At 45.3% G+C, this 70,939-nt stretch overlaps 2 protein-coding genes, 1 long non-coding RNA gene and 2 pseudogenes across 6 annotated transcripts; 2 read left to right on the top strand and 3 right to left on the bottom strand.

Annotated features, from left to right (window-relative positions):
- Positions 1 to 8,381: 8,381 nt before the first annotated feature.
- Positions 8,382 to 12,917, bottom strand: LOC133261042 (2-acylglycerol O-acyltransferase 2-like; annotated as a pseudogene).
- An 18,080-nt stretch (positions 12,918 to 30,997) lies between these two features.
- MOGAT2 (monoacylglycerol O-acyltransferase 2) lies at positions 30,998 to 59,016 on the bottom strand. 3 transcript variants are annotated; one of them, XM_061380895.1, is made up of 7 exons: positions 58,645 to 59,011; positions 49,065 to 49,227; positions 43,793 to 43,971; positions 38,889 to 39,093; positions 38,405 to 38,579; positions 37,601 to 37,800; positions 30,998 to 36,182 (listed from the first exon to the last, which is right to left on the bottom strand). In XM_061380895.1, exons 2-7 carry the CDS (start codon positions 49,153 to 49,155, stop codon positions 36,028 to 36,030), a joined length of 1,005 nt encoding a protein of 334 aa, XP_061236879.1. In that variant the 5' UTR covers positions 49,156 to 49,227; positions 58,645 to 59,011; the 3' UTR covers positions 30,998 to 36,027. The 3 variants fall into 3 exon arrangements, with proteins under 3 accessions (XP_061236879.1, XP_061236880.1, XP_061236881.1); XM_061380896.1 differs by lacking the exon at positions 58,645 to 59,011 and having other exon boundaries at positions 49,065 to 49,878; XM_061380897.1 differs by lacking the exon at positions 30,998 to 36,182 and having other exon boundaries at positions 37,712 to 38,579; positions 58,645 to 59,016.
- On the top strand, positions 44,011 to 50,495 carry LOC133226867 (uncharacterized). Of its 2 annotated transcripts, XR_009729644.1 has the most exons (4): positions 44,011 to 44,153; positions 47,364 to 48,317; positions 49,181 to 49,241; positions 49,878 to 50,495. It is a non-coding gene; the product is annotated as an uncharacterized LOC133226867 (long non-coding RNA). The 2 variants fall into 2 exon arrangements; XR_009729645.1 differs by lacking the exons at positions 49,181 to 49,241; positions 49,878 to 50,495 and adding an exon at positions 49,050 to 49,134.
- Positions 54,317 to 55,224, bottom strand: LOC133226865 (TP53-regulated inhibitor of apoptosis 1-like; annotated as a pseudogene).
- LOC133261041 (uncharacterized) lies at positions 58,116 to 66,525 on the top strand. Its single transcript, XM_061439628.1, has 3 exons — positions 58,116 to 58,146; positions 58,934 to 59,275; positions 66,033 to 66,525. Exons 1-3 carry the CDS (start codon positions 58,116 to 58,118, stop codon positions 66,260 to 66,262), a joined length of 603 nt encoding a protein of 200 aa, XP_061295612.1. The 3' UTR covers positions 66,263 to 66,525.
- Positions 66,526 to 70,939: the final 4,414 nt, after the last annotated feature.

The following is a 70,939-nucleotide window of genomic DNA, read 5'->3' as shown; positions in this document are numbered from 1 at the left end:
GCCAATGTTAAAATTATTATATCTGTTACAAGTTTGTAAACAAGGAATGCAACTCAAGTGAAAAAAAATTTTAATGAAATAGGAACTTTTAGATAAATTCTATTAAAAATAATTATAATTTAGGTGCGTCTGTCTACAATAATCTCTCCAGATTTGGGCAACTTAAATTTCTAGAGTTGGGCTATACTAAGCAATAAAATTTATTAAATGGCTAGGTCATTTTCAAGTGAAATAAGATTCTGAAACACTGATTACTGAAAACTAATTTCCTCTTACAGAGAAACTGAAGAGATTTTTGACTATTAATAAATAATATTCGGTGCCATCCTGAAATGTTTTCTATAAGAAAACAAAAGCTTTTAGAAATTATCACTGGTACCTATGTTCACAAATCTATAGGACACTAATATAAACATCCATTCCTGGTTGCTTAAAGAAAGTAGGAAGTGTGTTTTCAGTAAAGAAGGTATGAGGAAAGCAACTGCATTTTATGAAGGGAAAAGGAAGTAGGACTGACTTACAGGTGGCCATTTCAGGATGGGAGAACAAAGTATTGGGTACAGAAAGTGGTAAGAACTTTTGTGGAAAGTAGACCCTGAGAAAAGTGTTTTGTGCATGGTTCAGTTCAGTTCAGTTCAGTTGCTCAGTCGTGTCCGACTCTTTGAGACCCCGTGAATCGCAGCACACCTGGCCTCCCTGTCCATCACCAACTCCCGGAGTTCACTGAGACTCATGTCCATTGAGTCAGTGATGCCATCCAGCCATCTCATCCTCTGTTGTCCCCTTCTCCTCCTGCCCCCAATCCCTCCCAGCATCAGAGTCTTTTCCAATGAGTCAACTCTTCGCATGAGCTGGCCAAAGTACTGGAGTTTCAGCTTTAGCATCATTCCTTCCAAAGAAATCCCAGGGCTGATCTCCTTCAGAATGGACTGGTTGGATCTCCTTGCAGTCCAAGGGGCTCTCAAGAGTCTTCTCCAACACCACAGTTCAAAAGCATCAATTCTTCAGCGCTCAGCCTTCTTCACAGTCCAACTCTCACATCCATACATGACACTGGAAAAACCATAGCCTTGACTAGACGAACCTTTGTTAGCAAAGTAATGTCTCTGCTTTTGAATATGCTATCTAGGTTGGTCATAACTTTCCTTCCAAGGAGTAAGCGTCTTTAATTTCATGGCTGCAGTCACCATCTGCAGTGATTTTGGAGCCCCAAAAAATAAAGTCTGACACTGTTTCCACTGTTTCCCCATCTATTTGTCATGAAGTGATGGGACCAGATGCCATGATCTTCGTTTTCTGAATGTTGAGCTTTAAGCCAACTTTTCACTCTCCACTTTCACTTTCATCAAGAGGCTTTTGAGTTCCTCTTCACTTTCTGCCATAAGGGTGGTATCATCTGCATATCTAAGGTTATTGATATTTCTCCCGGCAATCTTGATTCCAGCTTGTGTTTCTTCCAGTCCAGCGTTTCTCATGATGTACTCTGCATATAAGTTAAATAAACAGGGTGACAATATACAGCCTTGACGTGGCTAAATGGACAGCTATTGTTTCACAATGGACTATAATTCTATCTGACTGAGTGTTCTAAACCTTTTTGATATTTGTTGATGAAACTTCTTAAATCATTCTAATGAAGCACTTTTGACTTCTAGCTAACTTCGGGAAGCTTCAGAGGTCCCCTGAAACATCTCAAAGAGATATTAAACTAATTAGGTTCATTTGTATGCAGAATTATGTGGGAAGTATTATCACGTGAGTAATAACTTATATTGTATGGTAAATCTTACGAATACAGGTATCCTAGAAACTATATGGTGTTCCTAAGATTCTGATATGTCCAAGTAAAATGTTATCAGTCATAATTCTAGTTACTATCTTAAAATATTGTCATAGCACTAACCAAGTTTCACAAAAAATGTTTACTCCTCAAGATTTATAGAAAGGCATGTGTGCTCAGTCATGTCTGACTCTTTGCAACTTCATGGACTGTAGTCAACCAGGCTTCTCTGTCCATGGAATTTTCCAGGCAAGAATACTGGAGTGGGTTACCATTTCCTTCTCTAGGGAATCTCCCCAACCCAGGAATCGAACCCACATCTCTTCTGTGTCCTGTATCATTAGGCAGAATCTTTACCAGCTGAGTCACTGGGGAAGACTTTTGAATAAATACTAGTTTCTGAACTAAAGCTGAAGTTCCGATACTTTGGCCACATGATGCGAAGAACTGACTCATTGGAAAAGACCTTGATGCTGGGAAAGATTGAAGGCAGGAGGAGAAGGGGACAACAAAGGATGAGATGGTTGGATGGCATCACTGACTTGATGGACATGAGTTTGAGCAAGCTCTGGGAGTTGGTGATGGACAGGGAGGCCTGGCGTGCTGCAATCCATAGGGTTGCAAAGAGTCAGACATGACTGAGTGACTGAACTGAATGGGAAATCTGATGACTTCACAAAAGTTAACAAAAGGACTGAAAGAACTGGCAAATATGCTTATAACTTTTATGGTTTCTATCTGAAAATTTATAAGTTTGAAACTGTGTTTTCCAGGAGTAGGGAAAACCTTCCCCTTAAACTAATTATGACAGTAATTTAGTGAAATTATACTTTGTAAACAAATTGAAACATTTATCTTTCCTCTCTCTGACCCAGAGATTGGAAACTTTTAGGTTTAGGAATTCACTTAGATCTGTTAGACAAAATCTGTGATAACCCTTTGACATGACTTTCCTATCCCTGAAAGGTTTTATTTTAAAAGTTCAGTCTGAGACTCTATAAAAGTTTCAATAAAGCAAAAAACGTTTATGGTCAGTTATGGTTATATAAATCATCAGGCCACTTTTATTTCTAGAGCTATTTCTCAAGCAAGTCTTAATTTGGTTATATTTGGTGAAAATTGTTAGGGTTCACAAGGGGCTCATAGTATATCGTGAAAATATGGCGCATTGTGGTGACCTGACAAGCAAGGGATGAAGTCACAGTGGCCACGTTGCCCTAGCGGGCATCCTGTTTTTCCTTAAGGCAATATCCTGTTTTTCTCTGCTGGTGCCAGTTTCTCAAGACTGTGTGACGACCCGACCCTGAGACCCCTTCAACTAGACCCGACAAGACCCCCAGCGGCCAGCTAAAGATAAACTGAGGCCCCCTCCCTCCGGACGGGGTATTTCCCATCTATAGGGTATAAGAAGGGTTGGCTGTACAGGGAGGGCACTGGTTTTTCTCTAAAGCCAGTCACTTTCTTTCTCTCTTCCTGCATTTCTGGTGCCGAAACCTGGGAGGGAAGACCCACCGCGGCTAGAGGCTCCCCTCCTGAGCCCACTTTCGGTGGTTCCCTCCCTTGGACCTCGCCAGAATCTGGGACTAGCCTCCGGGAAGGGACTCTCCACTTGCCTTGCTGGATTGACATCCACACACGGGCTCTGATTTCATCGGCAGCACGGCTGAGTAAATTCCTGCTCTCTGGGATCTTCTTTCTCTGGTCTGGTTTTTGAAGCCCTAGGCGGAGGATCCCCTCGGTCCTTGGGCCCTAGTCTCACTTTGAAATAGGGGACGCCCATTTCAAGGTAGACTCTGTGGCTGTCTGAGAATGCCGGGGAAATGGGGACGCCTTTTCTCTCGGAGCTTTCTCTTCGTTTTTCACTCGCCCTTGCTTGCCCTCCCTCCCTATTGGACTATAATGGGAAATTCTCAGTCCCAACCTACAAAATCTACCCCTTTAGACTGCCTTCTCCAAAACCCAAAAACCTTGGGTTTTCAAGGAGAAATAAGGCCAAAGCAACTCACTTATTACTCTAACACTGTATGGCCACAATATCGACTGGGTAATAGGTTTCAGTGGCCAGAAAAAGGAACTCTTGACTATAGATAACTTTTGCGGCTGCTATGGCAAGTGGTCAGAGATCCCTTATGTTCAGGCTTTCTTTGCTTTCTGCTCTTGGCCTTCTCTCTGTACTTCCTGTTCTACTTCTCAAATATTTTTAGCCCATTCTGGGCCACATCCCCCTAATACTGTATCTCCTGATCCCTGCTCGGATTTTTCCTCCTCCTCTTTTGACCCTTCTGACCACAGTGCACCTCAAATGGCCTCTAATCCTGTGGTAGCCAACCCAGTCTCACAACCTCCACCTTAGGTCCCCCTACCACCCCCTACTCCTCTTCCCTCTCAGGCTCAGGCCGCTACTGAAGCTTCTGACCCTCCCCTCAGGCCTATTTCGGAAAACTGGGCTCTGGGGCTTCTGCTCCACCCCCTACTACCAGAGTCTCAAGTCCCGACCTCCCTAAATCCCCTCCTCATACCTGGCTGCGGCCTTAAAGAAACAGAACTCTGAATCCCTCGGGGCTCCCCTCCTTCCCTTAGGAGAGGTGGCTGGTACAGAAGGCGTTGTTCAGGTACACGTCCTGTCCTGTTCTCCCTCTCCGATTTATCTCAAATCAAAAAATGTCTTGGCTCTTTTTCCTCTGACCCTGACACTTATTTAAAAGAATTTAAATACCTCACCCAGTCTTATTACATTATACTCTCCTCTACCCTTCTCCCAGAAGAAAAAGAATGAATCTGGCAAGTCTCTCTGGTTCATGCCAATGAAATACATCAAACTGATGATACTAAGCCCGTAGGCTCAGCTGCCGTTTCCAGGGACGACCCTAATTGGGACTACCAGGCAGGGTGTCCAGGGCGAACAGTCCATAATCACATGGTGACTTGCCTTATTGCAGGCCTCCAAAAGGCAGGACATAAAGCTGTTAACTTTGATAAACTCAGAGAAATAACTCAAAGACCAGATGAAAATCAGCACAATTTCTAGCTAGATTAACAGAAGCCCTACACACACGTACAACATTAGATCCAACTTCAACAGAAGCTACTCTTGTCCTTAATACTCATTTTATTTCCCAATCATCCCCAGACATTCAAAAAAAGCTAAAAAAGCCAGAGGAAGGCCCTCAAACCTCTCAACGAGATGTTATAAATTTGGCTTTAAAAATTTTCAATAACCCGGAAGAACAGGCAAAACTAGAAAAGGCTCAAAGAGATCAGGCTAAATATCACCTCTTAGCCACTGCCCTATATGGCTCCAAACCTCAATCCTCTGACTGAGGAAAAAAATCATCTAGGCCCTGTTACATATGCAGTAAAGAAGGGCACTGGGCCTGCTCATGCCCAAAGCCTAGGCCTGCTCCAGGTCCAAGTCCTAATTGTGGCATAAAGAGACATTGGAAGGTAGTTCCTTTAGGGATCCAGACATCTCCTCCTGGTCCCAAGCAGGAGTCCTCAGACCCAGCTCTGCCCAGACTCCTTGGACTCACCGCTGAAGACTGAAGGTGCCCAGGGCCCCAGGCCCCAACTCTCATTACCTCTATGGAACCCAGGGTAACTCTCACAGTGGCAGGTAAACCGATGTCTCTTTTCTTATCGACATGGGGCCACCTATTCTGCCATGCCCAGAGAAGGCAATGGCACCCTACTCCAGCACTCTTGCCTAGGAAATCCCGTGGACAGAGGAGCCTGGTGGGCTTCCATCTATGGGGTCACACAGAGTCAGACACGACTGACACGACTTAGCAGCAGCATTCTGCCATGCCTGCTTATTCCAGAAAAACTAAAGTCTCTCAGATCTCTGTTATGGGGGTTGACAGTTTAGTGTCTACACCACAGATTACTGAGCCTCTGCCTTGCAGACTTCAAAATACCCCATTCTCTCATTCTTTCCTCATACTCCCAAAATGCCCCCACTCTAATCCTTGGAAGGGATCTGGTCTTCAAATTCAAGGCTTTCCTCGCTATTCCAAATCTTTTTCCCTACCTGGCCTACTGTTTCTTGAACCTACTACTTCCTCACCTCCCACCATACTCCTGTTTATATTCGTCTAAAAGACCCAACAAAGTTTCCCAATCAATCTCAATACCCTATTTCCCAGATACATCAACAGGGGTTAAAACCCATCATCTCTAAGCTGTTGTATCAGGATCTCTTGCACCCTACTCACTCTCCTTATAATACGTCTATCCCACCTGTTAAAAAGCCAAATGGCTCCTACCACCTGGTTCAAGACTTGAGACTTATTAATGCTACTCTCATTCCCATTCACCCAGTAGTCCCAAATCCCTATACTCTTCTTTCCCTTATTCCTCCTTTTACTACCTATTTCATCGCCCTGAACCTCAAGGATGGATTTTTCACCATCCCTTTACACCTAGATTCTCAAGATCCTTTTGCCTTTGCCTGGACAGATCCAGACACTCATCACTCCCAACAATTAACATGGACTGTCCTTCCCCAAGGATTTCGTGCTAGTCCTCGTTTTTTTTTTGGCCAAACCCTTGCCTCAGACTTAACCTCCTTCTATCTTGTCCCAAGCTCTATCCTCCAATACGTAGATTACCTTCTCCTTTGTAGCCCCTCACTCATACACTCCAGTAACATACAATACAACTCCTCAACTTCCTAGCCAATCGGAGGTATCACGTATCTCCTACTAAGGCTCAACTTTCCCTTCCTGAGGTCACCTGTCTTAGAGTTCTCCTGATACCATCAAAGAGACATATAACTACTGACAGAAAGTTCCTTTTATCTGCCCTTCCACTCCCTGCATCAAAAACAGAAATTCTGCCCTTTTTGGGCTTGGCTGAGTATCTACTCTGGATCCCCAGTTTTGCCCTCCTAGCACAACCCCTATACTAAGCTACCCGGGGGGATTTTTCAGAGCCTCCTGAGCCTAAGTCAAACATCCGTTCAGACTTCAATGCTCTAAAACAAGCTATTCTCTTGGCCCCAGCTTTAACACCACCTGATTTCTCTCGCCCTTTCACACTCTATACTACTGAGACACAAAAAATTGCCCTGGGAGTCTTAGGACAGATGCAGGGCCCTTCTTTTGCCCCCATTGCTTATCTGTCAAATCAGCTGGATATCACCATACAGAGATGGCCAGCCTGCCTGTGTGCTCTGGCCGCAGCTACACTTCTTGCTCAAGAAAGAAAAAAACCTACTTTGGGGACTCCCAAGGTCATTTGCTCACCACATGACCTTAAGAATTTACTCTCACACAAGGCCATGTGAGAGTAACATCACATTCTTTTCTATTACCTTCTCGCATCCAACTAATTCATGTCACTGTCCTAGAAACTCCTGAGTTCTCTTTTGAATGCTGCCCTACTCTTAACTCTGCCACCCTTAACCCTAATTCTTCTGAGCCTCCAACTCACGCTTGTAATGAGACATTAGAAGACTTGATACCTCATTTCTTCCATATCTCCTCAGCCCCTTCAAATAACCCTGATCTTGCTTGACAAATCTCTGTTGCTCCTAACAACCAAACACTGCCTATCTCACTAATCCACAACCAACCCAAACTAGCAATTCAATTCATTCCCTTATCAATAAGCTTAGGAAAATAGTGGTGGGGTTTGGAACAGGGACTGCAGGGCTCATGACCTCTTTAAACTACTATCAGAGTTTCTCTAAGGATCTTACTGAAAGCCCAGAAGAAGTAGCCATTGGCCTTATCACTCTCCAGAGCTAACTAGATTCCCTGGCAGCTGTGGTCCTTCAAAACAGAAGAGGGTTAGACCTTCTCACAGAAGAAAAAGGAGGCCTACGTCTTTTTCTAGACAAAGCCTGCTGTTTCTACATCAATAAATCGGGTGTTGTAAAGGAGGCAGCAAGGAATCTGATAAATAGGGCCTCAAGAATACATCAACATCTCATTAATTCATGGTAAAACTGGTTAAGCAGTTGGGATTGGATGCCATGGGTCCTACCTTTACTGGGCCCCCTTCTCACATTAACCCTCATTCTGACTTTCAGCCCCTGTCTAAGGCATCTTTTTTCAAATTTTTTCCAGGATTGCCTATGAGCCTTCACCAACCAGATTGTTCATGAGCTGCTTCTAACTCGCTCCAATTATCAAAAGCTTCGAGCCCACTCAGACTGTCCTTAACCCACATTCCAGTCTTTTCTTATCTTACCCCATGACATCGTCCCAAACCAGCGTGAAACAGATACAGAAGACTGACCTTCGGCCCTTATCCTATGTCAAAAAGGCTGGAATGTTAGAGATCACAAGAGGCTCATAGCGTATAGTTAAAATATGGTACATCGTGGTGACCTGACAAACAAGGGGCGAAGTCACAGTGGCCACATTGCCCTAGTGGGCATCCCGTTTTTTCTATCCTGTTTTTCCCTGCTGGTGCCAGTTTCTCAAGACTACGTGACCATGAGACCCCTTCAACTAGACCCCACAAGACCCCCAGCTGCAGGCTAAAGAGGACCCCTCCTACTGGGGCACAATTTCCCAACTTTAGGGTATAAGAAGGATTGTCTGTAAAGGGAGGGCACTGGTTTTTCTCTAAAGCCAGTCACTTTCTTTCTCTCTTCCTACAATAAATCTTTCTCTGCCTGAATGCCTGGCTCGCTCTCTTTTTTCCGCACTGGCCTTACACCGTGCATCAGAGCAAGCCTGATAAAACCCTTGTGGTTCCACCACACCAGCTTATAGACTCCAGGCCTGGCTATCAGAGCCTCCTTGGCACTGCCAACAATGATGTCCAGAAGGTTGCCGCCTCCCTCCCTGCTCAGAATGTGAGCAGCGCTCTCCTTGTCTGGTGAGACCATCTCTGGGAAGAGAGGAAGGTGATTAGGTATGGGCTGAGACGCCAGGAACTGCTTCGAGGGGAGGGTGCGTGAGTCCCTACACACTCTATCACTGCAACTGGGAGTTCCCTGAGGACTAGGACTGAGTCATTCCCCTCTTCCCAAACCCTCACCAAGCTCACTGCTGAGCACAGATGTGGGAAGTGCTTCCCTGTGTCTAGTCTCCTTCTCTACTATACATGCTCTTAGAGGAAATACATTCTTAGAAACCCTCCCTAAGATCCCTCCTTCATGCCTCCAGCCCTGGTCTTCCTGGGTTCCCAGGTGTGGGAAGATTCAGCCCCTGACATGATGTAATCCCTGAGGAAGGGAACCAGGAAAGTCTAATTCAACACGGTCAAATGTAAGCAAATGATGGGAAAAAATGAGGAGCCTGTGCTATGGGTACACAGGTTGGTAAAAGCTCCAAAGGCCAGTATGCCGTGGGGATGGACACCAGCAAGGTAGTTCCTGGAGGGGTCCAGCTCGGCAGTCTTGACCAGCTGCAGGGACAGCAAGCTGGTGAACTGGCACTGCATCTCGTACCCCCCAGCCCAGTCTCCCTGCTGACTTTCTGTGCTGAACTCTTCTGTGTGTCCCCTGCGCCCAAGTGCTGTCACACCCTCATGTGAGTGTCCTGAGATTAGAGACCGTCTAAGGATCTTTGTCTCCACTGCAGGCCTGGAGCAGAGGAGATGCTCTGGGAGACTGTGGAACGAACGCGGAGAGAATGGACCCATGAATGGATGAAGCTGATACAGCCAACCAGGGAAGGGAAGCCTCTGCCCAAGGCAGAGGTAGGACTCCTAGGAGGGTGACAGGGACACAAGCCCCTGTCCTACGTGAAGGGAGACCTTATCCCAGGCAGAGCCCGCCCAGAATGAAGGAGCCATCGCAGGAGGGAGTGAGCATCTCTCCAAGGACTGTGGCAGCTGGAGTTCTGTCCCGGGTCAGGGCTGACCCCTGAGTTCCTGTGACTCAGTGTAAGAGACCCCAGGGTGCAGGGAAGAGGGTGCCAGGAGGAGGGGCATGAAGTCCGGTGATACCCACAGGTGTGGGTGGAGAGGGGCCAGGGAGGTGTCCTGCCAAGTCTGCAGCACTCCCTGATGCCAGGTCACAGCCTGCCCACAGCACTGCACCCCTGCTCAGGCCTTGGCCTGTGTAGACACTGCTGCTCTGGGATAATGAAATCTTCACAGAGAAACCCAGCTCCTGGACTGACCTTCAGCATGAGGTGGAAACAGATTGTTCTTGGGGAAAGATTGCTTGATTCTCCACCATTAGCTCTTTAGGAAGCCTATAGGGTGTGTTTAGAAAACTCCAGTGCTCAGAATTAATCTCCTAATTTCCCTAGAAACTCTACCACTAGGCAGTGGCTCATAGAATCACAGTGCAAAGGCTTGTAATGTGGAGTAGGCCCAGGAGAGTTGTTAGGGCAAGGAATGTTGCTTGCCTGCCTTCAAGCCAGCAGCCACTGTAGCTGCCACTGACAATGGGCCTTGAAAGGAATTCAGGATGGAAGAAAACAGGATACTGGTCGCAGAGAGTGAGGATACACATCACAGGAATGATTGCAGTGAGCCCAGATTTTGCATCTCCCCACATGTAGAAAAGCATGAAAATCATTAACTGGAGACATCTGCTTTTTGTGACTGGCAGAAATCTTTTGATGTTTCTCTACATAACTTTCTGTTTCCCCCCCCCCTCCCCACCCCAGCAAAACTCAGAAGTCCTGACCTTCCGTTACCTTTTAGAACAGCTCCTCAGAGATTTCTGAGAGGCTATCTCCCAACTACAGTCCCCAGTAAGGTCTTAGAACAAAATACCTGACAATTTTTAGTTTGTGCATTTTTTTTCAGTAGACAGCAGAGAATCTCTGGCCCCGCTACTTCCTGCCACCCTAAGATCCCTGCAGGGACTGCTCCGTGAAGCTCTGTGGATGACTTGAAAGTTCCCCTGGGAGGTAAGGGAGCCCAGAAATCTGCCTACTACAGCCCCCTCTGGAGGCCTGAGCCCAGGACTGGGGACTCAAAGTGCCTATCATCTCTCCCTCTGCTGGCCACTAGGTGGTACTGCCTGCCTTCCGCAGATGTTGGTGCCACAGGCCTGCAGTGGCCTACAATCCTGAACACTGTGCACATGGAATTTCTGCAAATCAACTTCATGTACCACAATGTCAATAGTGCCTGAGTTTTGAAACCCTCTGAGAGAGATGCCTGGCTAGAGGAAGGACAGAACAGACGTCGATGAGACAGTCACAGAGATGCTCAGCACTGTTTTTCTGCCAAATGTGCAATTGACAGCACCTCCAGGTGTGAAAAGAGACCAAGCTGCTGTCTGCAGAAGGCCCGAGGATGACGTGATGTCTCATGGAATCCACACAACCCAATTATGTATGTGGCAACATTTCCACTTAACATGTGAAATCGAGGCTCAGAGATCATGTGTAACTAACCCTAGGCCATTCAGCTGGTATGTTGCAGAACCTGTATTAGAACCTATGATGTCCACCCTCAGAGGTGACACCATATACATTCTTCTCTCCTGTGTCCAGAGAGGGCCACCTGTCCCTGCCTGCCTCCTCTCTGTCTTCACTGCCTTCCTCTTCCTATCCCCACTAGATAATTAACCATCACAGGTGCTTATATCCAAGGGTTTAGTCTGTCTGGGATTCAGGAGAGGAATCAAAGTTCAGCTCACTTAAATTCAGGGGCCTGCATTACTAAGGACTGAGCTTTGGGTCCAGGATCAAGTGTCCAAATGGACATGAGGTACCCTGGGTTAGAGGGTCAGTGGCACTCAGAAGAGGAGTCATCAGATTGCTTAGTGGATCCACGGGGAAACTAAGATTCAGAATGGACAAAGCTCTGTCCAAGAAGACCTAGTTTATCAGAGTTTGGGCAGGATAGATCCTGAGGGCTCTCTGTTCTGCTTCTATTCTCAGAGCTAATGTACAAACTTTAAAAACAGTATAAAAACAAAACAAAAACCCTGTCTCTATGTCCTTGGTCACACCTTCCTCCCTCTTGGGGTGTCAATCTCATCATCTGATAAAGTGTGGACTAGTTGGTCTCTTAAAATCTTACATTTGTATGGATTCCCTCACCCCAAACTTAGGCTACTGAAGGCTTTACACCTGTAAGATACATACACCTGCTACAGAGCTACATACACTACAGAGCTCCTTCAAATCCTGTTCATTCATCATTGACCCAACATCCCTGTAGATGGGAAACCATCACCAGAGAGAAGCTGTCTCTTCCCCAGGCCACATAATGCTGGAAGCCTGGCTCCTGTCTCCAAGCCCAGTATTCTGCTCACTGCACACAGGATCACACTTCCCCATGGACACGTGGGACCCTAGCCACCCTTTTACTCACCGAGATGGGGAAATAGTCCTTGTACTTCCTCATGACTCAGCGCCTTACCATTTCGCTGTGCCTGCCCCCTGCCACAGCTTGGCTCAATCATCTATAGGATACTGATGATTCAGAATCTTGTTAACAAGAGGGCTATGAAGACCACACTGCAGACAATGGCTGGGAAGGGAAGCAGGAGCATTAGTGGTCAGTGAGGTGAAGGAATGAGCTCTTCCCATTTACACAGCAATAGCAGCACTGTCCTGTCAACCCCTCACCCCAGGAGGAAGAGATCAGCTTCCCAAGACTTCAAGGAGACAGGAATGCAGTCAACACCTGTTGTGTCACACTGAGAGCCTGAATTTGAAGCCAGGTAGGCCTAAGTCCAAACTTACTTTTTCCCACTGCACCAGGCTTCTTTCTTACTTGGGTCTTCCCCCTCCACTTCCCTTTCTGTCTGTATTCACCAGGTGCTCAATAAATGCCTGGTGGAATGTGACAGGATGAACTCTTTCTAGTATCCATTCTATGAGACCCCAGAGAAAAGATATTTGTTCAATCCAGCCCACTTCCTGTCTACCCCCAGCCCATCTTTCCATAGATAAATCCTGTATTCCATAGATAGATCTCCCCCTTCAGCTCAAGTCCTCACATGACTTCTTATAACTTTGAGGCTCAGCTCAAGCAGCTCAGCCTGACTTCAAGCTCCCCACTGCTAACTTGATCCCCTTCTTGCTCCAGCCTCACCCACCCACATGCACCCCAAATTCTGGCTACACTAAGCTGCTCAGTCTTGATACAACTCCCTGAGCTCTTTAGTTTTTGCTCAGCTCTTTCCTCCACTGCCAGGCCCTGTCCTGATGAAGGAGGAGAGAGGAAGAAGGGAACTCATGCTTGGCCTGTCCTTCAGGAGTGCAACAGGGCTGGGAGCAGGCTCAGTAAAGAATTTCTCTCAGATTTAGGATTCTGAGTCCCTTTCACAGGCTAATCCTGGCTTCAACTCAGAGTCAGGTGATCTGTGGGGCTGTCTTTAATCTGATGCCAAAGCAGCCTCATTCTTAGAAAATATCATGTCTCTACATTCCATTTCCTCCACTTGACACCATGCACTCAAACTCTTAAAGAAGGTCAGCCTTCACTTGTATTCCAGTTAAAAGTAGGGTAAACGGCCTGACGTTCATGGCTGAACTCTCTCTTCCTCCAGGAGGAAGAGAGCTTTGACCCAGTCTGCTGCTGCTAAGTCGCTTCAGTCGTGTCCAACTCTGTGCGACCCCAAAGACGGCAGCCCACCAGGCTCCCCCGTCCCTGGGATTTTCCCAGTCTGAACAGTAGTAAAATGCAGAAGCCAAAGTAGGCTGGCTGCCAGGTGCGGGACAGCCACACACAACGCACAGATATTGCTGCCCTCATGGTGCTGACTTCAGTGTTTTGTTTTGGGCACTTTGTTTTGTCTTTTCATTTTTTATGGGCTTCCCAGGTGGCTCAGTGGTAAAGAATCTGCCTGCCAACGAAGGGTTCCATCCCTGGCTGGGGAAGATACCCTGAAGGAGGAAATGGCAACCCATTCCAGTATTCTTGCCAGGAAAATCCCATGGACAGAGGAACCTGGCATTCTACAGTCCATGGGGCCACAAAGAGTCAGAGATGACTGAGTGCCTGATCACCCAAAATATATTTAACATAATACTTATCATCAAAATAATTTTTTGAATTGCATTATTTTTTAAAATTTTCATTAGAGTATAATTCATTTTAGTATTGTGTTAGTTTTGGGTGTTCAACAAAGTAAATCAGTTATATACACACATACATACACTCTTTTTTTTAATTCATTTCTCGTATAGACCATTACAGAGTTTTGAGTACTTCCTTATGCTTAGTAGCAGGTTCCTATTAGTTATCTGTTTCATATATAGTAGTGTGCCTGTGTCAATCTCAGTCTCCCTGTCTATCTCTCCCCCATTACCCACTTGTAACCATAAGTTTGTTTTCCACATCTGCGACTCTTAAGTTCTGTTTTAAATAAGTTAATTTGTATCCTTTTTTTTCTATTCTGCATATAAGCAATATTATATAATTTTTGTCTTTATGTGTCTGACTTACTTCACTCAAGTGTAACAATCACTAGGTCCATCCAGGTTGCTGCAAACAACATTGTTTTTCATTCTTTATGGTTGATTACTATTCCAGTGTGTATATTACTGCATCTTCTTTATCCATTCCTCTGTTTATGGACATTTAGGTTGCCTTCATGTCCTAGCCATTGTAAACAGTGCAGCAATAAGCGTTGTGGGCACATATCTTTTCAAACTATTCTTTTCTTGACAAAGGCACTATGGAGAACAGTATGGATATACCTCATAAAACTAAAAATAGAGCTACCATGGGATGCAGCATACCCACTCCTGGTCGTATACCCAAAATGACTTTTAAGTGTACTGTTCGGCAGCATTAAATTCATTCATGTTGTGGTCTAATAATCACCATCGTTCATCTCCAGAACTCTCTCATCTTCATAGACTGAACTTCTATACCCATGAAACAAAAATTCCCATGTTCATGTCTAGAGAATAAAACCTAGTTGTTAATAGTGGCTCCCTGGAGGGTAAGATTTGAGAAAATTTTCCACTTCTAGAACAGAATTTGTTTGGAACTATTACAATAGCATTTATTCATGTTTCAGTGAGAAAAAAAAGCTTAGGAAAATTGGGGCATTTCCAATTGACTGGAAAGAACACCCCCAACCTCAACCTCTTCCTCACTCTCAGGTCACCCATTAACTCCTGTCAGCTGGCCAGATCCTAAGTTGGAAGTATTTTCAGTCTGTGAGAAAGGAAAACCCCTTCATTCCCCTTCATAATACCAAAGAAAAAATGTAAGACCCCACTTTACCGAGACCCAGAAAGGGTGTGCAGGTTGGCTAAGCTCACAGAGCAAGTCAGTAGGATGGAACCTGGCATTCAATTCTACTAGTATGTCTCCCAACATTCATTCAATCAAAAAAAAGGTTAATGGGCACCAACTCTTCTAGGAGTTGGAGATGCAGCTGAGAACAAGACCAAGTATTTGAAAGGGGCTTTAAATACTGTGTAAGTATTGGAGCTACAGAGGAGAGGAAAAAGGAAAACAGAACAAACAAGTAACTCACTAGAAAGTATTTGTTTCTGGGCCCTGAGTCCTTGGTGACAGGTCCCTGTTGACATTTCTGGCCACTTCTTTGCCATCTCCCCCAAATGCCTGCTCTATGTCCAGTGTGAACCAGCTTTCACTACATGTGCAGCATTTACTGGCCCACTGGGACCCCTTACTTTCATGCCAGCCTGTACATTCTGCCTGTGGACCATCTCCTAAGTATCCTTAGAAAGGGTCCCCTTCTCTCTACCCACTACCAGCCTCCCTAGACTTAGGAAAGTCTTCTTTCCTTAAAAAGCAAAATTGTAAATAATCAGACTTGTGACTCCTTGGGGCAAGTTGGAGAATATTACATAGGCAATAAATCATTTAAAATACAAGCTTTTAAAATGTAAAAACCATTTTTGGCTCATGAGGTATACAGATAAAAAAAATCAGGGGGTCGGATTATGTGGTTTATGTGGTGATGGGTTTATGTGGTAATCCCGTTTGTAGATTATAACCTTGTAATTGAGCAGGATCTCTGCGACCTTCTGAGCGACTTCACTTCACTTCACCTCCTAACCTGTGTCAAATAATAAATTATTCATGGAAATAATAAATACAGAGAACAGTGAAGTGAAGTCGCTCAGTCGTGTCTGACTCTTTGAGACCCCATGAACTCTAGCCTACAAGGCTCCTTTGTCCATGGAATTTTCCACTCAAGAGTATTGGAGTGGGTTGCCATTTCCTTCTCCACAGGATCTTCCCAAGCCAGGGATCAAACCCGGGTCTCCTGCATTGCAGGCAGACTCCTTACCATCTAACCCACCAGGGAAGCCCAACAGAGACAAAGGATAACAGTCAAGCAAGACAAAATAATAATCATTTAGCCATTCAACAGTGTTAAGGACCTTTAGTTCATCTCTAAGGGCTATAGATAATATTCTGAGCCTTATCTTTGAGCTTTTTCATACTGTTCAGTATCCTATCATTTTGCCTTTTCATACTGTTCATGGGGTTCTCAAGGCAAGAATACTGAAATGGTTTGCCATTCCCTTCTGCAGTGGACCACATTCTGTCAGATCTCTCCACCATGACCACCCATGAACAGTATGAAACGGCAAAATGATAGGATACTGAAAGAGAAACTCCCCAGGTCAGTAGGTGCCCAATATCCTACTGGAGATCAGTGGAGAAATAACTCCAGAAAGAATGAAGGGATGGAGCCAAAGCAAAAACAATACCCAGCTGTGGATGTGACTGGTGATAGAAGCAAGGTCTGATGCTATAAAGAGCAATATTGCATAGGAACCTGGAATGTCAGGTCCATGAATCAAGGCAAATTGGAAGTGGTCAAACAAGAGATGGCAAGAGTGAATGTTGACATTCTAAGAATCAGCAAATTGAAACGGACTGGAATGGGTGAATTTAACTCAGATGACCATTATATCTACTACTGCGGGCAGGAATCCCTCAGAAGAAATGGAGTAGCCATCATGGTCAACAAAAGAGTCCGAAATGCAGTACTTGGATGCAATCTCAAAAACGACAGAATGATCTCTGTTTGTTTCCAAGGCAAACCATTCAATATCACAGTAATCCAAGTCTATGCCTCAACCAGTAATGCTGAAGAAGCTGAAGTTGAACGGTTCTATGAAGACCTACAAGACCTTTTAGAACTAAAACCCAAAAAAGATGTCCTTTTCATGATAGGGGACTGGAATGCAAAAGTAGGAAGTCAAGAAATACCTGGAGTAACAGGCAAATTTGGCCTTGGAATATGGAATGAAGCAGGGCAAAGACTAATAGAATTTTGCCAAGAAAATGCACTAGTCATAACAAACACCCTCTTCCAACCACACAAGAGAAGACTCTACACATGGACATCACCAGATGGTCAACACTGAAATCAGATTGATTATATTCTTTGCAGCCAAAGATGGAGAAGCTCTATACAGTCAGCAAAAACAAGACCAGAAGCTGACTGTGGCTCAGACCATGAACTCCTTATTGCCAAATTCAAACTTAAATTGAAGAAAGTAGGGAAAACCACTAGACCATTCAGGTATGACCTAAATCAAAACCCTTATGATTATACAGTGGAAGTGAGAAATAGATTTAAGGGCCTAGATCTGCTAGATAGAGTGCCTGATGAGCTATGGAATGAGGTTCATGACATTGTACAGGAGACAGGGATCAAGACCATCCCCATGGAAAAGAAATGCAAAAAAGCAAAATGGCTGTCTGGGGAGGCCTTACAAATAGCTGTGAAAAGAAGAGAGGTGAAAAGCAAAGGAGAAAAGGAAAGATATAAGCATCTGAATGCAGAGTTCCAAAGAGTAGCAAGAAGAGATAAGAAAGCCTTCTTCAGTGATCAATGCAAAAAAATAGAGGAAAACAACAGAATGGGAATGACTAGAGATCTCTTCAAGAAAATCAGAGATACCAAAGGAACATTTCATGCAAAGATGGGCTCGATAAAGGACAGAAATGGTATGGACCTAACAGAAGCAGAAGATATTAAGAAGAGATGGCAAGAATACACAGAAGAACTGTACAAAAAAGATCTTCACGACCCAGATAATCACGATGGTGTGATCACTGACCTAGAGCCAGACATCCTGGAATGTGAAGTCAAGTGGGCCTTAGAAAGCATCACTATGAACAAAGCTAGTGGAGGTGGTGGAATTCCAGTGGATCTATTCCAAATCCTGAAAGATGATGCTGTGAAAGTGCTGCACTCAATATGCCAGCAAATTTGGAAAACTCAGCAGTGGCCACAGGACTGGAAAAGGTCAGTTTTCATTCCAATCCCAAAGAAAGGAAATGCCAAAAAATGCTCAAACTACCGCACAATTGCACTCCTCTCACACGCTAGTAAAGTAATGCTTAAAATTCTCCAAGCCAGGCTTCAGTAATATGTGAACCATGAACTTCCTGATGTTCAAGCTGGTTTTAGAAAAGGCAGAGGAACCAGAGATCAAATTGCCAACATCCACTGGATCATGGAAAAAACAAGAGAGTTCCAGAAAAACATCTATTTCTGCTTTATTGACTATGCCAAAGCCTTTGACTGTGTGGATCACAATAAACTGTGGAAAATTCTGAAAGAGATGGGAATACCAGATCACCTGATCTGCCTCTTGAGAAATTTGTATGCAGGTCAGGAAGCAACAGTTAGAACTGGACATGAAAAAAAAAAAAAAATGGGAAAAAAAAAAAACTGGACATGAAACAACAGACTGGTTCCACATAGGAAAATGAGTACGTCAAGGCTGTATATTGTCACCCTGTTTATTTAACTTATATGCAGAGTACATCATGAGAAACGCTGGACTGGAAGAAACACAAGCTGGAATCAAGAATGCCGGGAGAAATATCAATAACCTCAGACATGCAGATGACACCACCCTTATGGCAGAAAGTGAAGAGGAACTCAAAAGCCTCTTGATGAAGGTTAAAGTGGAGAGTGAAAAAGTTGGCTTAAAGCTCAACATTCAGAAAACGAAGATCATGGCATCTGGTCCCATCACTTCATGGGAAATAGATGGGGAAACAGTGGAAAGAGTGTCAGACTTTGTTTTTCTGGGCTCCAAAATCACTGCAGATGGTGATTGCAACCATGAAATTAAAAGACGCTTACTCCTTGGAAGGAAAGTTATGACCAACCTAGATAGCATATTCAAAAGCAGAGACATTACTTTGCCAACAAAGGTTCGTCTAGTCAAGGCTATGGTTTTTCCTGTGGTCATGTATGGATGTGAGAGTTGGACTGTGAAAAAAGCTGAGCGCCGAAGAATTGATGCTTTTGAACTGTGGTGTTGGAGAAGACTCTTGAGAGTCCCTTGGACTGCAAGGAGATCCAACCAGTCCATTCTGAAGGAGATCAGCCCTGGGATTTCTTTGGAAGGAATGATGCTAAAGCTGAAACTCCAATACTTTGGCCACCTCATGCAAAGAGCTGACTCATTGGAAAAGACTCTGATGCTGGGAGGGATTGGAGGCAGGAGGAGAAGGGGACGACAGAGGATGAGATGGCGATGGCATCACTGACTCAATGGATGTGAGTCTGAGTGAACTCCGGAAGTTGGTGATGGACAGGGAGGCCTGGCGTGCTGCGATTCATGGCGTCACAAAGAGTCGGACACGACTGAGCGACTGATCTGATCTGATCTCTGATCTTTGAGCTGTTTGCAGATACTGAGCAGGTAGAAGAATTTGCTTAAATACTGAGCAGGTAGAAGAATTTGCTTACCAGCCGGTAGATCTCAGACCACGCGGAACCAGAGGTTGGTGATGTTGTCTCCCAGTTATCACACCAAGACGATTGGTGCTGATCATGCACCCAGCAACTCTACCTCACCCAGTCTCTAACACTGTACCCTGAAAATCATGGATAACTCAATTATAGTTTGAGTCTCAGCTACCCGGACTCCTTGCTTGGCCCTGCAATAAACGCTACACTTTTGACCATAATCCAGTGTCAGTATATGGGCTTTACTGTGGTCCCACAAGCAGACCCAAATTTGATTTGGCAACAACTGCTCCCTGTCATCTATCTCCCCAGACACCCCAACACTGTAGATTCTTGGATTGCAGCCTGTTGCATCCAGATTGGACCATGTCACTCCAGTACCTGAGCCCTCCTGGGGCTCCCCTTTGCCCTCAGGATAAGGGAGAAGGTATAATTTCTTGCTCCTGGCACCAGTAGGCTCACATCCCATTTCTCAGCTGCCCTTGCTGTAGCTCCAGGCCCAGAAACACTTACCCCCCTGTGCTGTTTCTGACACTCCCAGGTCCTGGGCTGGGCTGGAAGTGGGCACAGATAGTCTGACACATTCCTGCTGGCAAAGCTCCCCCAAGGCCAGGTGAGAAAGTTGTCCCCCATCCCAGGTAATCCCAAGGCAATGAGATCAGCAGCCCCTTCATATCTGTGTCTTTCTCCTAAAAATGCACCATGTATATCCGAAGTGGCTGGTGCCCATGGTTGGCCATTCCCATCTCAGCTCACCTTACCTAAGATCAAGCAAGAGAGAATCCACTGCAGGGCCCCCAAAGTCTGAAACCTGTGCTCCCATGACACCAACAAGGGTGCAAATTCCACCATCCTGGTTCCTCTTCTGACTCTGGAGGCTTCTCTGAGCTCTGAGACACCTTCTGGTTTTTGTTTCAGCCAGAGATTGTCTAAGCATTTGCGAGGGGTGTGGGTAGGTATCCAGACCAGCCCTAAGGTCTCACTGTGCCTGATCCAGCAAGGACTGATTTCTTAGGAGAAACCTTTGCAACCACCTACCCTGGACCAAGTTGAATAGGGAGGAAGATAATTACAGTTCACTCCTCAGGCAATACTTTATCTGTTAGATCACCTTTGCTCAAATCTTGCCCCTTACTCGGCAAGTGAAGCACCAACTATAGGGTATTTCCGTTCTTTTCCCACCCACCCGACTACTTGGCTGCAATAACTGTTTCCTTTCACCTGCCAGGTCCACTGTTCCTTTCCACAAATGTGCAGTACCAGTTTCTACCTAAACACCTCTCAGCCCCACCATTTCTTCCGCCTCTTGCCCTATTCTGCACCTCACCTGCAGAGCACAACTCCTGCAAGAGCCATCTGCATTCTGCATCCTTCCCTCCCATTCTGTTCTCCCTCTTCTAGACTTCAAACATCACTGTTTCATGGAACTGCCTTTGACAAGTTCACCAATGGCCTCCACGCTCCACGCTCCTGAATCCAGTGGTCAATTCTCAGCTCTCATCTTGACCTCTCAGCAGCCTCAGACACAGCTGGTCTGTGGACACCACAATCTCCTGGTTTCCCTCTTGCCTCTTTGGCAGCCCCTGTGTCTCCATGGTAGCTCTTATCCTTTACCAGGCTAAGTGTTTGGGGTCCCTCCTGCCCCCTCAGTCCCTGGACCCACTCTCTTCTCTCCACTCTCTCTCCAGCAGAAACCTCGTCCAGGCTTATGGCCTCGGAGTCTGTCTATAGGACCAACACTTCCAAACTGCATCTCCAGCTTAACATCCCCCTGGGCTCCAGACTTGACTGTGTAGGTGGGTACTTGACATCCTCCCTGATAGTCTGCTCAGAACCTCCATCACAGCCTGTCTAAGACTGAATTTGACTTCCCCTCTTGTTGGACTGCCAGACAGAGTCGAACACGACTGATGCAACTTAGCAGCAGCAGCAGCATCTGCTGCAGCCAGTACGCAGGTAGGGATAGAAAGTGGTCGATGCACAGTTTGGGAAAAAGAAACCAGAGACAGAATTAAAGTTTTAGAGATGGGACCAGGGGACTCAAGACCTCTTGGATCAAGAGCCCTGTTGCTCAGAGCCCATCACTTTTATTCCATGTCTTGGCAAGCAGAAAATAACTGTTTTGCTATGATGAAGTCAGCCTCCTGTGCCCCCGGTCACATCTCCCATTTTACTGGTTACTTTAAACTATCTTTGTTATTTTCTTGTACAAGGGCCTTCATCTAGCTGGAGGTCATAGACCCACATATGCCTTGGGAAAACATCTTAGTGTGTGCACAAGCAGTGTTCTGAACTTGCGCTGACCTGGTGTTCCAATGTCCACACTACGTTTTTCCTTAGTTTAGCAGAATATGCCGACCCCAACTAATCAACATGATGTACTTTCATTTGGGTTATTTTTATTGCTATATTTTGCTTTTATTCTTTCCCCATGGTGATTTTCTCATGCTATAGCCAGAACAACAGGCGGCTGACTATTAATCCCTGCATATCCCCCTTTTTGTTTTTGTAGCAGAAGATATTTGACCTTGAAACTGCTTTCTTCATTAGTTCTCAAAGGGCTTTTTGCGTGCATCTGAGGACTGAAGAGAAGATTATAGTGAAACAGCAAAGCATAGCTAGTGTTTCAATGAGACCACCTCTGATATCTTGGATCCACTGGACAGGACTCAATGAGTTAAGGCCCTCTGCTATTCCTTGAAGTGTGTCTGTATCTGGTAATAGTCTAAGAGAAGCATACTACTTGCCAATGATTCTTGTTTGCAGCTTTTTAATAGCTAGAGTAAGGTTGTCAGCCATATGGCCCTGCAAGTGCCGTCTAACATTTTCCCAGATGTGTTTAGATTGGTTATATTTCTGGGGAGTTACACAGAAAGTAGTAATGTTCCAGTCACTCTTTAAATGTATTTGTAATTTAAGATTTTGTATTTCTTCTCTTAAGAGTAACATTGCATTTTCTAAATCCACCAACCGGTTGTTAATCTCATCTATATGAGTTTGGGCTCCCCAGTATACGCTGAGATTTTTGTGTATGTCTGGAGACAGTCTTTTTTACCTTGATGAGGTTGTTCAGAACTTAAGGTATCCAATTTCTGGAGAAATGAGGCTGGGAGAAAAGAAAAATGTTTTAATTTTACCCACAGGTATAAATCACTACATTGTTTTAAGCCATCAGTGACTTGAGTTTTTTTTATATATCTGAAAACAAAGATTAGAAGCCAGTAATGTGTCAGACAAAGAGTCATGAAAATTGAATTATATTTAGCAGTCTGTTTAATCTCATGTACCAATTCCTTTGTTCTGTGGTCTTTGTCTGACAATAAAGGACATCAGTGAAAAGTGATAGTCTCTAAGAAGCTCATGAAGTTTTTACCAGTGTCTTTATGACCTGTCCAGCAAAGTGGATGCCCTGACCACTGCAGACTGCAGAAAATGCATTGTAACCATTTTTTCCATTGTGAGATATTAACCCTGCAGCCTGGAAAGGCTGCTGCTGCTGCTAAGTCGCTTCAGTCGTGTCCTACTCTATGCGACCCCATAGACGGCAGCCCACCAGGTTCCTCCATCCCTGGGACTCTCCAGGCAAGGATACTGGAGTGGGTTGCCATTTCCTTCTCCAGGAAAGGCTTTACCCTATCAAATAAAAGTGAGGTTTGTCAGGGAGCCGGGAAAAGCCAAGCGGCCGTCTTGGACTTCCCATAGCCCTGACTGGTTTATAGCCATTGTTTATCCATTTTAAATTTTCTGATGAGGGGTAAATTTTGTAGATGCAGAATGAGCTTTGTCTATGTGTGCAATAGTTTCCATAGATCATTGTGAAATAACACTCATTGATTTGTATCAAAGTAACAAAAGATTTTAAAAGCAAGTATGAATCACTTAAAAACAAATTTACATAGTCTGTTATCAAAAGCCATATTGCAAGAAAACTTTATTCTTTAACAGGAAGAGAAAACGAAATTCCAGATGGTACCAGCTTATATTCACTGTGAAACAATAATTATTTACTTAGTCAAAATAACAATAAGACTTTAAAGGCAGTTTAATGTCTTAAGAAATTTGTATCATGTGCAAAACTCTTATTTCACTTGTCATAAACTTTTTTTACATTTTTTGTAGTCATCACTTCATTTATCTATTTAAAGATTATTTCAGGATGGCACAAAATATTATTAACAGTCCAAAATCTCTTTAGTTTCTCTATTAGTATTCAGGAATTAATGTTTCAAAATCTTACTTTATTTGGAAATGACTTAGCTATTCAATAAATGTTATCATTTAGTTTAGTACAACTCTAGAAATTTAAGTTACCCCAATTCACAGAGATTATTTTAGATAGACATTTCTAAAATATAATTATTTTAACAGAGTTTATCTAAAAGTTTTCATCTCATTTACATATATATATATATGTGTGTGTGTATAAGGACCTACTTTCTTTGTTGACAAATTTAGTTTACCTTAAACTTAGGCACAATAAAAGTATTGAACAATGTTGATAACTTAAGACATGTCTTAATTAGATTAGCAAACAGTCAGATATTTAATTTTGAATATTTTTCAGTTCATGTGAACCTGAATTTAAACAGAGCTCATTTATAAATTAACGTCATATCATCCAAAAACAAAGACTCACACTGAGACCCAGATAAATTTAGACAGACAGACAGACAGAGATCTCACAGTTTTCCGCTTGAAATTTAAAATGTCTCTTTGTCTTTCCTTTTTTTTTTTTTTCTTCTTAGTTTGAGTTCTACCAATTTGTTCATGGCTGGAGTCCCAGACAGAGTGGGCTGTGTATCCCAAGGACATGATAAGAGTTAACTTCAGGTTTTTTCCTGGCCTGTTTTTGTTTCTCAGGCAGAATTGGAGCTCCAAATAAGTATTTTAACAAATCAACTTTTTCTTAATTGCATGTGTAAGAAGAACCGGTTTTGCAATTTCAAAAAATATTTTAACTACTTTTCTCCGGAGTCTGAAGAATATCATGGCCATTCAGTGTCAAAAATGTCATCTCTCTTTTTTGTAGTCATAGTTTTATAGCTAAAGATTAAAACCAGGGAAGGTTCAAATTGGCTCTGATGACAGGGGTAGCCTGACTGGTAAGATGTTGTCCCAGCAGGGATTGTCTCTCTGGGGAGGTGAGAAGTAAAGAAAGCCTGTCCTTTAACCTCTATTTTCTCCCAAGCTCTTCTGTAGTATCGCCTCACCTGTTCTATAGCTTAATCTTCCATAAGCACTCGATTTTGAGTTCTCCTCCAATTTCCACTGCCTATCAATCGATCTAAAGAGATGGGGACCTGCCTGACTTGGTCATGAGCCACCATAATCAAATGGGAACCCTCAGTTGTCCCTGCACTATTTCCAAGGTAAAAGGAGAATTTACTCCGTAATTCTGAACAGCTTGCTTAAGTTCCTTTAGTATTTTGAAGGGAATCTGTTTGTGTACAGCCTCATATACCCCATTAGGATTATTAGGATCTGTCCCAGGAGCTATCCATTCATGTATTATCACTGGAAATGCCATAGTCATAGAGTCCAAGTCATCCTCCTGTCGTGTCCAACAAATACCTTTCTGGAGGGGTGACAGAACTGCTGTTTGTTGTAAGGAAGGAAAAGCTTGAGCCTCTCTGGCGGTTAAGCCAGAAGAGGGAGGAAGAGAAGGCAAAGGAAATTCATCTTCCCCAAACAAAAGGTACAGAAGGAACTGCAGCTTTAAGAGCCTCCTGAGTTTTTCGTTCTACCCTCTTGGGCTCTGCATATTTACGTCCTCCCTCTGATGGGGTTTCACATTTATCTTTACTCCCTTCTGAGCTTTCAGGGGTCTGAAGAGTCCAAGTTGACCAGATAGACACAGGCAAGGGCATTCCCTTGCAAAGAGGTTTCTCTAATTCACTACCTATCTTCTCCCATGTTCCTAAATCTAAAGAGAAGGGAACCATGAGCAATATTCCTCAATGGTTTATGAAAGCTCCAATAGCTGGCCCTCATTTTTTTTTGTTCCCTTTGCTTTCAAAAGCTGCCTTAAGAGGCGTATGTATGGCTGGTATTGTTCCAAGCTTTTTGAATTTCCCGTGCTTAACCCTGGTTTCAATGCCTATGAGAGTATTATTTACCACAAGGGGGAATTTTTGGAGGCCTCGCCCCACTCTTCTTTAGGCCGTGTGCTGATATTTCAACTTTAGCTTCACTCTCGGTGATCCTTCACTACTGAGCCCCATGTTGGGCACCACTCACTGCAGCCAGCGCAGCAGGTAGGGATCAAAAGTGGTTGACACACATTTTGGGCAAAATAAACTAGAGACAGAATTAAAGTTTTAGAGATGGAACCAGGGGACTCAAGACCTCTTGGATCAAGAGCCCTGTTCCTCAGAGCCACATCACACATTTTGTTTAGTGTCTTGGCTAGCGGAAAATAACTATTGTGCTACCATGAAGTCAGCCTCCTGTGCCCCCGGTCACATCTCCCATTTTACTGATTACTTAACTATCTTTGTTATTTTTTTGTACAAGGGCCATCACCTAGCCAGAGGTCATAGACCCACATATGCCTTGGGAAAATATCTTAGTGTATGCACAAGCAGCGTTCTGAACTTGCGCTGACCCAGTATTCCAAGGTCCACATTACATTTTTCCTTAGCTTAGCAGGGTATGCCGACCCCAACTAATCAACCTGATGTACTTTCATTTGGGTTATTCTTTATTGCTACATTTTGCTTTTATTCTTTTCCCATGGTGATTTTCTCATGGCTTAGCCAGACCAATGGGCAGCTGGCTATTAACCCCTGTTCACTTCAGTTGCTCAGTCATGTCCAACTCTTTGCAACCCCATGTAATGTAGCACGCCAGGCATCCCTGATCATGATAAACTCCCAGAGTTTATACAAACTCATGTCCATTGCGGAGAAGGCAATGGCAACCCACTCCAGTGTTCTAGCCTGGAGAATCCCAGGGATGGGGTCCCACAGAGTCTGACAAACTGAAGCGACTTGGCAGCAGCAGCAGCAGCAGCATGTCCATTGAGTTGGTGATGCCATTCAACCATATCATCCCCTGTCATCCCCTTCTCCTCCTGCCCTCAATCTTTCCCAGCATCAAAGTCTTCTCAAATGAGTTGGCTCTTCGCATCAGGTGGCCAAAGTATTGGAGTTTCAGCTTCAACATCAGTCCTTCCAATGAACACTCAGGACTGATCTCCTTTAGGATGGACTGATTGGATCTCCTTGCAGTCCAAGGAACTCTCAAGAGTCTTCTCCAACACCACAGTTCAAAAGCATCAATTCTTCGGTGCTCAGCTTCATAGTCCAACTCTCACGTCCATACATGACTACTGGAAAAACCATAGCCTTGACTAGACGGACCTTTGTGGGCAAAGTAATGTCTCTGCTTTTTAATATGCTGTCTAGCTTGGCATAACATTCCTTCCAGGGAGTAAGTGTATTTTAATTTCATGGCTGCAATCACCATCTGCAGTGATTTTGGAGCCCAAAAAAATAAAGTCTGACACTGTTTCCATTGCTTCCCTACCTATTTGTTATGAAGTGATGGGGCTGGATGCCATGATCTTAGTTTACTGAATGCTGAGCTTTAAGCTAACTTTTTCACTCTCCTCTTTCACTTTCATCAAGAACCTCTTTAGTTCTTCTTCACTTTCTGCCATAAGGGTGGTGTCATCTGCATATCTGAGGTTATTGATATTTCTCCCAGTGATCTTGATTCCAGCTTGTGCTTCATCCAGCCCAGCATTTCTCATGATGTACTCTGCATATAAGTTAAATAAGCAGGGTGACAATACACAGCCTTGACGTACTCCTTTCCCTATTTGGAACCAGTCTGTTGTTCCATGTCCAGTTCTAACTGTTGCTTCCTGATTGCATACAGGTTTCTGAAGAGGCAGGTCAGGTGATCTGGTATTCCCATCTCTTTCAGAATTTTCCACAGTTTATTGTGATCCACACAGTCAAAGGCTTTGGCATAGTCAATAAAGCAGAAATAGATGTTTTTCTGGAACTCTCTTGCTTTTTCAATGATCCAGCGAATGTTGGCAATTTGATCTCTGGTTCCTCTGCCTTTTCTAAAACCAGCTTGAACATCAGGAAGTTCACGGTTCACGTATTTCTGAAGCCTAGCTTGGAGAATTTTGAGCATTACTTTACTAGAGTGTGAGATGAGTGCAATTGTGTGGTAGATTGAGCATTCCTCAGCATTGCCTTTTTTGGGGATTGGAATGAAAACTGACCTTTTCCAGTCCTGTAGCCTGTAGTCCTGCTGAGTTTTCCAAATTAACTGGCATTTTTAGTGCAGCACTTTCACAGCATCATCTTTTAGGATTTGAAATAGCTCAACTGGAATTCCATCACCCCCACTAGCTTTGTTCATAGTGATACTTCTTAAGGCCCACTTGACTTCATATTCCAGGATGTCTGGCTCTAGGTCAGTGACCACACCATCGTGATTATCTGGGTTGTGAAGATCTTTTTTGTACAGTTTTTCTGTGTATTTTTGCCACCTCCTCTTAATATCTTCTGCTTCTGTTAGGTCCATACCATTTCTGTCCTTTATTGAACCTATCTTTGCATGAAATATTCCCCTGGTATCTCTAATTTTCTTGAAGAGATCTCTAGTCTTTCCCATTCTATTGTTTTCCTCTATTTCTTTGCACTGATCACTGAGGAAGGCTTTCTTATCTCTCCTTGCTATTCTTTGAAACTCTGCATTCAGATGGGTATATCTTTCCTTTTCTCCTTTGCTTTTCGCTTCTCTTATTTTCACAGATTTTTGTAAAGCCTCCTCAGACACCCATTTTGCTTTCTTGCATTTATTTTTCTTGGGGATGGTCTTGATCCCTATCTCCCGTACAATGTCACAAACCTCCATCCATAGTTCATCGGGCACTCTGTCTAACAGATCTAGTCCCTTAAATCTATTTCTCACTTGCACTGTATAATCATAAGGGTTTTGATTTAGGTCATACCTGAATGGTCTAGCGGTTTTCCCTACTTTCTTCAGTTTAAGTCTGAATTTGGCAATAAGGAGTTCATGATCTGAGCCACAGTAAGCTCCTGGTTTTGTTTTTGCTGACTGTATAGAGCTTCTCCATCTTTGGCTGCAAAGAATATAATCAATCTGATTTCAGTGTTGACGATCTGGTGATGTCCATGTGTAGAGTCTTCTCTTGTGTTGTTGGAAGAGGGTGTGTGCTATGACCAGTGTGTTCTCTTGACAAAACTCTAGCTTCATTCTGTACTCCAAGGCCAAATTTGCCTGTTACTCCAGGTGTTTCTTGACTTCCTACTTTTCATTCCAGTCCCCTATAATGAAAGGGACATCTTTTTTGGGTGTTAGTTCTAAAAGGTCTTGTAGGTCTTCATAGAACCGTTCAACTTCAGCTTCTTCAGCGTTACTGGTTGGGGCATAGACTTGGATTGCCGTGATATTGAATGGTTTGCCTTGGAAATGAACAGAGATCATTCTGTCATTTTTGAGATTGCATCCAAGTACTGCATTTCAGACTCTTTTGTTCACTGTGATGGCTACTCCATTTCTTCTAAGGGATTCCTGCCCACAGTAGTAGATATAATGGTCATCTGAGTTAAATTCACCCATTCCGGTCCATTTTAGTTCACTGATTCCTAGAATGTTGACGTTCACTCATGGCATCTCCTGTTTGAACACTCCCAATTTGCCTTGATTCATGGACCTAACATTTCAGGTTCCTATGGAATATTGCTCTTTACAGCATCGGACCTTGCTTCTATCACCAGTCACATCCACAATTGGGTGGTGTTTTTATTTTGGCTCCATCCCTTCATTCTTTCTAGAGTTATTTCTCCACTGATCTCCAGTAGCATATTGGGCACCTACCAACCTGGGGAGTTCATCTTTCAGTGTCCTATCTTTTTGCCTTTTCATACTGTTCATGAGGTTCTCAAGGCAAGAATACTGAAGTGGTTTGCCATTCCCTTCTCCAGAGGACCACATTTTGTCAGAGCTTTCCAAAGTGGTTACACAGGAATTCCTTGGGGTTCACAGGTTAGGACTTCCACTGTTTGAGTGCCTGGGCTCCTCAGATACTTCACTGTGTCTACAGCGGTTTCCTAATGCCTAAAAGTGGTGAAGCACATTTTAAAATGTTTACTGTGCAGACTTCCTTGGTGGTCCAGTGTTTAAGAACCCACCCTGCAATGCACTGAACATGATTTCGATCCCTGGTCAAGGAACTAAGATTCCAAATGTGCAGGGCAACTAAGCCCGCATGCCATATGTACTGAGCCCTCATGATCTATAGCCTGTGATCCACAAAAGAGAAGCCCTCCTCCAACAAAGAACGGCTTGCCAAAAAAAAAAAAAAAAAGGTTTGATGGCCATTTGAATATTATTTTATCACAGGTTATTTTGTAGATTTTAATACGACTTGCATGTGAAAGCTTGTTTGCGCCCCTACAGCCAGCCTCTTTCACCGACTCTGACGTCGGTCTTCTCACTGGTCTCTGTCTCTGTGCCCTTTCTCCCTCCCATAGACTCAACAGCCAGAGGGACTGCTGGGTCAGAGGGTATGTGACTGCACGAGCTGGGCAGGAGTAACGCCAGGGTTTTCCATAAACAGCAGCACCAGTTTTCATCTCACCTGGAATATACCGGTGCCCCACAGATGCAGACCATCTCTCCTTGTTGGTAAATTCAGACACCTTATTTCCTGGTGTGTAGAGAGATATCCAGTTGGGGTCTTGATTTCCATTTCCTTATCATGAATGGTGAACATGACTTTATTTGTTGCATTTCCTCTGTGTGAAAACTTTATGAGGAAGGAAAACAGTGGAATTGGGCAGAGGGCAAGGGCAAACCAAAATGGCCCATCAGAGTGGCCCTGAACTGGGCTCAAGTGGCCGAGGCTGACATCCTGCCTGGGTCTGTCTTAGGATCAGCTGCCCCTGTGCAGGCAGCTCTGCAGCTCGAACCACCCCTCCTTCCTTGAAGGTGTATCTCGGAGTCATTTTCCAGGGTCCTCCCTCAAGGCAGATTGGAAGAGCCCTAGATGAGAGCTGAGACCAGTCTTGCATTGGCCACTTTCCAGCCATGTGACTTCAGGCAAGTCTTTCTTTTCCCAGAGCCCCTCATCCTACCAAGTATTGGGGGCTAAGATGACAGCCCCTAGTGACCAGTCTACAGTGCTCAGCAGTCCACCAGGGGTTCTGTGCCCCTCACCTCACAACCTTGCATGCATGTGTGCTAAGTAGCTTCAGTCATGTCCAATTCTTTGCAGCCTATAGTCCAACCTATGGACTATAGCCTGCCAGGCTCCTCTGTCCATGGGATTCTCCAGGCAAGAGTACCAGAATGGGTTGCCATGTCCTCCTCCGGGGGATCTTCCCAACCCAGAGATCAAACCTGCATCTCTGACATCTCCTGCATTGGCAGGCGTGTTCTTTACCACTAGGGCCACTGGGAAGTCCCACCCCCTCCTTTACAGGCCAACAACCAGGCAGCACCATATGTCCTGGGGCAGTGCGGCTCCTGTGTGGTCTGAGGACCTGCCTTGTCCACGAGCTGCCTGTTACTGATTCCAGACAAGGTAAGTATGGAGGTGGGGAGTAACTGCTCAGAAACCTCAGAGCAACGTGACAGAGTAGTTCTATGTGTATTGAAACTAATAATTAATTATTGGATGCATACTATTTGTTTTCTTGCTTCATTTTTAAAATTATTTGTATCACATTTACAAATAGATAAATCCGTGATAGATTAGAAAAGAAGGAAAAATACAAAAACCTGGTCCTTTACCACAACATATTGAGAAACACTAATCTAAGTCAACTCCAACACCAACCTCAGACATATTTAACATGTTTTGAGGGAGGAGGCCCCATTTGATCCTCAACCCTGACATTTACAGATAAGACCAGAGTTCAATGCTGTTTCTATTCTATTCAAGGTCCCTTTTATTTTTTTTTAATTTATTTATTTTTAATTGAATAACTGCTTTACAATATTGTATTGATTTCTACCAAACATCAACATAAATCAGCCATAGGTTTAAATCTGCTGGAAAAAGGAATCTTCCTCTCATTTCCATTTTTTTACAGTCACATAACTTGACAGACATGGCACCTGTTCAAACTCATTAAAAAGCAGACACTCAGGTCAGCTCACTGTCAGAGAGTGAGAGGAAGACATGGAGTCTAAGAAAAGCCCAAACCTAGCTCATGATAGACACAAACCCACTCAGGTCTTTAAAACCACTTTTGGGCATTTATCAACAGAAGGGATGAGGAAGTGCTGGCACTGATTGGACCCTCTTTGGTTCCAGGTGAAGATGGGAGGGGATGTGGGCTGTGTGGGTGCCCACCGTCCTGGTGTGTTGAGAGTCCACGGTTACATCCGGTGCCACTGGTGTCTTCAGCGTAAAATTTGGCCAAGTTTGAGGCCACTGTAGGCAAGGCGAGGGCAGGACAGCTGTGCATGCAGGTTTCATAATGGGACCAGGATTCTAGAAAGGTCTTTAACCTCTGATATGAACCTCATCTGCATGAGGAAGTCACTGTCAGTTACACTGAGATACTGTATGTATAGCATCCACCCAGAGCCAGCACAAAGTAGGTAATCACTGAGCAGTTTGCTCAGGGAGCTGACTCTGCCCTGCTGTGGGGTCACCAAGACAGATGCTCAGTCCAGCCTGAGGCATCCACTGCCCTTCTACCTGGCCCATGACCCGCTCCAGCTCAATCACCTTCCAGGGCTCCTCCCAACCTGGGGATGAATTCCTGACCCCTGGACTGGAGGCAGACCCCAGACAGCAGGCCAGGCATCCTCAGGGACCCTGTCTGCCTTGCTCCCTCTCTATCTCAACTGAACTTTGCTGTACAAAGGCCTAAACCTCAGCCTCCTGTTCCCTAAACCTCACTTGACCCTGACCCTCACCAGGAATTCTCTCCCACATGTGCTCTGCCCACTCCCTCCTCTCTGCCTTGGCTCCCTGAGCAGCTCCCACGTTCCCACCTCTGCCTCCTCCTGATCTCTAGCAAAGCCCAGTCCGCCCTGAGAGGGTGAGGCTGGGTCAGGCCAGGTGGTTGCTGGCTCACCTTTGTCCCACTTGTTGTCACCATTTAGCAGTGTCACCAGGCAGGGCCCCAACAGGCCATTTGTTCCCTGTGAGTAATGATGTCTGAGAACAAAGGGCAGCCTGATTTCAGGACACTCCTGCGGACCTCTGAGCCTCTCTACCACAGCGGACAGCTCCTGTGCTCCTCAGGTGGTCTGAGTTGGCCTGTGTGTTGGTGGGAGATCTTCCCACAAAGGCAAGGACCCTCAGGCAGGTTAGGGTGATAACGGGGCGTCAGGGAGCAGATGCTGTGCAGTACTGGACCCTTGCTGTGAAGCTCCTGGATCTCTGTTTCCTCGGGGAGGCCAACTGCTTAACAAACCCCTCAGCATTAGTGCTGAATGCATGAAAGGACACTTCTGTCCACACAGAGTCCAGTGCGGATGTTCTTAATAGGGTACCTCTGTAGGCAGCCCTCCTCTCAGATCAGGCTCTCTGCTCTTAGCTTGTTTGACTGAGGTCTTCAATGTGTGGCCTCCACGGTTGCAGTGACAGAGGGGTATCTCCTTCCCTCTGGCCCAGCCAGTCTGTCCCCATTCCCTATCCCGGTGCACTCAGTCTGTTGGTCACCTTGTACTGCATCCCAGCCAGGCCTGGGCTCACAGCCATGATTCCTACCTCTGACCTGTGCTCACACCTTTGCCCTCCCTACCTGGGGCCCTGCTGTGTGAGCATCTCAGCCTGTGTCCTCCAGGCAGACAGCCTCCTGCAACACCACAGTGTTGAGGTTGCCCAGTCCATTCTCTGAGAGCTCGATGGCTGTCACTATGGTAGCGCCTGCAAGATGCCTGCAATGACTTCATCTCCAGGTGTCACAGCCTCCGACGGAGAGTGGACTGGGCTTAGGGCCTCACGTCAAACAGATAAAATAAGGCAGATTTGCTGGTGAGTGACTCAGATCTCGGTCCTAGGAGGCAGTAGTGCTTCTCTCTCTCTGTCTTGGGCTCCCTCTCAGGCTCTCTCTCTCCTTGGTGACTAGCTTTGGAGAATCCTGGTAAGCATCACTTGGCAGCCTAATGGATTGGCCCACAATGCAGGGCTGTGAAGCCTTCTGCCAGCAGCCACTCGGGAGAGCTTGGGAATGATTCCCCACTGTAGGCTTTGAAAATGTCCCCACTGGAGCAGGTCTGCTGCCTCCTCCTGAGTGAACTGAGCAGGAACCCCTAGGTGCTTCCAGCTCTCTGGTGACTAACTTGACCACTCATCAGTCATGGATCTTTCACACCTAACTTCTCTACAAGAGGGATAACTAACTTTGATTCAGCAGTGGATTGGGAGAGCGGGATTTTAGCTTGAGGGTGGTGGGTGTGCAGGGCTCAACCAAGGAGGTGACCTTCGGATGATCAAATTGAGGAGACAGAGCATCCTGGGAAAGAGATCAGCAGGTCCCAAGACACAGCAGGTGAGAAAGCTGAAGGATCAAGAACCACCCAGCTATCCACAGAGATGTGGACTTCATAAATCCTTACTGCCTTCAGCCACTAAGGTCTGAAGTGGTTCAATACTAGCAATAGAAAACTGCAGTGGGCAGGTACTTCTCTCCTGGAAAATCTAGCCCTTCCTTAATGGCCCTGCTTACCTGCCACTTCCTCCCTCTTCCCTTGATGGAAACCATCAGTTCCCCTCTCAACCGCACTGCACTTGATTCCCCCCTCTCTTGGGACCCTATTGCTCCCACCTCCTAGGGTCAGAACAGGCCATCAAGAGATGCTGAGTACATTTATGGCCTGCCTGCTAATTACTCTTACTCCCCAGCACTCCTCACAGGATGGGGAATGGTTAACCATCTCATAATATTATCTATTCCACTCACAAACCCAAGTTAGGTACTGTAATCCTTATTTCTCTGATAACAAACATGAGGTTGAAAGGGGATGGGTCTTGCCCAGGGTTCAGTTCAGTTCAGTCGCTCAGTCATGTCCGACTCTCTGTGACCCCATGAATCGCAGCACACCAGGCCTCACTGTCCATCACCAACTCCCGGAGTTCACTCAGGCTCACATCCATCAAGTCAGTGAGGCCATCCATCCATCTCATCCTCTGTCATCCCCTTCTCCTCCTGCCCCCAATCCCTCCCAGCAATCAGGGTCTTTTCCAATGAGTCAACTCTTCCCATGAGGTGGCCAAAGTACTGGAGTTTCAGCTTTAGCATCATTCCTTCCAAAGAAATCCCAGGGCTGATCTCCTTCAGAATGGACTGGTTGGATCTCCTTGCAGTCCAAGGGACTCTCAAGAGTCTTCAACACCACAGTTCAAAAGCATCAATTTCACCTAAATTTACATCCACAGAATTTCTCCCTACTCCCCCCACCCCCAACACCCCATTTGTACTTATTGCTGTGATTAGCTTCTAGAGGGAAAAGAACCTGCTTTCCCACTCCAGATGTGGGCGTTCATAGTACTGGTCCTACCCTACCATCCTGTCCAATCATTCATGACACATATCCCAGAGCCAGTGACCCAGAATTTTCCTTATCAGAAGCTTGTCCCCTACCGCCCTGCTTGCAGACACTGACCATTCACTCCTCATTTTCCTTCTCTGGCTGGTCTGCCCTGTGTCTGCACATAGCCTCCCCCTTGTCTCCCACAGAACAGGGGAGAGGTGGTAAGTTGGAGCTGATTGGTCAGGGAGGAAGGAGTAACATGCCATTCTCTGGCCCATCGGATCCACCATCTGGGAAGAGGACACAGAGCAGAAGGGCTGCAGGGCCAGGCTGGGACACAATGTGAGGCTCCCAGTTGGGGAGAAGAGTAGAGGAAGAGAAGGCTGAACAGAATTCTTTCATTGATGAATTGACATTTATGGAGCTCCCTTCTGTGTCACAGTCAGGGCTGAAGTTACAAAGGAGGAACAGTGGCTGACTCACGGAGCTCTCAGCCAATGTGACATCACAGCTGAGGTCAGAGGTCATCTTAGTCCCTGGGGGAAACTGAGACTCAGAGGGAAGGTGAAGAGGTCTGCCGCGGTCATTCAGCTAGTGATAGAGCTACAGTCTCCTTCCCCACTTTCTGGCCCCTCTGGCTGCCACTCTGGGGCTCGGAGGACTCAGAAACTCGAAGGTGCCAGAATAATTCAGGAGGTTGTGGCCTCACCCTCCTCTTCACCTCAGGGAGGGAGGAGCTGGGATAGGCAGAATGAAGGATGGGAGAGCTTGTAGCAGCTGGGGGCTGCTTCTGTGCTGTCATTCAAGGCAGAGGAAGAGAAACCTGCTAACTGGAGCTGTTCTTGTCCTGCCCATTGAGTGACAGGACCACAGAGGACAGAGACACCACACATCATTCTCTCCCATTTCTCAGGTGGGCAGAATGAAGGAAAGGGCCCACTACAGAGGAATCAGTGCAGGAGAGCAAATCACCTATGCCAGAGTCTGGTCTCCTCTGCCAAGGAGCCAGCTGTGACCCAAGGCCTGGCATAGGGTGGAGATGCAGGAGTCAGTCTCCAGAAGGCTCTGGAGATGTGTTCAACAGACACCTCCATGAAGCCTTCTGGGATCACAGAACCTTCCTCCATCCTCCCTAATGCCAGCACTGCCCTTTGGAGGAGCCCCTCCTCTGGGGAGGCACTCAGCAGATCTCCAAGTGTTGGTCTCTGGGGACGTTGTACTTGAGCTTGTGGGCTTCGAAGAGGTTTTCCAGCTCCTTCATGTAGCGCTGATGCAGCCTGTCCACCTCCTCCTGGGATGGATGTGGTGTCTTCTGCACTTCGATGGGCTTCCCCACTGCAAGACATAGAAGCAAGTGGTGGCTCAGAGCCAGAACCACTGAAGGCACAGGGACCCTCGGGGTTCCCACCACAATGGTCATCTGAGCAGGTAAGCACTCTTTCTCCTTCCCTTTCAATTCTATTTTGGGTCATAGATTCTGAGACGTTAGGGCAACTCCAAGATTCTGACATATTAACAATATGACCAGCTGGTGTTTTAATTATTATCTCTTATGTCATCCTAACAATCCTAAAAAGATAGAACCTGCTATTATTCCTATTTGACAGCTGAGGCACTGAGACTCAGGGAGGTTGAGTAAATTGGTCAGGGTCACTTAGGAAGAATCAGTGACTGGTTGTAAGCCCTGAGGATGTGCTCTTAGCCTCATGGACACGTGGATCTGGGAGTCTCAGATGCCATGAGTGGAAGTGTCTGTATGTCTGGGAGGAGGTGGCCCACAGCCCAAGTGCCTTCTACCTCCTCTCCCTCCACGATGTCCTTCAGTGCCCCCTATTCTAGGGAGGACATGGGAGGATCTGTCAACCTCCTTCCTCAAGTTCTGCCTGGCTCAGAAAGCAGCTGTCCTGTCTTCCTCTCTTGAGAATGGTTCTGGAGGCATCAGTTGTGAATTATATTCAAGAAAATATTACCAGACAACCCAGGGAAAGTCATGGTGTAGAGGGTTGGCCAAGTCTGTACTCAGCTAAGAAATGACTGGGTGAGTGGAGATGAAAAGACCTCACTCTACAAGCTTTGCCATTGAAACCTAGTTGGAATCCAAGACAAAAGCAAATGAGACAATCAAATAGCTGCAAAGATGGTGCTAAATCCATGCACTAAGGCCCATGCCCATTATTTACAGGGAAATCCCTCAGGCTCTCCTTCACAGCCTGCTGATTGCTACTTTACACACAATACTATCAGACCTGGAATGCCCTTCCCTTGTATCCACTTCTCCAATAAGCCTTACAAGATCCTCCTGTCAGAATTAAACCCTCCTCTCTGGCATCATAAAAAATCAAATCGACCCTGATCAAACCTCAACTTTGTATCAAGGACAGGGTGATCTTTTGGAAGTGATTTACCTTCTCTGAGTCTCAGTTTGCCTTTAGTAAAATGGTGATGATAATCACTGCCTACAAGGTTGTTGGGAAAACTAAGCTGCTACATGTAAGCAGTCAGTGCAGTACCTGATATACAGCAGGTGCCCAGTAATCAGTAGTGGTGACCATATTTTTTTTGTCTTGGTTAGATTTCCCATCCCAAATTTTCTGTCATCAGGATTATCTGCCTGTGTGTCTGTTTCACACTCTGGAACGTGAACTCCATGAAATTCAATGATGTCTTCAGCTCATGTCTATTCCCCTTTGCAACATGAGCTTTAGCCCCTTACTGTGTAGCCCTTTCCTCTCCCAGCCCGAGTCTAGGCTCACCCACGGTGGTGATGGGCCGGCGGTAGGGCATAAGACCAAAGCTGTACTGGAAGACTCCACGGCCATAGAAGAGTGGGATGGAGACTCTTACAGTCTTCTGAAGTCGGTGCTGGAACCAGCGCACCCAGGAGCCAGGGGAGTTCTCAACCTGCTTGAATATGTCATTCTCCCCAAAGGAGAAGATAGGTACCAGAGCTGCCCTAGAGGAGACAGGAGAAAGTGAGTGTGGAGGGGCAAGAAGGCACAAGCTGGTCACCTAGCCTCCTGCAGGGACCTAGTGAGCAGGAACTGGAGCAGAGGACAGAGCCCTGGGGCAAAAGTAGGAGGCCTTGGCTGTTCTTCAGACCTGCCACAGCCTTGCTCTGTGATTTTAGGCAGGTCATGGCTCCTCTCTGGACCATGGGTTTCCAGTCACACCATGACAGGAGAAAGAATGCTTCAGAGAGCCATTCCAGGTATAAAACATGCAAACTTTCTGGAAAAATTTCTTCTTCCCCAGTTAGCTTGTATCCTTCACAGATGCTTCAAGGTAAGAGAACAGCTCTAAGCTGTGCCCCAAACAACATTCTCCCAAATGCCCTAGACTCAGATGTAGTGCAAGTTTTCAGTAATATGACCCTTGACCCTATTCCCTTTAATCACCAAATCTCCCTTCTAGAATCTTCTCTGGCTATTTGGGAATGAGACAGTACATCGATCACCAACACAGAATCTTCACTGTCAATGGATTCATCTGTGCTGTCTTCCCACCAAAACACAATCCTTGCCAATCTCCAGTTGAACCCAGAGCCCTCTTCCCAATACCCATGCATCAGGGCAAGCCTGATGAAGCCCTTGCGGTTCCGCAGCACCAGCTTGTAGCCTCCAGGCCTGGCATCCAGTGCCTCCTGGACGCCCCCAACAATGATGGCCATGAGGTTGCCACCTCCTTCCCTGCTCAGAATGTGAGCAGCACTCTCCTTGTCTACTGGGACCAGCCCTGGGGAGAGAGAAAGGTGGTTAGGTATGGGGTGAAGGGGCAGGGACCATGTGCAGAGATGTGGGCTGGGCTCCACTCCAATTCCCAACTGTGAATTCCCTGAGGACTGGGACTGAGCCCTTCAGGTCTTCCCAACTGAGTGGATCACCGAGCACAGAGCTGTGGGAAGTGCTTCCTTGAATCTAGCTTCCTTCTCCACTACACATTCACTTGGAAGAAGTACAGAACTGTTGACAGCCCTCTGTAAAATCCCTCCTCCTTGCCTGCAGCCCTCACCCAACTGGGTTACCCAGGGTTGGGAAAACTCACCCCCTGACATGATGTAATCCCTGAAGAAAGGAGTCCAGAACCACAAGTTCAGCATCATCAGATGTGGGCGGATGCCAGGGAACAGTGAGGAAAACCCGGTGCTCTCTGTGCACAGGTTGGTAAAAGCTCCGGTGGCCAGAACCCCGTGGGGGTGGAAGCCAGCAAGGTAGTTCCGGGAGGGGTCCAGATAGGCAGTCTTGACCAGCTGCAGGGACAGCACCCTGCTGAATCAGAGCTGTACCTCATACCCTCCCCCATTCTGCCAGCACCAGTGTGATCTTGGGTAACTTGCTCCCCCTCTCTGAGCCTCCAGTTCTTAGGAGGATGGAGATATGCATGTGAATGCACCCAGGGAGATCCTCTTGCCATCCAAGTCTCAGACTTGCTGTGAGCTTCAGACAAATTGTCTCCCTCTCCAGCTTTCAATGTATTAAATGTGGACATTTGACCCTGCCCTGCCTACGTTCTGCTGAGAATCTCAGGTCTGTGAGTTCCCTGGAATTACCAAGACTACAGGACAGGATAATCATAATTGTCATAGTTCATATACCATCAAGGGCCACACACAAGGCTGCCACTCAAACAGCCCTGTTCTAACAATATTCCCTGTGAGAAAACTCAGCACTTAGGACCTGGGAGTGAGAATTCGCTAGCTATATCAGGGTGGTTGAAAGAGTTTGCAGACCTGGAGGTTGGCCTTAGTCCTGTTTACCCCTCCGTACAATTCAAGTGTCTCCCTGATGGCTCTCTGTTCCCCCTATGTCAGACCTTCATTACCATCTGTCCACCTCTTCCCCTGGCTATTGGCAGCTCTCCCCAGGTCTGGTTGGTCCTGCGGCACAGAGGGTGCACCAGAAACCACCAGACATTGTAGAAGGAGTGGGAGAGGAGAGCTGTGCATCACCAGCAGCTTCCAGGCAAAGTGGGATGAGGACAGAGGGGGCAGAACTGAGTTAACAGATGCTGCTCCTGGACGTCCCTGGAGGTCCAGTGGTTAAGAACCTGCTTGCCAATGCAGGGGACATGCGTTCGATTCCTGGTCCGGGAAGATTCCACATGCTGTGATGCAACTAAGCCTGTGTGCCACAACTACTGAGCTCACAAGCCACACCCACGGAAGCCCACGTGCCTAGAGCCCATGCTGCACAACAAGAGAGAAACCCAATGAGAAAGCCACTGCAATGAGAAACTCACGCACCGCAATGAACAGTAATCCCCACTATCCGCAACTAGAGAAAGCCCACACACAGCAACAAAGACTCAGCACAGCCAAAAACAAAATAATTTTAAAAACAAACTGCTGCTCCCACCAGTTACTGGACAGGCTTCAATGTGCAAAGATAACTGCCAGTGATTCTGTGTGTGACCAACCCCTTCCCCACTCTGCCAGGAAACGCAGGGCCCACCCTTTACAGAGCCCTGGGCTCTGGGAGGCACAGCCTTTAGAGTCAGAGGCCCTGAGGCCCCTGACCCAAGCCCTAAGCCCCTGGCAAGACTACCCAGACCTTGTAATTTGCGCTTCCAGGCGCGGGCTGTCCATTCCACTCGGGTTCAGCTTTGGCACCGTGAAAGATCATCCAGTTAACAAGCTGAAATTTTCAGCATTGGCCCTGAGGATTCTTGTTACCTTCAGGCCCCAGAGGCCTGGCCGCCCATCTCAGAGCAGGGACCCAAGAGATAGCATTGGAGGTGGACCCAAGGGACAGCATTGGAGTCTGAGCCTGTCTGCCCTACCGCAGCTGAGCAGTCCCAGTTTGTCCTGTCCTTGACCTGGACTTGATCTCTGCAAACTCCCTCCCCCACTCTGCCCTCTGGCTCCCCTTGACCGTTTGCAGAAAGTCTGAGGGGACCTTAGGTGGAGTTACCATTGCTTCACAGATAAAGGCAAATTTCTTTCATTCATGCAGTGGGAATTTATTGAATGTGAAATTAAGGACAAGCAGAGATATTTCTGGTTATTCTCACCTGGAAAGGTGTTCCTTAGGAACCCATCTCAGTATGTTTCTTTAAAAACATACCTGACTCCCCATACTGAAGTACTTTATGAATTCTCTTTCTCAGCTAGTGGGAAAATCATTTTGTTACAACCCCCTTAAAGGCAATGAAGCAATATCTATCACTATTAAAATGGAAAAATGTAACTGACCTTTTAAGCCAGCAATTCCACTGCCAAGGAATTCAGCTACAGAATTTCTCACACTTGTGCAAAACAGCATCTGAACAAGATTATTAACTGAAGTTTGTTTGTTTTTTTCCCTTTGGTAATACCAAAACTTGGCATCCAGTCAAATGTCCATCAACAGAGCCTATTTAGACAAATTATGAAATACTTGCTTGTGGGCCACTGTGTAGCCATAGGGACATGCAATGCAACTCTTCCTGTCCTGATAGGGGAAGATGGCCACGATCACTCATCAGGTGGAAAAGCAAAGGGCAAGACCATGTATGCAGAATGTCACCAGCTGGGACAGGGGGAACAGCAGATGGAGACAGGTCCTCCTGGGGGAATATGCCTGATTCTCCACCACTAGCTCTTCAGGAAGCCCAAATGTTGCACTTAGAAAGATCCAACGCTCAGAAATATAATAGTTTCCCAACTTTGCTTGAAATTCCCCCAATAGACCCTAGCTCATAAAATCAGTAAGAGGTGACGGCAGCTCAGAAACAGAGGCTCATTTGACACAGAGTACAGAGGCTTATGAATGGGTGGGAGCTCCAGTCGAGGGTGGACTCCTTGCCTGGGACCCCCTACTTCCTAGCCATCGTAAGATCCCTTCCAGCCCTGTGCTGTAGAAGTGTGTGGAAGAATTGGAGGGTCTCCTGAGAAGTGCAGGGGTCCAGAATCTGGGGCCATAGCCTCACCCCTGCAGGCTCCAGGCCTGGACAAGCAAGTCAAAGTGCTCATCATCCCGCCCTCTGCTGGCCACTAGGTGGTATTGCCCGCCTTCTGTAGGCAGTAATGCCAAAGGCCTGTTGTAGGCAAGAGTCTGCCCACTGTGCAGGTAGAATTTCTGCAAGTGTCCAGTGTCCCACCACTGTCAGTAGTGTCAGGGTTTAGAAATCCTCTGTGGGGCAGAAGCAGGAGAATAGTGGATAAGACAGGCACAGAATCATTTTCTGCAACTGGCAGAAACTCCAGGTGCAAAGGAGGCCCTTTGGAGGCCCCAGGATGGCAGGAAGACAGCCCACTGGAGAGCTTTCAGTTGAAGACTTCATTTCTGTGGAATAGCCTGCACTGGGCTCCCTTACATGTGCGTGCTAAGTCGCTTCCGTCGTGTCTGACTGTTTGCGACCCCGTGGACTGGAGCCCACCAAGCTCCTCTGTACATGGGATTCTTCAGGCAAAAATACTGAAATGAGCTGCCATGCCCTCCTACAGGCATCTTTCCAACTCAAGGATTGAACCCATGTCTTTTGCATTTCCTGCATTGGCAGTCGGGTTCTTTACCACTAGCGCCACCTGGGAAGCCCACTGGTCTCCCTTATCTTATCCCTAAAAACCTCTCCAACTTCATCCCCAGTGTACCTTCTGCTTTAGCCACACTAATGCTCAGAAACCATGCCTTGGTCAGCTTCTGGGCCTGCACTTGCGCTGTGCCCTTCGCAGGCCACCTTTCCTTCCCTGCTGGACTTGGGATTCAGCTCACAGTGTGGAGTGAGACCACAGGGACAGGATCCACAAAAAGAGCCAGAAAGCTCTACTTGAGGCCAGAAACTGCTTATGGCTTTTCCTTGGCTTGGTGGCTGAAGTCACAACACTTCCCCACGGAAACTCTGGCTTTTCTGGCACAGAAGAGTAATCCCTGGTCTGGGAAGAAGACAGAGAGAGATGGGAATTCATAATCTCAAAGTTGAGAGGTTCTGGGGTGAGGATGAGGGACTCTGCCTGCGGCAGCCCCATGGTTCCTCTAAGGCCCCAGCAAACCCTACTAGCTTCTGCTGACAAGGTCCCGGGAGGGCACCTTGCCGAGGAAGCAGATATGGGGTCTGGGAAGACCACCCCCCAACCTGGTCCCTTCAGGTCAGCTCAGCACTGTCCACTCACTCTCCTGTTTCCAGAGGAGGCCCACCTGTCCCTACTGGCACCTCTCTGTGTCCCTATAGCCTTCCCCATTCTATCTGGTCAATAAATCATCCTCGCCCAGTTGCTTACATCTAAGACTTTAGTCTGTCTGGGATTCAGGAAAGGAGTCAAAGGTCAGTTCACTCAAATCAAGGATCCTGTTCCACTCAGGCCTGAACTTTGGGTCCAGGGTCAAGTGTCCAAATGGCCATCAAGTGCCCTGAGTCAGAAAGTCAGAGATTCAGAAGAACTCAGGTGTCAGGGATTGGTGTGATCACTGGATACATTTGTAAATGTATCCAGGATACATTCAGAATGCAACAAGTCCTTGTCCAAGTATGCATAATGTACCAGAGTGAGAGGCAGGTTAGAGAACCTGGAACAAGTTCCTTGTCCTCTCCCCGGTCCCTCTAAACTGACAATGGACAAACTTTAAACCAGTAGAAGAACTTTGTATGTGATCTTGATCACATCCTGTCCCTTTCTAGGGGTGAGTCTCCTCATCTTATGAAGTGTGGGGCTAGATGATCTCTTAGAACCTTAAGTTTATTACCTGCACCCCTAAGCATGGCTGCTGAGGGCTTAACATCTGTAAGATACCTAATGTGTGCCACAATATATGGCTCACAGAGCTCCTTCAAATTCTGTTCATTCATCCATCTTCACAGTGGCCCTACATCCTGGCCAGACAGAAGCTGACTCCTTCCCGGGCCACAGAGTGGTGGAAGCCCAGCTCCTGCCTCCCAGCCCAGTATTTTGTCCACTGCACAGAGGACCACACTTGCCATGGACATGTCCGGCACTACAGTCCTGACCACATCCCAGCCACCCCATTACTCACCGAGATGGGGAAATAGTCCTTCATGTACCTCCATATGACACAGCGCCTGAAGGCCTCAATGCGCCTGCCCCCCTGCCACGGCTTGGATAGATCCAGGTACCACCAGACTGCATATAGGACACTGAAGATCCAGAATCTTGTGAACAGGAGGCCTATGAAGACAGCAATGCAGATCTGGGCTGGGAAGGGAAGCATGAAGATGAGTGGTCAGAGGAATGAAGGAACAAGCTCTCCTCCTACAACTAACAGCACTGTCCTGTCCAGCCCTCACCGAGGAGGAAGGCATGAGACTCTCTAGACTTCAAGGAGGAAAGAATGCAGCCTGTCCAGTGTCACACTGGGAGCCTGGATTTGAAGCCAGGTAAAATCTTATGGATGGAGGAGCCTGGAAGGCTGCAGTCCATGGGGTCACTGAGGGTCGGATACAACTGAGCATCTTCACTTTTCACTTGCATGCATTGGAGAAGGAAATAGCAACCCACTCCAGTGTTCTTGCCTGGAGAATCCCGGGGACAGGGGAGCCTGGTGGGCTGCCGTCTGTGGGGTCACACACAGTTGACATGACTGAAGTGACTTAGCAGCAGTTAGCAGACCCAACTTCACACTAAGTTTTCCCCACTGTACCAGGCTGCTTACTCGTTCCAGTTTTGCCCCTCCACCCCCATCTCTGTCCAGTTAAGTAGTCTGTATTCACTGGGTGCTCAATAAATGCCTGGGAGAGAAGTGACTAGATTAATACTTTCTAGTGTACACCCTTCAGGACCCCAAAGAAAAAGGAGACATGCTTTCTGCCCAGCCCTCTCTCTGCACACTCTCTGCCCATCTGTCTATTTATAAATCCGGCCAGATCTCCCTTCTAATTAAAGTCCTTCCATGACTTTCTCATAACTTTAAAAACAGCCCATGTAGCTCAGCCTGGCATTCAGATTCTGCATAGCTGGCTGATCCCTATCTTGCTCCAGCCTCATTCACCCATATGGACCCTATGCTCTGGCCACATGAAATTGTTCAGTGTATCTACATGAGAGATGGAGTTCCTTCAGTCTCTTAGCTTTTGATCATGCTGTTTCCTCTGAGCACCGTGCGCTTTGCTGCTGAAGGAGAGAGAAAGGAAGGGGCCAACCCGTGGCTGGCCCATGGGTCAGGGATGCAGCATGGCTATAACCTGGTCAGGTGAGGAAATACCTTCTTACCTACAATTCCCAGTCCCTTGCTGCAGGCTAACCCTGGCTTCATCTCAGGGTCAGGAGGTCTGAGGGGCTGACCCTAACCGGATGCCAGTGGAGCATCATTCTCAGAGAATATTTCTCCTGCCCCATCCCATTCCTTCCACTCAATACCATGCACTCACACTGTTAAAATGTCAGCCTCCAGTTGTACTGAATGTGAAAGTACAGTAGACTGGGTCTGTCATTCCTGGCTGGCTTCCAGGAAGAGGGGACTTTTGACCCAATCTGAATAGTAGTAAAATTCATAAACCAGAGAAAATAGGTTGGCACTCACAGAACACTGAACACCTATAATGTGCCAGACATTGGTGGTTCAGTCTGAACAACAGACAAATTCCTGCCTTCACGGAGCTGACTTTCCACAGTATTGTGTTTAGGGTGCTTTGTTTTGTTTTTAACTTTCTATGATGGTAAAATATATATAACTTATACTTTGCCTCTAAACCACTTTTAAGTGTACAGTTCATTCACACTGACCATCATGATTATCCATTTTCAGAACTCTTTTCAAAGTCACTTCAGTCGTGTCCGACTCTGTGCGACCCCATAGATGGCAACCTACGAGGATCCTCCGTCCCTGGGATTCTCCAGGCAAGAACACTGGAGTGGGTTGCCATTTCCTTCTCCAATGCATGAAAATGAAAAGTGAAAGTAAAGTCACTCAGTCATATCCGACTCTTCGAGACCCCATGGACTGCGGTCCACCAGGCACCTCCGTCCATGGGATTTACCAGGACTCTCTACCTTGGGGCAAAATCAAAGGTCTACATGGGTTGCTCCCACTTTCAGAAAACCACCTGTAGGGACTTCCAGTCTACATGGGTTGCTCCCTAGAGGTGTTTTCTGAAAGTGGGAGCAACCCATGTAGACCTTTGATTTTGCCCCAAGGTAGAGAGTCCTAATTGACGTTCTTTATAATTTTATTTCACATTAAATATTTGCACTTAAAAATAAACAACTTAAAAATCTGAGTCAAACACCAAGCCATTCTTGTCTCCAGGCATCTGCCTCTTCCCTCCAGATCTGCAAGCATCCTTCCATCCTCCATACATGAGCATCTACCAGCGTGGACATGTTCTTTTTCATGAAAATGGTGGCATTTTATTCCTACTCTTCTACAACTTTCCCATTCAAGATTTTTATTAAAAAAATATTTAAGGCAAACAAAAAAGTGATCAACCCACAATGAGTGTAGAAGCAACCTAAATGGCCATCGGTCCACGGATGGATGAAAGGATGGAAAATGTTGCAAGTAACACAATGGAATATTATTCAGTCATCAAAAGGAAGGGATTTCTGGAACACGCAACAACAAGGATGAATCTTGAGGACGTTGTGCAAAGTGAGATAGAGCCAGTCACACATATCCACACAAATCCTTTCTGATTCCTCTTTTGTGAGGTTCGTAGACCAATCGAATTCATAGAGATAGAAAAGAGAATGCTGATTGGCAGGGGCTAGGGGAGGGAGATACAGGAGTTTTTGTTTAATGAGCACAGAGGTTCAGTTTGGGGAAAATGAAAAGAGTTCTGAAAATGGATAATCATGATGGTCAATGTGAATGAACTGTACACTTAAAAGTGGTTCAGATGCAAAGTATAAGTTATATATATTTTACCACCACACCTTCCAATGCAGGGGGAGTGTGAGTTCAATCTCTGGTCAGGGAGCTAAGATTCCACATGCCTCGGGCTAAAAATCCAAAAAATTTAAAACAGAAGCAATATTGTAACAAATTCAATAAAGACTTTAAATGGTCCATATTTAAAAAAAATAAAATAAAACTTAAGAAAACTGCTTATAGAGAATAAAACTGAGTTGTTAACTGTGGCTCCCTGGAGGGAATTCCCTGGCAGTCCAGTGGTTAGGACTCTGTGCTTTTACTGCTGCTTTCATATAAGCCTTGCTGCTAGGGGCCAAAAAAAAAAAAAAATATATATATATATAGTGGCTCCCTAGAGGGTAGGATTTGGGGAAGTCTTTCACTTGTGGGATACACATTCTGTTTGGATGTGTTACAACAGCAAGGGCTGGTTTTTGCAACTAACGTAGCATATTAAGATTAGGAAAAACCCACTCAAGAGGCCCTTGCACTTAGAAGGAACTCCCCACCATCTTCATCACCCTTAACTCCTGTCAGCTGGCAAAACCAAACTTGGGGATCTTTTCTGTCCCTAAGGAAGGGAAACCTCTACCCTGCCCTCATAACATCAAGAAAAATGTAAAACCCCACTTTACAGAGGCCCAGAGAGGGTATGCAAATTGGCTGAGCTCACGTAGCGAATTAGTCAGATGGGACAAGACATTCATCAACAAATGTTCATGGACACCAACTCTTCTAGGAGCTGGAGATTCAGCTGAGAACAAGACCAACTGTTTGAAGGGAGCTTACCTTCCTGTGTGAGTGTGTGAGCTACAGAGGAGAGGAAAAGAAACAGGAAACAAGTAACCAACTGGAAAGTATTTGTTTCTGGGCCCTGAGTCCTTGGTGACACGTCCTTGTTAAACTTTCTGGCTACTTCTTTGCCCCTCCCCCAAATGCCTGCTCTGTGTCCAGTGTGAACCAGCTGTTCACTGTAGGCCAGCATTTACTGGCCCACTGGAAGCCCTTACTTTTCCTGCCAGCCTATAAATCCTGCCTGTGGACCCATCTTTTGAGTGTCTTTGGAAGGGGTCCCTTCTCTCCACACCCACTGGAAGCCTCCCTAGATCTAGGTAAGTAATCTTTATTTTAAGAGCCAGATTGAAAATATTTTGTATTTTTTGTGACTCTATGGGGCAATTTGAAGGATATTACATAGGCCCATAATCATTTAAATTATGTAAGAATTTAAAATGTAAAAATTATTCTTGGGCTGTACAAGTGCAAAAAAACAGTGGGCTGGATTTGACCCTTGCCACATAAACTGGGGACCCCTGATATAGCTTGGCATCAGTCACTCAGCTTCCCCCTATATATACTCCCTGCCATCAATCTATCGCCCGTACTCCAGACACAGCAGATCCATAGGCTTCAAGCACTGGGACCTGTACTGCACAGACTGAACCGTGCTCTTCCCGTTCCTAAACATTCCTGGGGCTCCCCTTTTTCCCCAGGATAAGGGACAAGGTACAAGCTCCTGCTCCCGGCACCAGCTGGCCCAGATCTCTCTTCTCAACCGTCCTCGCTCTAGCTCCAGGCCAAGGGCTACTGGACCTCCCTGTGCTCTTCCTGATGTTCCCAGGTCCTGGGCTGAGCTGGGGGTCGATGAGGGCAGACAGACACACTGGTGTTGGCAAAGCTCCACCAAGGCCAGGTGAGCAAGATGTCCCTCACCCCCTCACCCCCACCCCCACCCTGTGATCCTCAGGCATCAGCCTACCTGCTTCTGGGCCCCCAGGACCCTTCGTCCAGGAGCCAAGGGACTTGTCCCCTGCCCTGGGGTACCCCTCCTTTCCCTGCTCCACACCCCCTCCCACATCTCAGTCCTCTCTCAACCCTCTGCCTCCTTCCCTTTCGTCCATTGGCAGCACAGGAGCCCAGACCTACAGCCTTGCACATCTAAGGCACTCAGCTTCCCTGTTCATCTGTGTAAGGGGGGTAACTAGGTGCCTGGAGAATCCCAGGGACGGGGGAGCCTGGTGGGCTGCCGTCTATGGGTCGCACAGAGTCAGACACGACTGAAGCGACTTAGCAGTAGCAGTAGCAGGAACATTTAAAATGTCCCAACAACCTTTAGAGCAGAGATACAAGTCAGTCATCAAGGATGCCAGCGGTAAGGAACTGGGTTTCTTGCTTTCCTGGGGATAAATGCTTTAGCTGCAAAATTTTGGGGAGGTTCTAAGGGAGAACATGGAGTATATACATGGTACCCGCGTGCGTGTGTGTGTGCATGCATGTTTGTGTGAGTGTGTGAAATGGCTATTGACCATTTCAGAGCCTGTACAGAGTATGTCCATATTTTAACCCCAGTCTAGTCGGGTCTGTCCACAGGCTGAACGGTGCCAGCAGATGAGATGAAGAATCCCACGGTCTCTTGTTCCCCCAGCACAGCCCATCTTACCCAGGACCGCAAAGGAGAAAATCCACTGCAGAACCACAAAGGTCTGCAATCTGCGCTCCCACGGCACTGACAAGGGTGCGAACTTCACCATGCTGTCTCCTCGGTTGATTCCACAGGTTTCTCTGAGCTCTGCTGTGGTCTGAGGCACCTACTGGTTTTGTTGCTGCCGGAGGTTGAGTAAGCATTAGTCTGGGAGGAGGGTGCCCCACCCACCCCGGCCCAGCCTAATGCCTCCCTGCCCTCACCCTGGCAGGAATCTGTTTCCTAGGAGAAACCTTTGAACCCACCTGCCCTGGAGTCAGCTAAAGGAAGGAGGAATGGAAGGACATTTGCCTCCTCAGGTGATACCTTATCTGCCAGATATCTTTCTCTTTTTGCTTGAATCTGGCCCAACACTTGACAGTCAAGCACTGAGTACAGGGCAGTTCTGTCCTCCTCACATCTACCCAGTGACTTGGCTGCAGTAGCTGTCTCCCCTCTTCTGCCATGTCCGCTGTTCCCCTCCACAAATACACAGTGACAGCTCCTGTGCTGTGGAAGTGCCCCTGACAAGTTCACCAGTGGCCTCCACGCTGCTGAATCCAGTGGTCAATTCTCAGCTCTCATTTTGACCTCTCAGCAGCCTCAGACACAGCTGGTCCCTCCCTCCTCCTTGAAACCACTTGGCCTGTGGACACCACATTCTCCTGGTTTCCCTTCTGCCCCTCTGGCTGCTCCTGGGTCTCCACGGTGGCTCTTTTTCCTCACCAGGCTAAGTGTTTGAGGGGCCTCCTGCCCACTCTGTGCCTGGACCCTCCCTCCTCTCTCCCACAGAGACCTCATCCAGGCTCACGGCCTTGGAGTCTGTCTACAGGACAAGCACTTCCAAACTGCATCTTCAGCCTGACCTCCCCTTGTGCTCCAGACTTGACTATATAAGTAGGTTCTTGACATGCTCCCTAGTAGTCTGCTCAGTCTCCTTCACAGCCTGTCTAGACTGAACTTGATCTTCCCTCTCCTGCCCAGGCCAGCTTTTCCTCTGCTCTTTGACATCTCCGGAAAGGGGACTCCAGTGACCTGGTTACACAGGCCAAAACCTTAGCGTCACTCTAGACTTTTTCTGTCCCTCTCCATTCACCTCTCATAGTCGGTTCTCCTAAATCTCTTCCTTTAAATGTGCACTTTGAACTGAAATATATCAAACCTACAGGAAAAGGCACAAGTCCTAAGTGTAGGAGTGATACATTGTCCCAGAGTGAACACACTGGTGTGATCTCCATTCTGATGGACAAGTAGGACCTGACCAGCACCTACGCTCTTGCCTGCCACTCCTCTCTTCCCCAAACCTCATACCAGCCTCGTCTGCTCTGAAATTTACAAGTGAGTCTCACACAAAATATTCTTTTGAGACTGGTTCTTTGGCTCAAGATTATATTTCAAGAATCATCCAAATTGTGTGTATTTGTAGTGTTTTTTCTCATTGGTACATAAGACTTCACTGGGTGAATATACCACAGTTCATCTGCTGGGGGCATGCAGGGTATTGCCTGAGTCTGGCTATTATGAACTGTACTGCTCTGGGCATTCTTTTCTGTTTTTTCCAATTTTTTTCTTTGAGAAAAGATTGACATACATCATTGTTCAAGTTTAAGGTATACAGCATGATGGTTTGATTTAGATACATTATGAATGATTACAATAGATTTAGTTAGCATCCGTTGTCTCACATAGTACAAAAAAAAAAAAAAAAGAGGGATAGAAAATCTCCTTTTGATGAGAATTCTGATCTACAGTCTTCACAGCTCTTTTATGTATCACACAGCAGGTCAGGTGTGCACATTAATATACATTTGTGTTGAGTATGTGCCTGGAAATAGAACAGCTGGGTCTTTTTGTATAAAGTCACATATTTCCCAAAGTGATTGTACAAATTTATACCCACAAGCTTCACAAGCAATTCCAGCTGCTTCACATCTTCCTCAGCATTTAACCCTTTGTAGTGAGGACGTGGGGACACTTGTCGTGCTCACAGTGGCTTCCTCTGTGCCTAAGGAGGCTGAGCACATTTTAAAATATTCATTGGCCATTTGAATATCATTTTATCACAGGTTCACCCATGAGACTTCTGTTGATTTAAATATCTCTTGTACGGGAAAGCTACACCCACAACCAGCCTCTTTGATCATCTCTGATACCAGGGTCCTCACTGGTCTCTGTCTCTGTGTCCTTTCTCCCTCTCAACAGCCAGAGGGACTGCTGGGTCAAAGGGTGTGTGACTGCAGGAGCTGGGGAGCAGTAGTGCCAGGCTTTTCCCAAAACGGCAGCACCAGTTTACACCCTCACCAGGAATGTATCTGAGATCAGCTGGATGCTGGCCTCGTGGTGTGGTCAGACTTATTATTGTTTGCTAGTGTTGGGCTGTTTGCCAGCTAAGGTTGGGATCTTGCATTTCCTGAATACGCATGTTGCACATGGCTTTAGTCATAGTAATTTCCTTTTCTTTGAAAAGCTCATTCTTAATTTTCATCCATTCCTCTGCAGTGTTTTTTTGTGCTTTTTTTTTTTAATGATAGAAACTAAATAAATGGAACAATTTATTCCATCTTCATGATTACAGGCATTAAGGGCAGGGTGAGTAAACAAGGGAAATAAAGCTAACTCTTTTCTCCTCATCCCCTCATTCAACTAGATGCAGCATTTTGGCATTTTTATTACATACAGGTTGACTTAATTCATTGACTTACGTTAAAAACTGGCAGCAGCAAATCTTTGTAATTTAGGATCTTCCTCCATAGTCTCTCCAAGGATTTGAACTCTTGAACTACACCATGAGCTCTGAAATGGTGTTCACCACAGCATTCACAAAGCTTTCACATCTTAATATGAGATCTGACAACCCTTGTAAGGTTGTCGTTGTTGTTCGGTTACTAAGTCTCATCCAACTCTTAGCAAACCCATGGACTGCAGCACATTGGGCTTCCCTGTCCCTCACTATCTCCTGGAGTTTGCTCAAATTTGTGTCCATTGAGTGGTGATGCTATCGAACTTTCCTCTTGCCTTCAATCTTTCCTAGCATCAAGGTCTTTTCCAATGAGTCACTGTTTCCACATTTTCTATATCTACCATGAAGTGATGGGACCATGAAGTGACGGGACCATCAAGTGATTTGCCATGAAGTCATAGTAAAAAGATGGCAAAGTAACAGGATGTGTGCTCATCTTCTCCTGTGTGTCAATTACAAATTGGCACCTGCCAAGAGCATTTGCTAGCTACTGAACAACAACAAAAACATTTGCCATCTGTGTCTGCGGAGATTGAACCCTATGCTGCTGCAGCCGCTGACCTTCAACATCCACTGAGGGGAGTTCAGGGTGGCGAGTGAGGCACTCTCTGCTCTAGGGAAACTGATGGAGTAGATCTTTAGATTGTTGGATGTTTTCAGGAACTGATTTCATGATCCCAATCCTTGCCTCTCTTCATATTTAGAAAATCACTCAATCCCTTCATGGTGACATTGGCTCCTCGTGACTAGCAGAAAACCTTTTGTAAAGTAAGCATTGGATTGCATTGAACTCCCGCTTCATCAAGATCTTATATATTGATCTTCTCCCCCAGCCCTCTCTGAAGCAGTCTCTCAAAGCTATCTGAAATGCTGTCCCCCAGACTGTAGTCCTGATTTTGCTCCAAGTAAAACTTAACTTACAACTCTCACATTGTGCATCCTTTTAGTGAACACGTGAAAACACCCAGAAAGCAACTAGTTGCTGAACAACCATTGACAGGAGGTTGGAACCCACCAAAATAAGATACCCCACATCCCAGGACCAAGGAGAAGCTGCAATGAGACAGTAGGAGGGGCACAATCACGCCAAAATCAAATCCCATACCCACCGACTGGGCAACCCATAAGCTGGAGAACAGCAATACCAAAAAAGTTCTTGCACTGTTGCAAAAGTTCTAGGCCCCCATCAGACTTTCCAATCTGGCGATCCGGCAAAGAGACTGGGAATCCCCAAGAAATCTGACTTTGAAGGACAGTGGGATTTGATTGCAGAACTTCCTCAGGACTGGGGGAAACAGAGACTCTTGAAGGGTACCAACAAAACCTTGTGCATTCCAGGGCAAAGGAGCAGTGACCCCACAAGAGACTGAGTGAGACCTGCCTGTGAGTGTTAGAGGATCTATGGAGGCATGGGTCAGCAGTGCCTGCTGCAGGGATGGGGCACTGGCAACAGCAGTCCTGGGAAGCACATGTTGGCATAAGTCCTTCTAGAGATCACCTTTAGCCCTACTATAGAGCCTGTAGACTCCAGGACTGGGCAAGCCTCAGGCCAAAAAACTAACAGGGAGGAAGCACAGCCCCACCCAATATCAGCAGAAAATTGAATTAAAGATTTACTGAGCATGGGCCTTGCCCATCAGAGCAAGACCCAGTTTCCCCCCCAGCTAGTCCCTCCTATCGGGAAGCCTGCACAAGCCTCTTATCCTCATCAACCAGAGGGTAGACAGAAGAAGCAAGAACTACAATTCCACAGCCTCCAGAAAGAAAACCACAATCACAGAGAGCTAATCAAAATGAACACATGGATTACAGCCTTGTGTAACTCAATGAAGCTATGAGCCATACCACTCAGAGCCACCCAAGACAGATGGTTTGTGGTGGAGAGTTCTGACCAAACGTGGTCCGCTGGAAAAGGGAATGGCAAACCACTTTGGTATTCTTGCCTTGAGAACCCCGTGAACAGTACGAAAACGCAAAAAGATTTGACACCAGAAGATGAGCCCCCACCCCACTCCAGGTCAATAGGTTTCCAATATGTTACTGGGGAAGAGTGGAGAAATAGCTCCAGAAAGAATAAAAGAGGCTGGGCCAAAGTGGACACGATATTCAGTTGTAGATATGTCTGGTGGTGACAGTAAAGTCCGATGCTGTAAAGAATAATATTGCATAGGAACCTAGAATGTTAGGTCATGGTAAATTGGACGTGGTCAAGCGGAAGATGCAAGAGTAAACTCTGACATTTTAAGAATCAGTGAACTAAAATGGATGGGAATGGGCAAATTTCATTCAGATTGCAACCACAATCTCAAATATCCCATTATTCAGAACACTGAGTTCCTGCTGAGATTACAAAACCAGAAATCTCAAAGCAAAGAGTGATGGCTCATCATCTTTTACAATTGAGAAAAAAAATATTAAGGAGGAAAGGAAACTCCTCCCTCTTAAATGCATCAAATCAATGCTATCTTCAATTTTAATTGACATGATCCAGAGTACTCAATTTCCTGATTTGAGGAGTCCACCTTCAAGGTGACTTTCAAGGTCAAGAAGAGCTTTCAGGCTTCTCTTTGCCATGGCCCATGAACTCTCCAGTCCTTCAACAGGAATCTCCTTCTCCTTTATGCTTTCTGAACACATTGCTGGTAGAGCTTGAAGAGGTCAGGGCACAGGTCTCCGGAGCCATCCCCCTTGAGGAGTTTCTCAGCAAAGCTGCAACTGAAGCACTGTACTTGGGCTTCACGTCAGTGCAAGCCTCCCCTACGCTGTTCATGGCATCAGCTGTTTCTTGTGTTTTTTACCTAAATTTGAAATTTTAATACACTCATGATACTAACGTTTGTTGGTTACACATGTTGTGAATCTCTTCTCCCAATTTTTAGCTTGTGTTTTAAGGTGTCACTGGATGAACAAACATTTTACATTTTAATATATCCCTATTTATCAGCCTTTTATTAAATAGTCATTGCTTGGTCTGATTCAGAAAATTTTTCTTACCTATATTTACCATTAAGAATTTAAAGCTTGTTTTTCATAGGTAAGCCCTTTCTGGATGCTTATGTGTACAAGTATGAGTTAGGTTCCAATTGTATCTTTAACATATGAGAACCATTCTGGGCAGTCCCTTTTGTTGAACACCTCTCTCTTCCCCAATGATGTAACGTGCCACCTCTGTCATACAACAGATTTCTACACATGTGGCCTGTGTCAGGACTCTTATTCACTTTTATTAGTCTATTTATCTATATCTGCTGGTGCCACACAATCTTAACTATTTATTTAGTTCTTAAATCTGGGAGGGCAAGCCTGCTTGCTCTTCTATCTTAAAAGTGTCCAGGCTATAACTCACTCCTACTCTTCCATATACATATTGAAATTATCTCAACAATTTTCAAAAATTCTCCCTTGGATGTTTGAATTCATAAAATGTTGAATCACAGTTCATTTTGAGGAAACACGTATGTGAATAAAAATGAAAGGAAAAATTAATTAATTAATTCACAAGTCATGATATCTGGGCTTCCCAGATGGCTCAGTGGTAAAGAATCTGCCTGCCAACACAGGAGACTTGGGTTTGACCTCTGGCTCAGGAAGATCCCCCAGAGGAGGTAATGGCAATCCATTCCAATATTCTTGCCTAGAAAATCTCATGGACAGAGGGGCCTTGTGGGCCACAGTCCATGGCGTCACAAAGAGTCAGATACAACTTAGGGGACACACGTCACAATATCCAGCAAAAGAACAACAAAGAAACCACAGGAAGAAAATAATAATGATAAAGGTAGAAACGAATGAGAGGCTTGGAAAAAAAACAGCTCTAACGAATAAATTAAATTTTTAGTTTTCTGAAAAAAGGATGAAAGAAAACATACTACTAGCTAATGTAATCAAGAATAAAAGGGACAAATCACAGATACACAAAGTAAGAAAGAAAGGACAGTGGAGATATAATTGAAACAGGAGAAATTTTTAAAATCAAAAGAAGGAGTTCCCTAGTGTGCTAGTGCTTAGGATTCAATGCTGTCACTGCCATGACCCAAGTTCAATCCCTGGTCAGGGAATTGAGATCTCACAAGCTGTGTTGAGTGCCAAAAAATAAATAAAGAAAATCAATAAAAATCAAAAGAAACTACTTTGCAAACTTTAATGCAAAAACATTTGCATGTTTAGATACAATTGACTGTTTCCTAAGGAAATACAATTTACCAAACAAGCCAATTAATGATAGAAAACTTAAGCAGATGAATTTCCATAGAAGAAACAGAGAACATTACCAACGAATTTCCCCGCCACCACACACACATACACAAATCAGCTCCAGAAAGTTTCATAGAAGTTAGCCAAATCTGTAAAGATAGAGACCTCTGATGCACAATAAATTGTTTGCAATGCTTTTAAAATGAAAAACTTCCCATTTCTTTCTTCTATAGCAAGTATTACATTGATATTTAAACTCAGTTTTGTAGAAAACAGCATGAAAAACAGAACTATAGACTGAATTACTTGTGAATATTAAAGCAAACTATTTGAATAAAATGGGTTTCCCAGGTGGCTCAGTGGTAAAGAATCTGCCTGCCAACTCAAGAGACACAGGAGACAAGGGTTCAATTCCTGGGTTGGGAAGATCCCCTGGAGGAAGAAATGGCAAACCACTCCAGTATTCTTGCCTGGAAAATAGAAATATTACACTCAAAAATATTAGGAAACACTCCAACATCACGTCACCATATACCATGAACAGGAAGGATTAGGGAAACCATTAATATATTACATCAGATTAACAGATTTAGGAAGATAATCATATGTTATTTCCATAGATGCTGAAAAAGCTCCTGATCAAAACTCTCCACACAGTGAAATTTATGAGTGATTTCTTAATATGATAAAATATATACACTTTGTTCCTAAAGCCAGAATCTAACAACACAGAAATACTAAGGGTATTTCCGTAAGATCAGCAATAAACCAAAGAGGCCCTCAACATTGTACTGGTGGCACTAGGAGAAAAGTAAGAGAAATCAGGAAGAGGCCTAAGAATGGGGGAGAAAGGGAGTCAATCCATCCCTTGCAGGTAGTATGATTATGTATCTGGAAAGCCCCCAAAGTATTTTGCATTTGTCTTCATTGTTATTATTTCTGGTGTTGCTCATTTCTTACTATAAATCCAGGTTTTTTTTCTGGTATCATATATATTCTGCCTGAAAAACTTCCTTTAATGTTTCTTAGAGCACAAGACAATTGGGAATTCATTCTCTTGGCTTTTGTTTGTCCAAAAGCATCTGTGTTTCTGCCTAAATTTTTGAAAGATATCTTCACTGGAATAGCTTTTTCTGTTGACCATATTTTTTCTTTCAGCTCTTTAAAGATGCAATTCTTGTCTTTGTTCCTCTGAATGTAATGTATCTTTTTCTCTGACTGCCTTCAACATTTTCACTTTACCTTTGGTTTCCAGAAATTTTAATATAATGCATCAAGATTAAAAAAAAGAAAATCCTGTTGAGAGTCTCTGTGTTCTTGGATCTATGATTTCATCACTTTCATTATTTTTGGAACATTTTCAGCCTACCTCTTTGAATACTTCTGCTCTGTTATCTCTCCTTCTGGGATTTCAGCTACATGGGTGTTAGACTGTTCAATATGGTATTGCAACTCTTTAGAGCTCTGTTGTTTGTTTTCACTTCTTTTTCTCTTTGTGTTTCAGTCTAGGTAATTTTTATTGACCTCTCATCAATATCTGTAATCATTTCTTTGGATATCTTGAGTCTACTGATGAGCCCAGAGCTCTTCATCTCTCTCTCTCTCTCTCTCTCTTTTTTTTTTTTAATAATTTTAGTATTTCCATTTGACTCTTTCTTGGTATTTCCAATTTTCTGTTAATTTTAACACTAGGTCCTCAGTACAGCCATCTGCCTGTCTTTGAGATATGTGCTTCCTTGTTCCTGCATTCTTCTGTGTTTCTTATTATCTACTACCTCCCTCTGGGTCTCATGGGTTGGCTGCACAGATCCTGCCAGGCAACCCTCTCCATCCTGCCACTCCCCCAGGCTCCAGTGGTAGCTCCTCCCCTTGCCCTTTCAAGCCTATAAGGGGCAAGACCTCCCTCATCTGGCTACAAAGGAGACACTCAAATATTTATTGGATCAATTAATTAAAGTATCTGGAACATAAGGTGTTGAGAGAACGCAGGTTGATAAGCATGGAATTAGGAATTCAATCATAACTCATTGGTAAAAGACCTTGACTTCCTCTGAGCGCCCAGAAAGCAGGCTGAACTGCCAACTAGAAATAACCAAATGGATCTGAATCCAAAGTCAAGTGCAGGAGGTGAGTACTGTGCAGAAGACTGTATCAGCTGCTGGGTGCTGAGCCCCCATGCCTGTGGGCAAGGTCCGTCTGTTCTGCCATCCAGGTGGCCTCCTAACTTTAGCAAAAGAAGAAGAAAACCCTCTTTGACAGTTCACCCTAAGAGCCTGGGATTTCTCTTTGCTGCTGGCTTTATACCGGGCACTAAAGGTAGACAGTGATCCCTACTCTGATTCGCATTCTACAGGTGATCCTGAGGAAGCACCCACCCTTTCTGGACCTGTTTCTACATCTATAGAACAGATGAGGTTAGAGCTATAAGGGAAATAACTCAGATCAAGGGCCTACAGGACTATGAGTTGTTCTTTGTATTAATACTTTTAAAAGAGCCAACATTTTTGAGTGTCTACTAAGAAACAGGCGATCTATGTGCATTGTTCCATTCAGTTCTCAAAGCAACCCAATGAGGTAGGTGCTACTGGTATCACTAATTTACACACATAAAAACTGGCATCTCACATTATTCTCACAACTCTCCAATATAAATGCTGGTCCCATCACAGCTCTGAGAGGCGCAGTGATCTATCTAAAGTCTCTCAGGTCACAGAAGACAGGAGCTGGGCTCGGTTTGGGTCCTCCTGACTCCAGAGCCTTCTTTCCCCTTCTTCACACTCTCCATTCCATGCTTATGACTGGTTTCCTTTCTTGAACAGTCCATAAAAATCTTCAAAGCTCAGTAATCCTGTGTCCCCAGTATGAGAGACAGACCGAGAGGATAGAACTGTTTTGATTAAAAAACTGAAATAAGGGCGGAGACCTGCACATCCAGCGGAGCGGCCAAAGAGGGGTGCACTACCCCGCTACCCCAGGGCGGGCGGCTGGCTGGCCGGTCCGCTCCGCACCCACCCGCACCCGCGGGCGGCGGTCGCGCAGGCTCAGCGGCGGAACTGCGCCTGCGCGGTGAGCGCGGACGCCCTCGCCTTCCAACGCCGGGTGACATCTGCCGGCGCTTCTCTGGCTTCGGCCAGAGTGGAGGTGAACTTTCTCCTCAACCATGTGGACAGCAGAAAGCGGCGAAGCGCAAGACGGACAGTGGGAAGAAGTATATCAATACTTCCTCCTCCACGACTAGAAGACGTTGTCCAGGAGGGTGAGCCCGGCGCTAAAGAACCTTAACAATCTGGATGCTGGAACCCCATGGGGCATCAGGGTCGAGTTCCAACGGCATATCGAGGAGTGAGGGGCCCGCGCACACCCGCCTCCCCCCTGCCCCTGACTATCCCCCAACCCCTGCCCCCGATTGTCCCTTCCACCCTTGACTTTCCCCCCTCCCCAGCCCCACCGCTGTCTCTGACCCCATCTCCTGCCCCCAACCCAATGCCTAACCTTGCCCTCGCCCCCTAGCCCCAAACCCTGACCGCGAACGCCTGAGCCTCGACTCTTCCTTCCACCCTAAACTGTCCCTCCACCTCTCCTCCCTTTCTCTTTACGTGCTTTCTCCTTTTCTGTTTTTTGTTTTAACTTCAGAAGTACCTGAGAGTCCAAATAGAATCTGGACAGCTCCCAAATCTTCTGTATTGTTTCTACCTTTCATTGTCTAGTTGTAATTACTAACAATCTTGTTCGAAGACTTGTTAGAACCTTCAGAATTTGACAATTTAATTTGGGCCTTAGGAGCATCATTTCTTTAAGGAGAAGATGATTCTGCTCTCTAACCCCTGGCCCTATTCCCACTTCTGTTGCCCCACCTCTTGCCCCCAATCCCTATCCCCGCCCCTCTCCCAGGCCAGCGGCCTGATTGAGGGCCAGGGGCTGAGTGCTGTGCTCCTGTCCAGCCCTTGGTGCTACTGGGTCCACCAGCAGGTTGTAGCCACCACGTGGAATCCTGTGGTCCGTCCACCCTTTTCCAGTATCTGTGGTCCACTTGCCTCTCACATCCCACCTTCACTTCAAGCTGTTTGAGAAAGCAGCCCGTCAGAGCTCCTTCCTCAGCCCGTCTGTCCAACCAGCCTGTATTCCTAAAACTTCTGGATTATAACATATTCTTCAGTGGAATCACCTTCTCCTTGAAGAAATGAGGTTCCTAAGGCCCAAATTAAATGGTCAAATTCTCAAGGTTCTAACAAGTCTTCGAACAGGATTGTTAGTAATTAACAACTAGACAATAAAAGGCAGAAACAGTACAGAAGATTTGGGAGCTGTCCAGATTCTATTTGGACTCTTGTGCTTTTTAAGCCTCTCGGATACTTCTGAAATTAAAACAAAACAAAACAAAACAGAAAAGGAGAAAGCAAGTGAAGAGAAAGCGAGAAGAGTTTGGGATGGAAGGAAGAGAGCCAACCAGTACCAGCCCTGGGGAGGCGCTCCCTCTGGTGGCGATTCTTTGGAGTTGCAAGCAGGGTGGACTTCTTTGTAGTGCAGGGCTGGCGAGGGCTGGAGAGGAGCCTGAGTAATAGGCAGAGCTGTTGAGGGGAACTTGCTCACAGAGATGGCTAAGTGGTCTATTTCTGCTAGGTTTGGCTGCAGAGTAGCTAAATCTGTCCCTTTTCCCGCTTTGTCAGCATGGAGAATTTTAAGCCTTCCTAGGGCTGTGTCCCCTGTGGAGCCCCTCCTGTATGTCTGGTGCTTTGAAGTATGGACCTAGGAGGAGGAATTACTTGCTTTACAGAGGAAGAAACAAACTCAGAGGGGTTAAACAGATTTCTCCAGATCATCACAATAATATAACCTTTTTGTTTACTTGTTTTTGTTTGTTTTTATTGAAATATTGTTGATTTACAATATTATGTTAGTTTCAGGTATACAGTGCAAACTAATTCAGTTATACACATGTATATATAGTTTTCCAGATTCTTTTCCATTATAGGTTATCACAAGATATTGAATATAGCTCCCTGTGCTGTACAGTAAGACTTTGTTGTTTATCTGTTTTATTTATAGTAGTGTGTATATGTCACTCCCAAGCTCCTAATTTATCCCTGCCCCTGTTCTCCCCTTTGGTAACCATAAATTTGTTTTCTATATCAGTCTATTTCTGTTTTGCAAAGAAGTTCATTTGTATCTTTTTTAAGATTCCACATATAAGTGATATCATATGATACTTGTCCTTCTCTGTCTAACTTACTTCACTTAGTATGATCATTTCTATCTCTGTCTAACTTACTTCACTTAGTATGATCATTTCTGTCTCTGTCTAACTTACTTCACTTAGTATGATCATTTCTGTCTCTAACTTACTTCACTTAGTATGATCATTTCTGTCTCTGTCTAACTTACTTCACTTAGTATGATCATTTCTGTCTCTGTCTAACTTACTTCACTTAGTATGATCATTTCTGTCTCTGTCTAACTTACTTCACTTAGTATGATCATTTCTGTCTCTGTCTAACTTACTTCACTTAGTATGATCATTTCTGTCTCTGTCTAACTTACTTCACTTAGTATGATCATTTCTGTCTCTGTCTAACTTACTTCACTTAGTATGATCATTTCTGTCTCTGTCTAACTTACTTCACTTAGTATGATCATTTCTGTCTCTGTCTAACTTACTTCACTTAGTATGATCATTTCTGTCTCTGTCTAACTTACTTCACTTAGTATGATCATTTCTGTCTCTAACTTACTTCACTTAGTATGATCATTTCTGTCTCTGTCTAACTTACTTCACTTAGTATGATCATTTCTGTCTCTGTCTAACTTACTTAGTATGATCATTTCTATCTCTGTCTAACTTACGTCACTTAGTATGATCATTTCTGGGTCCATCCATGTTGCTGCAAATGGCATTATTTCACTCTTTTTATGGCTAATATTCTATTGTGTGTGTGTGTATATATATATATACCACCACTTCTTTATCCATTCATCTGCTAATGTACGCTTAGATTATTTCCATTCTTGGCTGTTGTGAATAGTACTGCTATGAATACTGGGATCCATGTATCTTTTCAAATTAGAGTTTTCATCTTTTTAGAATACACACCCAGAAGTGGGATTCCTGGATCATATAATAACTCTATTTTTTGGTTTTTAAGGAATCTCAATACTGTCCTCCATGGTGGCTACACCATTTTACATTCTAACAGTATGGGAAGGTTCTCTTTTCTCCACACCATCTCCAGCATTTATTATTTGCAGACGTTCTGATGATGGCCATTCTGACTGGTGTGAGGTGATACCTCATTGTTTTGATTTACAGTTCTCTAATAATTAGAGATATTCAGAATCTTTTTGGAAAAGGAAATGGCAACCCACTCCAGTGTTCTTTCTGGGAGAATCCCAGGGACGGCAGAGCCTGGTGGGCTGTCGTCTATGGGGTTGTGCAGAGTTGGACACGACTGAAGCGACTTAGCAGTAGCAGCATCTTTTTGTGTGTCTCTTGGTCATCTGGATGTCTTCTTTGGAGAAAAGTCTATTTAGGTCCTCTGCCCATGTTTTGATTGGGTTGTTTGTGTTTTTGATATTGAGCTGTATGAACTATTTGTATATTTTGGAAATTAAGCTCTTATCAATTACCTCATTTGCAAATATTGCCTCCCCTATTCTGTAGGTTGTCTTTTCATTTTGTTATAGTTTCCTTTGCTGTGCAAAGGCTTATAAGCTTGATTAGGTCCCATTAGTTTATTTTTGCTTTTATTTCTGTTGCCTTGGGAGACCTAAGAAAACATTGCTATAGTTTACATTGGAGAATGTTTTTCCTATGTTCTTTTCTAGGAGTTTTATGGTGTCTTGTCTTATATTTAAGTCTTTAAGCCATTTTGAGCTTATTTTTGTGTATGATATGAGGGAGTGTTCTAACTTCATTGATTAACACACAGCTGTCCATCTTTCCCACCACCACTTGCTGAAGAGATTGCCTTTTCACCCTTGTATATTCTTGGCACCTTTATCAAAGAGTAATTGACCATACGTGTGTGGGTTTCTTTCTGGGTTCTCTAATCTGTTCCATTGATCCATGTCTGCTTTTGTGCCAATACCATGCTGTTTCGATTACTGTGGCTTTGTAGTGTTGTCTGAAGTTAAGACCACCATTTGGAATCCACCTATGTCCTGGCCATCTTCTTCTTTCATTCACATTCTCTCCCTGGGTGATGTTGCTCATGACATGGTTTTAATGCCCATCTGTGTGTGATGACTTCCAAGTTTATAAATACATGCTTTACCTGTCCTCCAGACTGTCAACTTAATATCTGTTCTTGGATATTTCAAAAGCATCTCATGACTAACATGTTCAAGGATGGACTCTTGGTTCTCTTTTTCACTCTCACTTCCAATATTCCTTAACCTCTTCCAGTCTTCTCCTTCACAGAAAATGTCACCATCATCCACCCAGTAGTTTGAGGCCAGGAGATAGTCTAAATCCTCCCTTACTACCATTCCCCTTACCCTCAACCAATCAGTAACATCTGTCGTTTCTAGATCCAAAATACATCTTGAATGCCTCCACGTCCGCCCATCTCCCTTCTCCTTCACCTGCAGGGACTACCACAACGGCCTCTGTACTCAGGGTCCTACTTATCTTACTGACTTATTCACCCAACAGATAGTTGTCAAATGAGCACGTTCTATTTGTCAGGCACTGCTCTGGATACTGGGAACATAGCAGGAGCAAGACTTATCCACTGGCTTCTTGTCGTCTGTTCTTCAGTGTTATCACTGTGTTATAACTGTTTTTTTTTTTTTTCTTTTAATTATGCAGCTTGCTTGCTTAACAGTTACACAATGACTTCCAAACTCTTCACCTTGGCCCACAAGCGCAGGCGTGATCTGGCCCCTCTGGCAGTTCCTCCTGCCGACCTTCTCCTCTTCTCCACTCATGTTCACGTGCTTTAGCCACACTGCCCTCCTTTCATCCTTCCAGTTCCTTATCCACGTCACACTCCCTCCCACCTCAGGGCCTTTGCTCAAGCTGTCCTCTCTGCCTGGAGTGTTCTTGCCCCAACGTTATGATTGCTATTTCCTTCTTCTTCAGGTCTTGATGTAAATGACACCTTTGAACACCCTGTTATTCCCTCTTCTTCCATCCTGGACATTTCTTCCAAAGCCTTTATCTCACGGGGTGGTATTAAAATCAATCATTTTTACTTTTATCTACTATATAGACTGTAAACCCCTATAGGGCAAGAATCACAATTATATAATTCACCAGTCTATATCCAGCAGCTAGAAGGTACATTTATTAAATTAAAAAACGTAGGACTGAGGCTTTCTCCTTCTCACTTTCACATGCCTCAGAGCTGAAGGAAGCACCTCCTCCTCTGTGGCATTTTCCCCTTCAGGCTAAACACCCCACACAGTAGCCTGCGCTATGCAGCACTGCCTAAACTATGTTCAGTGAAGCCTTGCTATCGCAGAAAAGTTTATGATGAGTTGCATTTGGAGAGTTACAGTACATAGCATGCTGAGGTCCTGTTATAAAGAGCTTGTTTAGCTCTGTTCAATTCCTCTGTTCCCCACATACCTTGTTTGCCTAAATATTGCAGTACAACTTAATCAGAAACTTGGCAATTTCTGAGCTCAAGGACAATGGCCAGATTCCATACAGAATCGCTGCAGAGTCTGCCTGGAGTAGAAACTGAACGCCTGGACTTTGGACCAGACAGGCTTCCAGAGCCTGAGATTTCTCTCCATACCCTGGGGATGATGAATGTACTGGGCACCTGTGGCAGGCTGAATAATGATCCCCAAAGATGACCACATCCTACCCCCAGAGACATGAATGCTACCTTACATAGCAGAAGAGGCATGGCATACATGATTAAAGAAGTTTGCTATTGTCCTGGATTATGTATTATTCGTGGGCCTGATACAATCACAACTGTCCTCAGAAGAAAGATGCAGGTGGGTGAGAATCATGGGAGAATGCGGTGTGATGATGGAAGCAGAGGCTAGAGTGATGAACTTTAAATATGAAGGAAAAGGGTACAAGCCAAAGAACACAGAAGCTGAAAAGAGCAAAATAACAGCTTCTCCCCTCAGTGCCTCCAGGAGGAGTCAGCCTTGCTGATACCCTGACTTTAGCCTAATGAGACTGATTTCAGACTTCTGACTTCTAGAAGTATAAAAGAATAGCTTTGTGTTGTTTTAAATTTGTAGTAATTGTGATGGGAAGCTAATATAGCACCTTGAAGAGGTTCAGCAAGTCTTAATTTGGAACTTTTCCTTTTCTCTTGCAATCCCAAATGGCCATGGCAAAACCCTTAGCCTGTAATCTGTGCACCATGAGCTAGCCTGCTCTTTCCTCTGCCCATAGGGAATTTCTCTCATAGGTAGCCAGCCCAACCTCCCGGGCCCAATTCAATACATCCTCCTCCACACGGTCTGCTATGACCCCACCACACCCACCGGATAGAGCAGAGTCCACAGCATGGACACTGGGGAACCCTGTCCACCTCGCAGCACAGTTGCCCTCATTCATATCTCATTATCCACCGGGCTGTGAACATCAGAGGAGGTTTCATGGATAGATTGAATGAATGGTGTATAAGGTGAAAGCCCAAGGTTCTAGAAGAGGGCTTTGCTCTATGGTTCCACAGTGAAATAAACATGCTCTGTCTATTGTGGGTGGATGCCTTCATCTGTGTCCTCACCTTGGGCCCACCTTGTGAAGCCAGCACATCACTTTGCATCCTGGACAGTTTCCGTTGGACATCCCACAAGCCCCTCAAGCCTACTGGGTTTGCATGATGCAAACTGACACCAGCATGTAACAAACATTGCTCTCCTGTATCCCCTGATGCCATCAGGTCACCAGCACCAGCATGTACCCCTCCCCTCCACCCCCAGTCCGGGCCTCTTCCTTCTCTCACTTCCCATATCTAATTATTTACAAAGTCCTGCCATTTCTACCATATGCTCATCTCTCAAATCCATCTTCCTCTCTCCATCTCCACTGCCCCTTTCTGCAGGCCAGACAACCATCACCTTTTCACTGGACCCTGCTACAGCTTCCTCCATGGTTTTTCTGCTCCAACCAGCCTCTTCTCCACACAGCAGCAGCCAGAAAGAGCTGCTAAAACCCGCATCTGAGCATTTTGCTCTCCTCGCCCAGACAGAGCAGATGACAGATGGATGTTTCAGTCTCCTATGTGTAGCCAATCAGCCGCCTTGCTCCTTGTCCTTCTCCAGTGTTTCCTAGGAGACCACAACTGCTGATGGCAGATGGCCCCCAGCTATGTCCCTGTATACTGAATTATGATACCCAGTTCTGCAAGGAAATCAGCAGCAGCTTCCTCTATGGCCACCATTATGACTCAAAGGGACCCAGCCCTGCAAGGCCAGCAGAGGCCTCCTGAGGCCTTCATAGGCCGGCAAGCATAATAAACTTGTGCCAAGCATTATAACTGGTTCCTGCATCAAATACCATTTTTCGCAGTAAAAGTTTTGAAAAGGATTTTTATAATTCTGAGTTTTGTGAAGAGTTAACTATTCATTTTGTTTTGTAACTTAACTTTATTCTAAGTTAATTAGTTTGGGATGCCTGTGACTAGTTGGCATCATACTGCATTTGTGGACATTTAAACATTTATTAATTTTGATATTGCTGTCTATCTGCTCATGTTTTAGAGTCAATATAATTTTCTTCTTGGAGCTTAACTACTTGTGTAAGATCTTGGAAAGCTTGTGGGCCCCAAGCCATGAGGCCATGAGACTATTAAAATGTCTCTGGGTTTTTGCAGAAGCCTGGCTCCCCCAAGAGCTTAAGGCTGAACTCATACCAGAGCCAGGTGGCTCCTGGCATGCACTGTGCCATGGAGGACCTGGGAATAAGGAAAGAGGGGAGAGGCTTGGGGTAGGGGGAGATCCTGGAAATTCTGAACATGCTTTCCCACCTTCATCTTGCACCTTCCAACTTCCCATGCCCTCTCCTCACATATGGCTGGCTCAGACCTAGCTCTCTAGAAGTTTGGCTCCTCCAGGAACTTAGGCCCTGAGCTAAGAGAAGAGAGATCAGACATCTCTGATCTCTGTTGGCTGTCCCATACCTCAATCTCTTTTCTGATACTCCATTTTTAGGACCCCATGTCCCCAGCATTCCAGCCTCATGGGGCTGTATAATGGAAAGAGTGGAGACTTTGGAATTAGAAAAGCCTGGATTCGCATGCGGGCTCGGCCTTGAATTAGTTTGATAATTTGGGGCAAGTCATTTCCCTTCTCTGAGACCTGATTTCCTCATTTGCAAGATTAATTGGATAATGCTAACTCATGGCTATGGTAAGGATCAAACATGAAGCCGCTGGCACAGTGCTTGGCAGTCTGTAGGCGTGTAGTAAAGAGTAGTATCTTTCATTCCAGCCATTTCTGAACCCACAGTCTCACCAGTCACTGAATTTGGCTCTCATGTCCTAGTTTCCTGCCCTTTTTAGGTGATCCTTGCCACTAGGTTACCTATCAGGATGCCAAGCCTATGTGAGGAAGAAAATGAGAGGTCTGTTTGCCACATAGCTGATAGGTACTGGGCATAGTGGTGGGTGCTTTAAGCAGGTGATACTAGCACCCTTTAAGGACTGTTAGACAGAAATAGTTGGTTTTTTCCAACAGGCTCTGCTCCCTCTTCCCCACCCTCAGTATCCCTGGTGCTCCACCACTCTGCACAGGTGCAGAAGGCAAAATGTGGGTCCTCTTGGTGAAGTTACAAGCCACAGTCCTCCATATTCATCAAGAGAAAATTGATTATAACTAAAACCGGTGCCCCTGACCATTGAGCTCAACCCTACTATTTAAGCCCGGCAGGAAGGCATATCTTTTAAAATAGAAAAAAATATAATCATTTAATTTCAGTGCTCATCATAAAAGATTTCAAGTCAGCAAACCAGCTTAATGGATTGTAGCTAATGCATTTTCCTTACAGAAAGCAGACGGCCTGTGTCCAGCTTCCACCAGAATTACAGTCATCCTGCAAAAGATGGCAGCACAAACTTGACCCACCCTTCTGTTGTCCACCAAAACTTCTTGCAGCTTTCTTCTAATAAGGGGCAATGCCTCCAGAAATCCAAGTCAAAGACTGCTCAACAGGCACGAGGTAAGCTCTCTAAATTGTCTTCCAGTGACCATCACCACCATCTTCATCTGCATCACCGCTACCATTATTACCACCACCCCATCATTACCATCACCATCATCACCGTCACCACCACCACTGCTTCAGCTACATCACCACCACCATGACCATTACCACTGTCGTCACCATCAGCCAGCTACCATCATCAATACCACCACCGTCACTACCAACCAAACACCATCATCCCTACCACCACCATGACCACCACCATCACCATTATCCAACCATCATCATGAGCATCTACCATGTATCAGGCAGGATATACCACACAACATTGCTATGAGGTTAGCACTGTTATCCCTATTTTCCAGAGAGAAAACTGAAGCTCAGAGAAGATAAATCATTTCTCCAAACTTACCCAGCTGATAAGGGCTAGGATTCAAAGTATGGTTACTCTAAAAGCCCAGATTTGTTTGTTTGTTTTACTGTCATATAGTGTCTCTCCTACTTCTCCTTTTATCACCATGAACTGCCTCTCCCTTTGCTTGGCACCTCTCGTAAGCTCCTCCTCTCCAGTTCAGTTCAGTCGCTCATTCGTGTCCGACTCTTTGCGACCCCATGAATCGCAGCACGCCAGGCCTCCCTGTCCATCACCAACTCCCAGAGTTCACCCAGACTCAGGTCCATCGAGTCAGTGATGCCATCCAGCCATCTCATCCTCTGTCGTCCCCTTCTCCTCCTTCCCCCAATCCCTCCCAGCATCAGAGTCTTTTCCAATGAGTCAACTCTTTGCATGAGGTGGCCAAAGTACTGGAGTTTCAGCTTTAGCATCGTTCCTTCCAAAGAAATCCCAGGGCTGATCTCCTTCAGAATGGACTGGTTGGATCTCCTTGCAGTCCAACGGACTCTCAAGAGTCTTCTCCAACACCACAGTTCAAAAGCATCAATTCTTCGATGCTCAGCCTTCTTCACAGTCCAACTCTCACATCCATACATGACCACAGGAAAAACCATAGCCTTGACTAGCCAGACTTTTGTTGGCAAAGTAATGTCTGCTTTTGAATATGCTGTCTAGGTTGGTCATAACTTTCCTTCCAAGGAGTAAGCGTCTTTTAATTTCATGGCTGCAGTCACCATCTGCAGTGATTTTGGAGCCCAAAAAAATAAAGTCTGACACTGTTTCCCCATCTATTTCCCATGAAGTGATGGGACTGGATGCCATAATCTTCGTTTTCTGAATGTTGAGCTGTAAGCCAACTTTTTCACTCTCCACTTTCACTTTCATCAAGAGGCTTTTTAGTTCCTCTTCACTTTCTGCCATAAGGGTGGTGTCATCTGCATATCTGAGGTTATTGATATTTCTCCCAGAAATCTTGATTCTAGCTTGTATTTCTTCCAGTCCAGCGTTTCTCATGATGTACTCTGCATGTAAGTTAAATAAGCAGGGTGACAATATACAGCCTTGACATACTCCTTTTCCTATTTGAAACCAGTCTGTTGTTCCATGTCCAGTTCCAACTGTTGCTTCCTGACCTGCATACAAATTTCTCAAGAGGCAGGTCAGGTGGTCTGGTATTCCCATCTCTTTCAGAATTTTCCACAGTTAACTGTGATCCACACAGTCAAAGGCTTTGGCATAGTCAATAAAGCAGAAATAGATGTTTTTCCTGGAACTCTTGCTTTTTCTATAATCCAGCGGATGTTGGCAATTTGATGTCTGGTTCCTCTGCCTTTTCTAAAACCAGCTTAAACATCATGAAGTTCACAGATTACATATTGCTGAAGCCTGGCTTGGAGAATTTTGAGCATTACTTTACTAGCATGTGAGATGAGTGCAATTGTGCGGTAGTTTGAGCATTCTTTGGCATTGCCTTTCTTTGGGATTGGTATGAAAACTGACCTTTTCCAGTTCTGTGGCCACTGCTGAGTTTCCAAATTTGCTGGCATATTGAGTGCAGCACTTTCACAGCATCATCTTTCAGGATTTGAAATAGCTCAACTGGAATTCCATCACCTCCACTAGCTTTGTTTGTAGTGATGCTTTCTAAGGCCCACTTGACTTCACATTCCAGGATGTCTGGCTCTAGGTGGGTGATCACACCATCGTGATTATCTGGGTCATGAAGATCTTTTTGGTACAGTTCTTCTGTGTATTCTTGCCACCTCTTCTTAATATCTTCTGCTTCTGTTAGGTCCATACCATTTCTGTCCTTTATCGAGCCCATCTTTGCATGAAACGTTCCCTTGGTATCTCTAATTTTCTTGAAGAGATCTCTAGTGTTCCCATTCTGTTGTTTTCCTCTATTTCTTTGCATTGATCGCTGAGGAAGGCTTTCTTATCTCTTCTTGCTATTCTTTGGAACTCTGCATTCAGATGCTTATATCTTTCCTTTTCTCCTTTGCTTTTCACTTCTCTTCTTTTCACAGCTATTTGTAAGGCCTCCCCAGACAGCCATTTTGCTTTTTTGCATTTCTTTTCCATTGCTCCCTAATTTCTGGCCTACCCTCAAGATTAAATTCTGTATTTTATCCATGTGTTTTTGGCTATGCTCTGTATTATGCACTTGTAGCTACCTCATAGCAGTGCTTAATACAATCTGTTATTGTTTATGTCCTCTATTCTCCCGTCTCTTTCAGACTTATACTCTTTGAGGATGGAGACTGTCTATTGGTCAGTGTAACCCAGGTGCCCAGGGCTTGGCTCATGGTTAGCTCACAGTTTATTCAAAAGTTTGTAGACTGAATCCATGAATGAATATATCCATATATGGACAGATGAATGAAGAGACACATGGGTTAATGGATGAGTGGGGA

This window comes from Bos javanicus, chromosome 15, assembly GCF_032452875.1.
Source record: "Bos javanicus breed banteng chromosome 15, ARS-OSU_banteng_1.0, whole genome shotgun sequence".
Lineage (NCBI taxonomy): Eukaryota > Metazoa > Chordata > Mammalia > Artiodactyla > Bovidae > Bos > Bos javanicus.
The sequence above is the reverse complement of the archived record's forward strand: the minus strand, read 5'-3'. Positions and strand labels throughout refer to the sequence as shown.

Bases quoted from the DNA above. Each gene is read 5' to 3' on its own strand.
- MOGAT2 (XM_061380895.1), bottom strand. From the start codon at position 49,155: ATGGTGAAGTTCGCACCCTTGTCAGTGCCGTGGGAGCGCAGATTGCAG. The intron at 43,972-49,064 runs GTAAGATGGGCT...TTCCCTTCCCAG, and splicing joins TTTCTCCTTTGCGGTCCTGG to CCCAGATCTGCATTGCTGTC. The intron at 38,580-38,888 runs GTGAGTTTTCCC...CTCTCTCCCCAG, and splicing joins GGATTACATCATGTCAGGGG to GGCTGGTCCCAGTAGACAAG.
- LOC133261041 (XM_061439628.1), top strand. From the start codon at position 58,116: ATGGATCTGAATCCAAAGTCAAGTGCAGGAG. The intron at 58,147-58,933 runs GTGAGTACTGTG...AACTGAAATAAG, and splicing joins TCCAAAGTCAAGTGCAGGAG to GGCGGAGACCTGCACATCCA. The intron at 59,276-66,032 runs GTGAGCCCGGCG...CCCTTTCTGCAG, and splicing joins AGAAGACGTTGTCCAGGAGG to GCCAGACAACCATCACCTTT.